A 70027-nucleotide genomic window follows, 5' to 3' on the forward strand; every position below is an offset into this window, starting at 1 on the left:
CAGGCCAGCTAGTTCTCAGCCTACATTTTCAGAACTAATAAGTGATTTTTCTGAATTTTATCATACTCTGGTGTCTTAGTTAGGGGTTTCTATCTCTGTGAAGAGAAGCCATGACCACAGCAACTCTTATAAAGGAAACCATTTACTTGTGATGGTTCACTTACTCTTTAGAGGTTCAGTTCATCATCATCATCATGGTGGGACATGGGGACATGAGGCAGACATGGTGCTGAAGAAGTAGCTGAGTGTCCTACATCTTGGTTTGCAGGCAACAGGAAATGGTCCGAGACACTGGGCGATAACTTGAGCATATATGAGACCTCGAAGCCCACCTCTTTGGTGACACACTTTCTCTAACAGAGCCACACCCCCTAATAGTGGCACTCCCTTTGGGGGCTTCCACATCTGAATTCAACTGAAAAGATCTTGCTTGCCTTCTGAAACTTAAAGCAAAATGACCCAAAGTGGTAGGTAAGCTGTAATAGTGGAGTTAGGGTCTGAGCAGTGGAAACACTTGGTGTGTGGGGAAGCAAACAGTGGGCATGTGAGCGCGACAAGTGGGACTTGTGACAAAGGCAGGGGCAAATGTGGGAAACGGGCATGTCAGGAGGGCATTCTTGAGCATGCTGGGTATCTTGTGGGTCACTCTGGGCATGCCATCAGCAGTGGTGTCTCCGTGGGAGTCTGATTTGCATTGGGTGGCTTGTCTAGGACATGCCAGACTGGGGAGTGAGCGGGTATTGGGGGGTGGTTGGCGTAGCATCACAAGCGGGAATGAGCATCTCACTCCTGATGGTGATCATGGCTCTATGGATCCATGTAAACCCAGAACTGAACTGCCCAGGTTGCCCTTCAGGAAGGGCTTTCTCACCAGCATCCAGGAGTGCAGTCGGCAGGTGTAGGTCTCCAGTCATCGGATCCTCCAGAATCAAAGCCTGGGTGGCAGAAAATGTCGCTGACTTTGCTGGGGCTGCCCACACAGCCAATGACAAAGACGGCAAAGCCATGACCCTTTCAGCTTGGCAAGGGACACTACAAACTCCCTCAGGTACTCTGGGCTCCTGGGTAGGGAACTGGTGGAGGTTTCATGCAGCCAGCCCTATTCCTTCCCATCTTTTACAGAAGTAACTCAGAGCAAACTGCTTACACTCCAAAGTCATCCCAACACTGGAGTTGACAGAACCCATCCTGTTACTGGTCCCTTTTACACTCCCAAGGTGGCATCGCTTCCCACTTGGTGAGTCTCCATATGAATCCGAAATGTGAGACCTGGCTCATGGGGAACCAGCCTCTGGCCATGCGGTGCTGACTTGGAATGGAGGCGCTGTCAGAGGGAAGCATAAGGTTGGTCTGTGGGGCTCAGTGATAGCCTTCCTCACACAGTCAGAAGGAATAACTGGAGGCCACGGGCTGAAGGGCAGAGAAGAACTGCAAAGAGTGGTGTGTGGCAGGTGTATCGGGCCCAGTGCCATGTTCCCCTGGGGCTCCACAGGCATTTATGCAGCACACACTCTGGGCCAGGCCTGTGCTAAGGGAGAAATGCTTAGAGAAATTCCGCAAGTCTCTGACCATGACTGTCCCTGAAAGACACTTAGCCTGACGAGTTTGAAACATTTTCCTAATTAATTCCCCACTTATTTGTTTTTTCCCCCCAATTAAATAGCTGATGTTTTAATAACAAAATTGGCAAGGTTGGGATGTGGCTCCGTTGGTAGAGTCCTCAGCTAGCATGTAGAAGGCCCCAGGTTCAATCCCCATCATTGTAGAAAACTGAAATGGAGATCACACCTAGAATCCCAGCACTGGGGAGGTGGAGGGGGTGCACTAGAAGCTCAAGGCCATCCTTGACTACTCAGTCTGGGCCAACTGAGACTTTGGGGAAAAGGCATTACATTTGGAGCTCTTTTCATCACTTGGCACAATCTTATAGTGGACGTTTCTGGTTCCAATACAATAAGCATACTTCACATTTTAAAGCCTGTGTAATTTTTTGAGGGGGTGGGTGTGTGAGGCTTGAGACAGGATTTCTCTGTGGCTGGCGCCTGTGTAATAGTCTATCGAGTGGTCAAGCCATACTTGTTTGTAAACATGGCTACTTGCGGCTATTCAAACACTCAAAAATGTGTTTAGAGTTTCACATACAGACAGGGATTCCCCTCCCCCTTTGAGTAACTTCTTTTGATTGCAATTCAGAAGTCCTATGAGGTGTCTGATTACTGTTGGCACAATCTCCAGAAAGCAAGGCCAGATGAACAGCTCCGTCCCAATGCACAAGGGCTTTCTCCGTGCCTCCTCGAGGCTTTAGTTTTGGAGCCCCTAAGCTGTACTGCTAGCTTTACAAGCTGGACTTCATTCTGGGTTCACCCCGCCCCCCTCCTGTGGACAAGCTTTTATTCTTTCCTGAGGAACCGTGCGCCATTGGCCAGGAGATGGCGCTGTGGGCCTGTCCTTGGGTGAGGTGGCTCTTGGCGTTAACCAGGGTGTGGAGTTAACCACCAGGGCCTGGAGAGGGCCCAGCCTAGGAATCTGATGGACTCTCCAATTTCTGGTCTAAGCTTAGAAGACCTGGTTGGGTGAAACGCTACTATATCCAATAAGCTTCCGTGCTTGTCCTCCACTGAAGAATACCGTCCCCTTTCTGGTAATCCGACAGCAGTCCAAAGTTAGGAAGTGTTACCCTCAGGTGAGAGATTCAGCTCAAATCCTCTAACACAAAGGGGAGAGAAAAGAGGAGAAACACACACAAACCCGACCTAAATGCTTTATTTCTTACAAAGCAGATTTAAAGTGCTGGGAAGTGGAGGACTTGCAGGAGGTATCAAAGATCTTAGGGGAAGTTGGAGTTGAACAGGGCTGCCGGAGACTTGAGGTCAGAGAATACAGAAGGGAGTGGGTGGTCCGGAGCTTAGGGTTTGACTAAAAGCTATTTAGACAGCCAGGACTTTTCCTGGAGACAAAATTCAAAAAGGCTGAGAGACAAGCAAGAGGAGGATGCAGGTTGTATTTGGCCGGCCAACCGGTGCCAGTGAAAGTTTCACGGCAAGGAAGTGATGGGATGATGTTTGAGCATCAGCAAAATTGACCTGGGGTTTAGCTCACTTGGTGTTTTTCTTCCTGCTTTCTAGAAGACATTTCTATTATTGATCTCCTAGAGGGGTTGATAAATATGCCACTCTCTACCTCCTGGGGTTTCCCTTACCTTGACTTCAGTGAAGCTGCCAGGCTCTTTGCCTCTGTCTGCAGCCCCTCCTCCGTCTCCTCTGCATCCTCCTCATCCCTCATTTAGCTATGACTGACCTTTCTTCCTCAAGGCTACTCTCAGCCCCGTCCTGTCCCCTGGGAAATCCAGGGTAATTGTACCCTACATCACAATGACTCAGCTCATAGATCTAACTAATTGCACCCTACATCCCTCTGCTACAGGCCCGTATATCTAACTGCCTGCCTGACAGATCTTCATGAATGTTTACTTTGGAAGTATCTCGAATTCACAACCCAAACTCCCTGACACAGCCTTACCCAATGTTGATCCCCCCCGCCCCCCCTAAGTTAACACTCTTAGCAGGATAAATGACACTTTACTGTTAGGGGTTAAAACTCTGAGGTATCCTGATGTTTCTCTATAGCATATAGACAGGCCTTCCTAAAGGTCAACCCTGTTTTCTGCAGTTCCATCAGGCTTTTATATACTTGGTTCAAGGACCATGTAGAACTCGAAGGTTGCCCATATTGAAGATAGAAGGATATTTCTAGGCCGGACATGTGATGTACCATAGGGCCCTGCGTTCAAATCTCAGCACTGCAAGGAAAGTAAGACAATGAATTTCTTTCTACCTTTGTGGCTTTCCTATCTGTAAAAATAAAATCTGACCATGTGTCTATATAAACACACACACACACACACACACACACACACACACACACACACACACCTTTGTTCTCCAGTGAAAATAGTAAATACAGAAAAGAGCATAAAATAAGTGTACAATTAATTGCACACCAATGAAACAAACTTCTATGAAAAGACACAGACTTTTGCTAGCGATCCTTCTCCACGGGCACCTGGAGACACAACTGCCTCCTTCTCTCAGCCTCAGAGAAACTACCCCAAACTTTTACAAACTGCCCTTGGCTCGCCCCGCTTACCAATGTTTGCCCTTATGAACGCAGGAAAGTTCTCTGCATCCACTAGACACCACTCTTTGGATCTCATTTCCTGGCCTAGTCCTAGGCAGTCACAGGCATAGTCGAAGGCATGCTCTCCTGAGCTCCTGGACAGCCCAACCAGGAGGAAACATGAGATGACCCTTCCTGTACTCTGTGCCGCTTGTGTGTTTCGAATGCTGTGTTTTTCAGGGTTATAGTCAACCCTTCGTGTCTATAAAGTACCATCTGTGTGGGCTGCCCCCATCCACCCTTTCCACTCTTCATCTCAGTACAGTATATATTATATGAAATAGTGACTAACGTAAGGGTTCTGAGCATACTCGCGAGGGGCCAGGCTCAGTGGGTTAGATGGACCAAATACATTGCCCACGAGGGATAGACTCAGTTGAGAGAGGGTTTATCTACAGCCTCATGGTAAGTTGAGCATTTGTAAGTTGCCTGTCGCCTAAACACTGGAGCACAACTTCGCATCTTTTGGTTTTTATATGGTTATGTCTCTTGTGCTACAGAACTCTCCTTCCACCTCTTTTTCTTCCTGTTAGCAATGAATTTGGCTTGTAGCACTCCATGGCTTTTGAAACAATAATTTAAAAAAAAAAAAAACATTTCTGGGTCAGGTGCTAGGGATGCACGCTTGTAATTCCAGCACTTGGGAGGCAGAAGCAGGCTGATCTCTGTGAGTTTGAGGCCAGCCTGGTCGGTCTACAGAGTGAGTTCCAGGACAGGCTCCAAAGCTACAGAGACTCCCCCATCTCGAAAACAAAACAACCCCCACGAAAACCAAATGAACAAAAAAATCACTCTCATGACTAGAGAGCTTTTCTGCATCTGATCACCCCAAATCCCTGAGCCTAATCGCCTCCCAGACTTGTCACATGCTCACTGTCCCCACCTGTGCACCCTCATGCTCGCTGACCCCACCTGTGCACCCCCATGCTCGCTGATCCCACCTGTGCACCCCCATGCTCACTGATCACACCTGTGCACCCCCATGCTCACTGTCCCCACCTGTGCACCCCCATGCTCACTGTCCCCACCTGTGCACCCCCATGCTCACTGACCCCCACCTGTGTACCCCCATGCTCACTGTCCCCACCTGTGCACCCCCATGATCACTGACCTGTGCACCCCCATGCTCACAGTCCCCACCTGTGCACCCCCATGCTCACTGTCCCCACCTGTGCACCCCCATGCTCACTGTCCCCACCTGTGCACCCCCATGCTCACTGACCCCCACCTGTGTACCCCCATGCTCACTGTCCCCACCTGTGCACCCCCATGCTCACTGATCACACCTGTGCACCCCCATGCTCACTGTCCCCACCTGTGCACCCCCATGCTCACTGTCCCCACCTGTGCACCCCCATGCTCACTGACCCCCACCTGTGTACCCCCATGCTCACTGTCCCCACCTGTGCACCCCCATGCTCACTGACCTGTGCACCCCCATGCTCACTGTCCCCACCTGTGCACCCCCATGCTCACTGTCCCCACCTGTGCACCCCCATGCTCACTGTCCCCACCTGTGCACCCCCATGCTCACTGACCCCACCTGTGCACCCCCATAGCCCTAGCAGGACTTTCACTATAGCTGTTCCCTCTGTTTAAAATGCCCCTCCCTCCTGTGTCTCCTAATTATCTTCTTAGATCTTAGAGTGTTCCTCTTTAGAGAAACTGCTTCGTTTTCTGAGTGGCTCATTGCTCCCCAAACACGTTCCTAGGTCCTTCCATCTTCCCAGGTGCTGTCAAGGCTAGTTTCCTTTTCTTCTTTCCTTTCTTTTGATTAGTCAGAACGATTGACTCCCTACTATTTAGTTGGCTGCCCAGCACATGGTGCTTCCTGCTGCTGGCGTGAGAGACCCAGCAGTCAGTAGTTCACAGGACAGAGGCTGACTCTGAGGACCTGGCCTCTGGAGCTCTGACTAGGCTGCCACCCACCCCCACCCCAGTCCAAACCACAGGAGTTAGGCTGTGGGATGAAACGCAAAGATAATATGCTTTCCTGGAATGGTTGAGGCCCTGAGTTCGAGAATCAGATCCACTATCATAAAAACAAAGACAAAACAACAAAGGACAACCCATGCAGGCGACAGCCTGGGGCTAGATGACTGCAGAGGCTCCTGAGCTAACTCCTGTTGGTCTGCTGGGGTCGAACTAAGTGGAAGCCGATGTTCTCTGGCATCCTCCCAACACAGCCTGGTGGGTAGCAACCCCTCTGTGCTCAGCCCCTGCCCCCTATTTCAAGATTCTCCTGGGCAGGTTATTTCTTGCTCCAATTGGACTGGACTGGAGAGAAAGGATAGAGATGGGAAGAGGTGAGGCAAGTGGGCTCTGAGGTGGGGTCAGTGTCTGTGGAGACAATGGCTCATATGGAATCTCCTTGGGATCTGGGCCTGTGAGGCAGGTATGATAAGGCAAAGGATGGGCACACTCTGGGGATATATTGCCCAGGTATGGAAGTTGAATAGAGCTGCCTGGGATACCCAGAGGAGAGGAAATGATTCTCTCCCTTCTCTTTCTTTTTTCTCCCCTCCATCTCTCTAAAGGTTGGGCTTTCCTATCTCTTTCCTTCTGGGCCCCAGAGACCCAGGGCTTGTGGGAATTCTCAAGGTCCTTCCTGAAACTGAGAGTTAGACCCCACCGCTAGACACGTAGAGGAGGAGGAGGGAATGAGGAAAGAATGAAGGTTATTCAGAGGGGAAGGTTCACAGGCCTAAATTCCTGGGCTCCTGCAGCTCAGCCATCCTGAGAAAAGAAAAAAAAAATCACAGTGGAATGATTTAGAGACCAAATTCTGTACATGGCGGAGACATGAAGACACTAAAGGCAGGAGAGAGAATCCAGTGGAGACAGAGGACTCTGCTTTTGCCTGCAGCGATGCGATGTTATCTGTCTCCAGCAGCCTCTCTCTCCCTCCACAGTCCCCACCTCTGCCCCTCCTTCCTCTTCAACCCCGTGTCTCCCCTTCAGGGTCTTTGCACCAGAACCCAGTGCAATTGGAATTTACAGGTTCACAGCGCTAAGGCGGAGTGATGGAGGGGGAGCTGGAGGCTCCCAACGCTCAGACTATCATCTCCAAACTCAAGCTGCCATTGCTACACTACTGCCTTTTCCGTTTTGACCTCCAGCAAGGTTTCTCTATACAGGCATTTATACAGAGGCATGTGTACGTGTGTGATTGTGTGTACACAGGTGTGATTGTCAGGGAGGCTGGCGTGACTCTCAGCCCCAGCCAGCCCATCAGCTCTCCCCATCTGTACCTGCCCATGAGAATTACCTAGAACTGTGGAAGGGGAGGCAAGGGTGTGGTTTCTGTAGGGTGTCCATTTACCTCTGTCCCTCTGATATATGTGTGAGTGTGCACGCGTGCATACAGGTTTATAACTGTGTCTCAGTCTTCGACTCTGCTCTTTGGAAAGTCTCCTAAGGTAAAAGTGACTTGAAACCTCCTGAACCTGTCCAGACTCAGGTCTCTGAAGGTTTGAGGGGGCATAAAGACAAAAGTGATTTGAGTCTGTCCAGTCTCCAACCAAAGAACAAAGGGAGTGGAAAGGCAGGGTGCTCCCCAGAGCCCTGGTTCCCCCTTGGGACCAAAGCTCTGGCGTAGGGTCTCTAGAAGGACTGTCTCATCATGGTTCCAGGCCTCAGCATTCTCCACTCTGATGCTTCTGCAAGCAACACTTGCCAACCGATTCTGGAGTGGGGCTGGGGGTGGGGGAGTGGGGAAGATGGACGAAGGCTTGGAGAGTCCAGGGATGGCTAAAGATTCTGCTGCAAGATCTGGCTGGAGCACATTGCAGGAGGGGTGGGGCCAACTGTGTGTGTTTAGAGGAAAGGTGGGGGGTGGGGGCTGAAGGGCCGCCTGCGGGGGAGCAGGCTTCTTGGCAAACGCCCCAGTTTCCTGAGCTGATCCCTGCTCCCTGCCACTGCTCCCAATTCTGTTGTTTCAATAACATCATTTTTATCCACCCCACAGAGAGACAGTGTCTTAGGAGGGGGAGGCAAGGGGCAGGGCTAGGGCATGGGGGGGGGATAATTGAGAGAGCCTGGGGTCTGGAATCAGCAAAGACTAGATTTGGGGCGCTCCCTCCTCAGGGCGATCCCAGAGCTCAGGTCCCCTGATGACAAAGACAAATACATTAAAATTCTTGCCTCGGAGAAGAATGCAGGACAGGGAGAGTATTTCATAATCTGCAATAACAGTAGCAGGGTGGGGATAAGGGGCTTGGAACAGAGGCGCTGGCTCCCAGGGAGCTGGTCATTGGCCACCTGCAGCCTCCAGGGACCCCCCCCCAAAAAAAAGCCCACTTAGATGCGAGGTTGGCACCAGCTAGCTTCAGTATTCACCCAGTCTGGTATATCCTTGAATGTGCTATGCTCAGCCTTGGTACTGCCTAATACAAGGGATGAACAAAACTGCTACGTGCTGGAGCAGCGTGCGCTAGAAGGGGAGGAACGCAGTTGGTCCATTATCTGCCTGAGCACTGCTGTCTCCCTCCTCCCTACTTCCTTCCTTCCTTCCCCAGAGTGCTCCTACACTCTTCAAACCTCAGTACCCAGGACAAGGACTTCACTGGTACATCTTTGACGCCAGGGCCCTGCCTTGGGGATCTCCAGACAATCCAAGGCCTTATTTTTGTGTCTAGGATAAGGTTTCTCCTCTTCTCTCTTCCTCTGTCATTCACCTTCCGCAATCCGCTCCCCCTCCTGATGGAGTCATCTGTGGTCTTCTCATGCCTCTTTCTGGCCCCAAATCTCATCTTCACTCATTTTCCCTGCTCTCTGGACGACTCGGGACCTTGCCTTCTCTTCGCCCACCAGTGGTGTTTGTCTATATTGGCAGTGTTCTCGGTTTCCACTTCTAAATTCCACCCCAAACGACAAGGAACTTTTCCCTCTGGTGTGAAATGTCTGCCACGTGGGCTTAAGGTCCCTGTCTAAGGTTGATGGGCCCTCTAGATAGTGGTGGCAGAGAAATTGGCTCCTGCTTCGGAATGTCCGCACCACCTGTCCCTCGCCACTCCTGGGGCACGTCGGGGGGCCTCTGCCCCAGGCCAGAGGAGCAGAGGCTGCCGCCCTGCTGCCAGCCACTTGGCTTGATGAATGGAGCTGTCCCTCCTCCCCACGAGGCCTTTGATCTCTTCCGCGTGGGGAGGGGGTCAGGGGCATCAAAGACATTTTTGTGGCATTAGAGAATCAGATAAACCACCTCACCTGCAGCTGGCTCTCCCACCCCTTCTGCCCAGGCCAAGTTGGGGGAGAAACTCGAGGCAGGGACCCGAGGACAAGCGAGACCCCACTACAGCAAGCGCTGACCCCTCTTCTCTAGGAAGTCTGCAAGCTCGGCCCTCCATCTCACTTATGAGTAGCGAATGCTGGAGCGCAGGCCCTGGAGAGGCTCCACTTGCAGTCTTTTCTCCCCCACAGTGTCCGCCCCCCCCCCCCCCCCCGCTGGACGCGTGGCTGGGGAACTAGAACCCAGGCCTCGGGCTGGCTCCCTTGCTGGGACAGCGGCTGCAGAAGGGGCAAGTAACACGGAGTTAGCTATCCGCAAGAAAGTAACGCCTCCGAAGTGTGTTGGGCCGACAGTCGAGTTGGACAGCCTCTGTGGAGCGAGCATCCCGCGTCCTGAGCGGACTTCCTCACTAGCCCCCATCTGTATCTCCCTGCACAATGTTCCCTCCCCCCCGCCCCCAAACTCCCTCATTCCTGGGAAGTTTTCTCTCTTTACAGTCAACAAACCTGTCAAACTTCTCCCAGCCAGTCCCCCTTTCCCAGTTCATCTCCCCCCCCCTCCTCCCCCATTACTCTTCCCTACTAGTCCTCCAGCCACTCAGCGCAGCGGGCCCGGGGATGGCAGAGGACAACCTTGGAGAGGCGAGAAGAGGGGCAGGCGGGCGGGTCCCGCACCCAGGAGCGCGCGCGGGCCCCGCCCCAGCACCCGGCTCCCGCCCTTCGCTGCGCTCTGCGCCCGCCGCCCCGGGGCGCACAGCTCCTTCCCAGGAGTCCCGCCGCCTGACTGTCGCAACTGCCACCCCGTGGCCCCCCTGTCCCCCTCCCCCGCCCACGCTTCGGCCCCGCTCCCCTCCCACCCCCGCCCCCGGCTCTGATTTCTTCTCTCCAGCGAGCTCTGCAGGAGACACAGGCTGCTCGGTCCGCTCTCCGCCTCCGCCGCGCCCTCCTCGCCGGGGATGGCCCCCCCTGCCGCCACCGCCGCTGCCGGCGGAGTCCTCGTCTCCCGGCAGCCGCCTCGGTCGCCACGTTTGCCCTAAAGCCCGGCGGTCCGCGAGCCCCGGCTCACCCCGCAACCTCGCCCCCCTCACCCGTGCCAGACTGCGGTAGAGCGCTCACGATGCTGCCGCCAGTGCCCTCCCGCCTCGGGCTGCTGCTGCTGCTGCTCCTGTGCCCCGCGCACGTCGGTGGACTGTGGTGGTGAGTGCTAAGTGGGACTGTTCCCCGCGCAATTCCAAACGCCAGAGGGTGGGGACCCAGAGCCAGTCTTGGGGCTCAGTGCCGCGATCCTGCTGCCTTCAGGCTCTACCCGCTCAGAGATCCCAACCACCGGGCGAGGACCCTCGCAGACAGTTCCTTTCTAGTCTCTGCCCCAGACATCTGAAGTGCCACTTTGACACTCCCTATCCCTGGATATTCTATTGTGTTTCTTCCCCCTGTGTTCTCCCTTCCCCCAAAGAAATGTGTCCAATTCATATCGCAAGGAATTGGCAGGTAGGTCAGGGAAAGCTGCTGGATGTCATGAGATCCATAGTGAGAAATTAGGTGAGGACAGGAGAAAAAGCGAGGAGAGTTCTGTAGCTGGATTTGAGGGGAAAGATGGGAACAAGGTGGGAAGCTGTAAGGCAGAGGGTCAAACAGCTGCCTCTTTCCGTCCATCAGTCCGTTACCTATACCTATGACCTCACCATTGCTGGCTCTTTCAGCATGCGCGGTGTGGAGGAAAAGGTAATGTAAATGGGGAAACTGAGTCAGGACTCTGACTTTCTTTACTGCTTTCCCCCCAGCAAGTAAGAAAGACAGGAAGGAGATTCTGGAAGCCGGCCCTTCCAGACGTGGGAAGTAAAGATTTTTTTAAAAATGTGTAGCGGAGATGTGGGAACCGGGGAGTGTCCTAGTGAAGCGAGTAAGAGCCAGGCCAGTCGAGAGATAGGGCAAATTCTCAGACTGGACTCTGGGGATTGGATTTAGCCTGAGCAGACACCTAGAATGCGAAGATTTCCAGAGGTTTGAGCCTTGAGGGGTAGGATAGGGGAGGAGAAGCGGGGGCCCCGCTGGGACAACTCAGATCCAAATCCTCAAGACTTTTTTTCCTCTTAGTTTTTAGAGCCACAAACACCCGCCCGGAATAGCTCTGTGTTCAGAGAGGAGGGTTTTGGGCAGGAGTGCTGATGGATTAGCCAATCCTAAGAAAGCAAGGACTTCTATATTTGCATATCGCCGCCTCATTGGCTGAACTCCTACTCTCTACCCTCTCTCACCCGCCTGCGCGGCTTTGGACCCAGGGGTGGGGCAGGCCCATCCCTCTCTCCGACTGAGATTGAGTAGTATGCCCACACAGGAAGCCGTTGGCCGCTATCCTTCTGCGATGCGGGAGAGACATCCTCGTGGGTGTCAGTGAGACGGCAAATACAAGACCCAGGTTCGGGTTAGGGAACATGCGTCTTTAGTTTAGTTGCAATGCAGTCCTTAGCAGTTTTGACAGCCGGATCTAATCTCAGCCATTAAATCTGTGGTTTTAAGCGAATCACTTCCCCACCCTACCCTACCAACTCAGTTTTTAAAGAACAGTCTCCCTACCTGCTAGGATTGCCGAGAAGACAGGGAAGGAAGATCTATAGAATGATCTGACATTAGGAGCCTTCTTCCCAATCCACCTTTTCATCCCATAGGCCCCCTGGGGGTGAAAAGTGGGGTTCCCTTAAATTCAGAAAAAAGAGTCAAAAGTAATACTTGGTAAAGAGCACCCTCTCTCCTCTTAGACACCTTTCCTAATTTTACTCTTACTCAAGATGCAGGGCAGGGCTGTCCCTGCCATCTCATTCTTCCTTCCCCATTGGTCTAAATTGTTTTTTTTTTTTTTGTTTTTTTTTTTTTTTTTTGGTTTTTCGAGACAGGGTTTCTCTGTGGCTTTGGAGCCTGTCCTGGAACTAGCTCTCTAGACCAGGCTGGTCTCGAACTCACAGAGATCCGCCCACCTCTGCCTCCCGAGTGCTGGGATTAAAGGCGTGTGCCACCATCGCCCGGCTAAATTGTTCTTTCTAACAAATTAAAATACCACTTCCTCCACAAAGCTGTCATTCTGAGGGGCCAGTGGCCTCCACCCCACTGCAATCCGGTGCTCCTACCATGCTCTGAGCACTGGGCAACTGTGAAGTTACTGCCCTTTACCGGTAATTGTCTTTTCTGGGAATCTTTTTGTCCTGTTCCTTTGTCTCTAGAGTTCTAGAACCCCAAGATAGCATAGGTGCCGGACACAGGTTTTCTGGGTTTGTATCTGTGAGGGTTCCTTTGTTTGGGAAGGACTGCTGGGTGGGAGCCAAGCTGAGGGAGAGGGGCCTGGGCCCTCTGGAGATTGACCCTGAAGCTGGGAAGCAGGGAGTGGGGGATGAGGGGAGGAGGGCAGGTGTGGGAGAACACAGGGGCCTTCATGGCCACAGCTGCAGTGGGGAGCTGAGTGAAGAGTGAGGGCCAGCATGATAAGGTGGCCAGCACATGCTTCTCTCTCAGCTGTGTCTCAGCGAGAACCTGTGCCTCCCACCTGCCTTGGCCCCTTTCCTTTATTCCTTTGGTCTGATCCCAGGTTGACTTTCATGGTCTTTGATTCCTGCTCATGCTCCTCCCCCATCATAGCCTTCCCAGGCCAGGCCTGAGCCTGTGGGTGAAGTCTTGCTTGGTATTAGCCTGGGGTTCTTGGCCACTTTCTACCCTAGCTCACCAGTCTCACCAGAACTAGGTACTTCAGAACTGGTGTCTAGGACCTTCTGTGCTGCCCTCTTCCTTCTCAGAGAAAGGAAGAAACTCCGTGGGTGACCAGAAAAGCAGTGTGGCCTACAGTACCCATTTCCAGAATCGAGCTGTGGTCATGAGAGAGGCTGGGAAGACTCTGACTGCCTAGGCCACTAAAAGAGAGTCCTGAGCTGGGTGGTAGTGGTGGCACATGCCTTTAATCCCAGCACTAAGGAGGCAGAGACAGGTGGTCTACAGAGCGAGTTCCAGAACAGCTAGGGCTATTACACAGAAAAACTCTGTCTCAAAAAAACAAAACAAAATAAACAGAACAACCAAACCCCACCCCCCCAAAAAAGAGGGTCCTGGAGGAGAGTGACCCAGGCCCTGGATCAGTCAGTTCAGGGACCAGGCCGTCTGGCTCCAAAGACATTTATCTTTCACCTTTCTCTTCCCTCCACCTCCTCCCAAGGCAATGCAAGATTTCTATTTTTAATTTTTCTTGTTTAGTTTTGAGACAGGGTCTTGCTATGTGGCGGCGCATGCCTTCCAAACTCTGCCGCCAGCCTCTGTGTATCTCTCCAGTGTAACCATATCTTTGTGAATCCCAGAATCCCAGATTCCAGGACACTGGCCAGGCCCTCCTGAGGTCATATTGCTCAGTTCCTGCCTCCAGGCCATCCAACCTGTGTTCGCCCTCCCTCTGTCCTGAGAGTAAGGGCAGGAAAGAGGCTCTGGCTCCTGGATCACCAGGTCCCCCCTCCTCCTCTGCTTCCCTCTCCACAATGTCTGAGCCATCTGTATTTCTACCTTCAGTCAGTGGATGTAGAAAATAGCACACTCTCATAGAAGAGCCAAGTCAATCTCCCTTCTTCGCTCCTCCTCTTTCCTCCCTGTTTTCTATTTTCTGTGAGCAAAACCAATTCTCCCCTGTTTCACCAGGAAGAAGTCTACACCCAATCATCCACTTAGCTAAAACTCAGGGGCAGGCTCGCTGCTGACCCCACAGGGAGGCAGGAAAAGGACCAGACCTCTTGCTGGTACTCAGGCTTTCTGGATACCTTTGTGTGCCCATACTCGTCCTGGTCACTAGACCATCCTGTCTTTATCTGGAGCCCTTGACCTCTCCTGGCCAACGCTGAGGCTTACTCACATCCAAGTTCCAGAGTAGGGATGGCTTGGGGGTGGGGTAGCCATCCAGTCCCTTTTCCAGGCCTCAGCCTTGGCAGCTTCCCTTCTGGGGAGACAATGAGGCTAAGAGCAGAAAAGGGCAGGGGCTAAAGGACGCTGGCTTGATCCCGGCCAGAACATGCCCTGGGCCCACCAGAGTCCTGGCACTGTGACATTTCCTGGGGTGTAGTGGGGGCTGGGGGTGTGAGGCTCCCTCCTGCCCCGTTCACATCTGAAGCCAGGAGTTGGTGGCTGGAGGTCAGTGGGAGGCCCCATCACCAGGGCCCTGCAAGGGGGATTCCAGAATGTGTACTTTGATGGGGAAGTGCAGCTGCGGAGGGAACGGGGCGGGCAGCAGCCAGCCCAGGCCAGCCAGCAGGAGGCCTCAGGGAACCGGACGCCTACCCACTGCAGACTGGTGAGAGCGCCCCCTAGCCGGCATTTTGAGAAATGTGGCCAGGAGGAGACTTTGGCTGGTTATACCCGCCCGGAGCCCTCTGTTTTAATCTCGAATGTGATCTAGAAAGGACCGAGAAGTAACCTAGTCTGTTATGGTCAGTGGTGAGGGTAGAAGGTCCAGGGACAGGAGGGGACTTGCCCAGTGCTAAGCCTGCATGTTGGTAGCTAAGATTGGGGCTCTGAGCCCTGCCTCTTTCTCAGCACTCTGTGTGTGATGGGGGTGGGAATCAAGATGAGGGACAAGGCTTTCACGGGCTCCTTGCTCCCTCCCCCATCCCACCCTCAGAAGAGTGCTCGCCATTCTACACGGAAGAGCAGAAGGTATGACAACTGTCCAGCAGGCATCCAGTGGAGGGCACTGCCTCCGGAGCTTTGGCAAGCAGGAAGTTCTTTTGCACAGTGAACTCTGTCTGGGAAGGGAAAGCCCCTGCCTCTCAAAAAAAAAAAAAAAAGATGGAGACAAAAAGACAAAAGTGTGAGGAAGGACACAGGGAACCAAATGTGTCTGCGTGGGGAAGGGCGAGTGGCGAGTGGGGGCCACAGGTGGGCAGTGGGGAGGCAGGGGTTAATGGAGCTGGGGCATCACTGGCTTTGATGTGGTGGTTGGGATGGGGGTAGGGACTGGGGGAGGGGAGCAGTAATTACCGAGTTAGGAGTTAGACAGAGCAGGACAGGACAGGCGGGCGGGCACAGGCCCGGCAGCCTCAGCAGCCGTCAGGCAACATTTTTCTGCCCCCTTTCCACCACCCACCTCCCCCACCTCCACACACCCCCACCCACAGCCCCAGGGCTCAGAGCTCCCTCTGCTGGCTCCTAGGAGGTGGGGTTGGATGTAGGATCTTGGGGGTAAGGAGTTGGGGGCGGGTAGAGAGACTGGCATGCTTGCTGTGAGATTTTCCTAGGGGTTAGGCACTCCTAGGAAGTCTGTGGTCCCTTGGCCTCAGTGAGCTATTTGGTCAAGAGGATGGATCCTGGGCGCCCTGGTCCCTGGGTAGGCTGAATGGAGACCCACAGTGGACAGGAAAGACAGAATGTTGCAGAAAGGACATTCTGGGGACTCCACACCTACCACCTACATCTCAACCTCTTGCCCTGCACTGAGCAGGCCTGAGAATACAAGCATTTGATGGGATCCACTCTCTGTCCAGGCCAGTATACATGGGGGGGAGGGATTACGATTTCCATTTTCCAGTCGAGGAACTGGTGTTTAACTTTTACCGCCCATCCAACAAATATTAAGTGTGTTTCGCATGCCAGGAACTCACACCACATTACACAAGCAAGTGACAGAGCTTAGATCCAGCTCATGCCTGGACCCCCAAAGCCCTGAGTGTGACCCACTGAAGTGAGGACACCATGCGCACTTGTGAGATTCCTGTCTTTAATGAGACTGAGGAGACAAGACAAGACAATCACAAGCAAGGCACATTCAAATGAGTGACAGCCAGGATGCAGGCTGTGGCTCCTGAGGGTCAGACCTCTGAGGTGAGATTGGAGGGATGCTGGCTAAGAACATCCTGATGGCTTACAATTGTCGAGGAAGTGGCCTTCAGACCAGAAATGTGGCCTGGGATGGAGTCAGGCCCCAGAGCAGCAATGAATTGTGTGGTACAACCGTGAGAGGCCACCTGGGGTCTTCTCATGGCTCAGGCAGCTATCTCCATACTGGCTTTGGGTGGTCTCATTCTGTTCTCACAGCACTGGAGGTTGAGCCCACAGCCTCAAGCATGCCAGGCAAGGGTTCTATGATGAACTTTTTATTTTGAGATAGGATCTTACTGAGTTTTCCAGACTGCCCTTGAGCTCACAATCCTCCTACCCCAACTTCCTGAGGAGCTGCCACCGGACCAATTCCTGTTGGTGGATGTTTGTTGTTGTGGAGATTTTATAGCTGAAGCTCTTGGCCAAAAACTTGCTATGTAGATCAGGCTGGCTTTTGACTCACAGAGACCCACCTGCCTCTGCTGCCCAAGTGCTGGGATTAAAGGTGTGTGCCACCATGCCTGGCTTTGTTTTGATTTTTTTCTTGTTTTTTGTTTTTCAAGACGGGGTTTCCCTGTGTAATAGTCCTAGCTGTCCTGGAACTAGCTCTTGTAGACCAGACTAGCCTCAAACTCACAAGGATCTGCCTGCCTCTGCCTCCTGAGTTCTGGGATTAAAGGCGTGCGCCATGACCACCCGGCCTCTGTTTTGATTTTTAAATAACCTGTTTTGGAATGAGGAGTCCCCTCCAGGAAGTGGCCAGCAACCATCACCTCTGCTCATCTTGCTCACCTGTGTGACCGTGAAGTAGCTGAGGTGAACGAGCTAGTCTTCACCATCTCCTTTTATTCTCTGAATCCAGAGGCAGAAGAGTAAGCCAAATAAACTGAGCCAGAATATTGAGGTCTCTGGGTCACATAGGTCTACAGATACCGCTGGTAGGAATTGTCTGGACTCTGATGCCATCTTAGTGGACCACTGACCCATCAACTGTAGTCCTGGAGGGAGAATTCTCAGTGCAGGCCAGGACAGTTACAGTGACCTGGTAGGCTTGTCCCTTCTTGTCTGTACTGAGTTCTTTTAGGGCAAGCCATGTTCTCTGTGCCCACATGTGGCAATAAGATTATATCCCAGAGAGTATGTCGTGTATCTAATTCTTTACCACCATGCATTTAAGGATTTAAAATATACAAATTGCTCTAAACGTGTGTGTACCTTCTCTGGGTTGACCCCAGGTCACCACTGATCCATAGTCCCCCAAAGCAGAGTTCATTACATAAGGAAACAAAAGGACTGGAAACAAAGTAAATGAGAGGGCACCAGAGAGGATGTGAGGGCTGCTCCAAGGTGGAGTCAGATATTACCACTGAGACTGGACGGCTTCTTGCATCAGCAACCCACTGTTTCTTCTGAAGCTCACAGAGGAAACTGACTGGTCTGGAATGGCTCAGCCCACCCAGAACTGACAAAAACCAGGGTCAGAGGTAGGGCTGGGTAGTTTGTTCACTATCCTGTGTCTTTTCTGTAGTTTCACTTCCTATGCCTTTAGGACTGGAGTGAGGACAGGAGGGCAGGGAACAAGCTGGTCCCCTGGGATTCTAGTGTTATCACTGCCCATCCCTCCTCCTGACCAGCTGGTAAACAAGTTCCCAGGAAGCCAGCCAGTCCCTCAACCCTGTGAAGAACCAGCCCCACCTCCTGGGGGCCCTGCCTGCATAGCCCCATGATTCCTTTCCTATCTCCAGCTCCTGGGAAGTGGACAAGGCCAAGAGGGTTTAGCAGTTCTTCCTTGCTACCCCCAAACTCTTTCCTGCTTTGCTAAGGGAGGAGGCGGGAGCGGGAGGGACGGGGCAGAGTGACCTTGGGAAGATAAGTCCATCCAACCTTGGGAAAGTAGGGAGTGTGCCGAGGGCAGGGGTGGGGTGGGGGTGAGGCTGGGGAAAACTTAGCAGTAGGGGTGCCATGGAGATGGGGACTGTGAGTTTTCAGAGCCTCATGTGGTCAGGAGGAGTAGAGTGTGCAGGTGGCAGAGGGGAGCTGAACAGCTGCAGGGAGGCTCGCTCCTCTCATCTGCGGCGGGGGGGGGGGGGGGGGGGGGGACATGTTTGAGGCGACACTAGGAGTCAGGAAATGACACTACATCAATGGGACCTGGACTCGAGGGGGGCTTATGGCTCATTCATTCCCGAACATATGGTAAGCATTCATTGCCACTATATAGCTGCATCTATTTGTCTATAATGTAGAATTCAAGACATGCAAATCTTCTGAATAAATGTCGCAGGGATATAAATCAGGGACCCAAAAAGCTTCCACAAGAAGATAAAGAAAACAGAAGAAAAAAAAAAGACTGTCCCAACAACGAGGAAGCTCATAACCTTATCTCCCTACCTGAACAACCTTGCTGGAAGCCACTCAAATCCAAATCCTTTTTTAATGAGGTGGATAAGTGGACAGATTTATTAATGAAGATGTATACAAAAAGATAAGACCGGATTCTTTTTGTAGTGCAATTTTCAGTCTAGACATTAGTAAAGAGGGGATACAAACAAGGAATGGATAAAGTACCAATGGGACAATAGCAGTCTCAGTTGGGGGTAGGGTATTTAGGCAGGTGGATGAGCAGATGAGACTGATCAGTTCTCCAAGGTCATTGGGCCATGGTGAGCCAGCTTGGGCTGTCTTAACCTTGGCTCACTGTTCATTACTCCATCTGTTCCTTCTCTGGGGCTGAGAGAGGGGTTAGGGCTGGTGCTGGGCGGGTCCCAAGCTCAATATAAGGGAATCTCTGCTGCATGTTTCTGCCCAGAAGAGATGCTTGATCTTGAAGTATTTGGATAGGGATAACAGTATTCCTAATCCCCTCTCCCAAGTGTGTGTATGTGTGTGTGTGTGTGTGTGTGAGGGGGGGGGAGGGAGGGAGGGAGGGAAGGAGGGAGGGAGGGAGAGAGAGAGAGAGAGAGAGAGAGAGAGAGAGATGGGGCTTTCACATCTTTCTGCAAACACCTCTTTGAGCACCTCATCTCCAGTGCTGAGAGTTTTACCTTAAGACCTACATTCCTCCGGCTGCTATTTAAGACCATCACATCTCAGGACATGCCTGGGCAGCCTGCACTTGTGGAGTAACCAGGGGACTATGGGGCGGATGTGCACGGAAGCAAAGCTGAGAAGGTGGCCACCCCAACCTGTCACCCTCTATTGCCAAGGTTTATAGCCCACTGCCTCCAGTGTGCACCCCACCCCCCAATCTTTCTTCCCCTGCCCTCTGCAGAAGGGTTTTAAATGGTCTCCAGTTAACCTCCCTAGCTCTGCCCACATATCCCTTCAAGCCCAAGCTCTTAGCTGTGTTCAAATAGGAGCTATCTGATTCAAGCGGTTTCCCCCCAGGTGTGAATTCCTGGCTGACAACCTATGGACAGCGAGTGGCAGCTCTCTCCTCAGGTGGAATGAAGGTGGGCAGGGCAAAGAGGCTGCTGACAGTGTGCAGAACTCCCCATCAGGTCTCTACCCACCTAACCAAACATCACCCCCCTCCGTCCCGCTGTTGGTTATACCATGCTAGCACACGGGGCTTGGCTTGGCGCCACCTCTCTCTGGGAAAGCCAGCTACCCTGGAGCAAGAGAAGGGTCATCATCACCTATCTGCCAACAATGCTGAGCAGCTCCCAGCTCCTTCCTCCAGCTGTCTAGCTCAGGGAAACGGGCGGGGGAGGGGAGCAAGATAGGAGGCCCTCCTCAGCCATCTAAGCAACAATTTCTCATTTTACAAAAGAAGTTGAACTCAGAGGCTCGGTTCCCGAGACACTCTAGTACCTCTGTTTTGTCGTTCAGATGGCCCCTGCTTTGTATTGGGGCTGTCCGGGTTGCAGCCCACTAAGGCCACATCTTTCCTTGATACGATCTACTTTTATTACTTTTATTTAGAATACTTTCTTTTATTAAGCGGGTGTTTTTTTTTTTGTTTGTTTGTTTTTAAAAAAACAGCTTTCTTGATCTTTTTTTCCTACTAATTTCTTCCTTGTTTCCCCTTTGGGCAAGGTCTATTGAATTTTAACCTTGGCCTCCTTGGTGACACCTACGTTCCTTTAAGGGTTTATTAATGAAGATGCCCACGGAGGGATAAGACGGAATCCTTGCTGTGATGCAGTTTTCAGCCTATACTTTAGTAGAGAGGGGCACAGACTTGGAAAGGGAACGGGGGGGGGGGGGGGCAATATCAGTCTCAGGGGTAGGACTGAGAGACTGCAGCACCTGGCTGTGGGCTGAGTGGGGCTAGTCCCCTCTTCTTCACCCCCCCAACTCTACCCCAGGTCTTTTGTGTTTGGGGTGTATCTCCTGACCTGCTCTTCTGCTTCCCAGGGCTGTGGGTAGCCCCCTGGTCATGGATCCTACCAGCATCTGCAGGAAGGCCAGGCGGCTGGCAGGACGGCAGGCTGAGCTGTGCCAGGCAGAGCCGGAAGTGGTGGCAGAGCTTGCCCGGGGCGCAAGGCTGGGGGTCCGAGAATGTCAGTTCCAGTTCCGTTTCCGTCGCTGGAACTGTTCCAGTCACAGCAAGGCCTTTGGGCGCGTCTTACAGCAGGGTTAGTGTGTGAGAGGCCCCGGAGGGAGGCGCTTTTTCCTTGGGGGGCGGAGGGGCAGGTTTGGGGAAGCTGCTTGAACCCTATCTCTGTTTTACCCATAGGCATTCTGTCCACCTTGCCCCTCCACACCTGTCTCCCAGATGGCCCAGGACAGGCTGAGGAGGGGGTTCCTATTTCCATCTATGATACTGGGCACTCACTGACCTCGGCTCCGTCCTCCCTCCGCAGACATTCGAGAGACAGCCTTCGTGTTTGCTATTACTGCAGCCGGCGCCAGCCACGCGGTCACGCAGGCCTGTTCCATGGGAGAGCTCCTGCAATGTGGTTGCCAGGCACCCCGTGGGCGAGCACCACCTAGGCCCACTGGTCTTCTGGGCACCCCTGGACCTCCAGGACCAGCAGGTTCCCCAGAAGCCAGTGCAGCCTGGGAGTGGGGAGGCTGTGGAGATGATGTGGACTTCGGGGATGAGAAGTCAAGACTCTTTATGGATGCACAGCACAAGCGGGGACGTGGCGACATCCGTGCACTGGTGCAACTACACAACAATGAGGCAGGCAGGCTGGTGCGTATGGGCAGGAGCTGTAGGTATCATGCCTGGGTGTGGAAGTGTGGGTGTGCAAGAGAGCGCCAGTGGGTGTGGCAGAGTGTGGGTGGCAGCATATTTGTGGTAGCATGGGCACGAGTAAAGGTGTGACTTGTAGGATGGTGTGTGTGTGTGAGCAAGACAGGGAGAGCTGGGAAGACTGGAACTTGGGCAGGGACATGGACGCACATGGCAGGTGAGATGTCCGTTCTAGAGGGCTGGGGGTGGGGGTGCTGAGAGGAACAGTGAGCAGAGTTGGGAGATAGTAAGTATAAATAGTACTGAGGGCCAGTAGAGATCCAAGGAGGGGTGCGCATCCCTCTGAAACATGACGTGGATGTCAAGGCAGGAGCATGGTTCTGAGAGGCTAGAAATGAAATTAAGACCAGAAGCCACGGGAAGGTCTGGGGTCTGGTGGTAGAGGTACTAGAGAAAGTGAGGGTTAGAATGGGGCCTAGAACTGACTTGGAAGGGGCTGAAGGATCATGAGTCCAGTGGGAAATCGGCAGAGGCCAGGACGGCCCAGACCCAGCTTCAGACCAGCAAGCAAGGGAGGAGAGAGAGTACGGGACCCTGTTCTCCTTAGTGCATTCAGGTGGGGCCTCCTACATCCTACATCTCAGTTCCTGAATAGCTGAAGAACATCCCTCCACACATTCTGTGTCCTTTAGGGCTCAGCCCAAGGCGTCAGGCAAACTGGAAGGAGGGGGCCTAGGAGAGAAATGTCCGGACAGGCCCACAAACCTGTTGAGAGGGTTGGGGAGGGGTGACAGAGACAGACGCCCAGGCGGCTGGCTGTGTCTGCTCAGCTCTGCCTGGGGCCGCGAGGGGCAGGAATGAGGAGGCTGGGTTGGCAGGAGGGCTAGGCTGCGACAGCTGCCACTTCTCCGCACTCCAGGAAGAATGGAGAATCTCACCACTGCGTCCATTCTATTCTCTCCCGCTCCCTGGCTTCGGACCCTGGAATTTCTGCTCTACTGTTTCCACTTCCCACTCTCTTACTCCTTCATCTTTGTCATTCTTCCTCCCCTCTAAGCGGTCGTTTTCTGAATTTTCTCCTTCTAACCTTATGCCTACCTGCCTGCATCCTTCCTTCCTTCCTTCCTTCCCCCCTTTCCCCTTCCTTCCTTCCCCCCTTCCCCCCTTCCTTCCTTCCTTCCTTCCCCCCTTCCTTCCTTCCTTCCTTCCCCCCTTCCTTCCTTCCTTCCCTCCTTCGCCACCCTCTGCTTCCTTTGCTTTCTGTCGGTCCCCTGCTTCTTTCTGCCCCGCCTATCGTCCGCCCCTCTGCTCCTGCAGGCGGTGCGGAGCCACACGCGCACCGAGTGCAAGTGCCACGGGCTGTCGGGTTCGTGCGCTCTGCGCACCTGCTGGCAGAAGCTGCCTCCGTTCCGCGAGGTGGGCGCAAGGTTGCTGGAACGCTTCCACGGAGCCTCTCGCGTCATGGGCACCAACGACGGCAAAGCCCTGCTGCCCGCAGTCCGCACGCTCAAGCCTCCAGGCCGAGCCGACCTCCTCTACGCCGCCGACTCGCCCGACTTCTGTGCCCCCAATCGGCGCACCGGCTCGCCGGGCACGCGCGGCCGCGCCTGCAACAGCAGTGCCCCGGACCTCAGCGGCTGCGACCTGTTGTGCTGCGGTCGCGGACACCGCCAGGAGAGCGTACAGCTCGAGGAGAACTGCCTGTGCCGCTTCCACTGGTGCTGCGTGGTGCAGTGCCACCGCTGCCGCGTGCGCAAGGAGCTCAGCCTGTGCCTTTGACCCGCCGCCTGCCTCGCAACTGCGCGCAGCCCTCTTGGCAATCTGCGGGACCACTGGATTCCAGCAGGCGGCGCTGTCTGAACCCAGTTGCTCTCTAGGGAAAATACATATCTAAGCCTTGAGACACTTGCAGGGGCTGGGAGTTTGAGGTTTACACGTGCCTACGAAGGCTTGAGGACCCTGCCCCTCCAGCATTCCCCAGAAGGGTCCTGTGCTGTTTTTCTTTTTTGCCGGAGACGATGCAAACTCTCCCTCCCTTTGGCCTCCCAGATGGAAATAAACAAAACAAAACAAAACAAAAAAGAAAAAACAAACACACACCAGACTCTGGCCTCTGGAGATGGTACTCCTCAGAATTCCTGGGTTGGCTGGGCAAGTTAAGTATCAATAAAGACATTTAAACCAATGGACAGGACCCACAGTTTGAGGGAAGGTAGCCTTAGAGGGCCAGGATATGGAAGGGAGGTGGTCCTGATAAACTAGCATTTTGGCCTGAATCTATAATCCCACCCTTCACCAAGGCAGGGGAGGGTGAGGGAGGGCTCCTGGAAACCCTATCTCTCTCCTTTGGCACCCTTTTGTTAATTTTTATCCACACCACGCACCTGAATCTTGAGGACAAGTGATTCCATTTTAAAGGGACATAAAGGGCCCAGAAGCTTCTAGTAGTGTGCTCAGTTGTCAGGCCTTTGTGTTAATTTTTAGGGCATTATGCCTATTTCTGTGACTCCTGAGGAAATCAAGGGTAGACTTTTGGGGTCATGAGATTAAAGGTCTTTATAAACTAAAATACAGTGGAACTATTGTCAGGGGCACCTGCTTTTGTTACAGACAAAACCAGCCGTGCAGCAGCTCTAAACAGATGTCCAAGCTGGTCTGGAGATCACCCAGTCAGGGAAAGTGCTTGCTTTGCAAGCACAAGGGCTGACCCTGAGTTCCATCCCCAGAACATTAAAAAGCCCAACATGGCCAGGAGCTGGTGGCTCATGCCTTAAATCCCACCCCTCCAGAGGCAGGTGGAACTCTGAGTTCAAGGCCAGTCTGGTCTACAGAGTGAGTTCCAGGATGGTCGGGGCTATACAGAGAAACTCTGTCTCAAAAAACAAAACAAAACAAAAAAACAAACAGACCCAACATTGTGGTGTACTTTTAATCCCAGCCCCAGGGAGGGGGAGACAGGAAGCTTACTGAGGCTAGCTCGCCAGCCTGGCCTACTTGTTGGTGATTTCCCAAGTGAAAGACTGTCTCAAAAAGGGAGGGGGGGGGGCTATCAGAAGACACAATAGATAAAAGTGCATGCTCCCCTAATGACCTGAATTTGGTTCCCAGAGCAACACAATAGATGGAAAAAACAGACTCATATATATATATATGAGTCTGTTTTTTCAATAAATAATAATTTCAAAAGGCAGCACCCAAGTTTGTCTCTTGGCACTCATATGTACACACATACACACACACACACACACACACACACACACACCGTACAGACTGCTTGCCCAGTATAGTGTTTCTGATCACACTCAGAGGAAACAAGTTTGTCCCAGGGGCTTGTTTGGCACCCAACCATGATTTTTTTTAAGCTGGTTCCCCTCAGGATGCTGATTGTGAGGAGTTAAAAGGGTCACATGACTAGTTCTGGGTTCTCTAGAGTTGAGGCTTGCGCCCTCATCTGCAACCCAAGAGAACAGGGTGAACACCCCAATTGTGGACTAGCCCCCGCGTTGCAAAGACTACAGTTGGGGGATGACTCCTACCCATCCTGGCTCAGATGATTGAGTTTGAAGCCAGTGTAGCGCAGGCCAGCGTGGCCCTGTTTCTCTACCTGTGTGGCCTCAACTCTCATTCACTTATCCCTTGCTAAATAACAACAGCCTCAACATAACCACTCAGTATTCTTTTTGGACAGCTGTGTGCCAGAACTCAGCCCCCTGGTTTGGTTCAGAGGGCAGACCACATGCAGAGTGCCTGGGGTCATTCTGCTGGAAGACATGCTGGCCTAGGGAACTCTTGAGGGCTTGTTTCCATGCCTAAGGACTCTGGTTCTCCAGTGATCTCCTCTCTGTGGCTGGCATGGGCTTTCTTCCAGCGTGGTGGCCTGAAGATAGGAAGACTTCAAGAAAAGAGAACGTGTCAAACCCCCAGACAGATTTTGTCTTCTGAGAGTCCCGCCACGGGAGTTATATAATATTACTGTTGCTCTCTCTTGGCTGGAACAGATCACAGAGTCAGCTCAAATTTATGGAGGGAGCAGTGGGAGGAAAGACAAGGAATTTGTAGCCATCTTGGCCCATCTCACACCCTCGGAGAACATCGGGAGGATTTCTTTTTCTTGAGATATGAAGAACACTTAGCATGGCATTTGGTGAATTATGTCACATGTATGTTTCACGAAGGGCAGTTGTTGTGAGAGTAGGGGCAGAGAGCTGTTGTTTCACGAAGGGCAGTTGTTGCTTTGGGCAGCTCTGACTGCAAATGAAGACATCCAGTTTTCAGACTAGGCCCAGAGGAATTGCAGAATTTAGTCTGACTTCAGCCACAGCTGAACTGAGGGCACAGACTTCAGTGCTGTCATTACAGGCTTCTCTGTCTCTCCTCCACCCCCGTTTCTCTCTATTCCTCAGGCCCTGCCCCTATGTCTGTTGTTTCAGCTCACCACCTCTGTCTCCCACCAGCAGTCTCTCCCCTTGTGGATTTCCTCTCTCTGACAGCTTTAGGCCTCCATGCATAGGAATGATGATTTTCTTTTAAAGGGAAGGGGATCCTGGAGCTGAAGAAACTGCTCGGTGTCTAAGAGCATTCGTTCTATCAGAAGACCCAGGTTCAGTCCCCAGCATCTTCCTGGAGACTCACAACCATCCTTAACTCCAGCTCCAAAGGACCAAACCTCATCTTTGGCTTTGCAGACACCAGACATCCACATGGTGCTAAAACATACATACAGGCAAGGCATGCATGCACACACAAAAATAAACCTATTTCTAAAAGCCTCCTCAGTTGTAGTCCCACAAAAGACACTGACTAGTTCAGCTTGATCCAGTAATACTCCCCAGGGAAACATATGCTACTTTGGCAAATTGGCAGATTCCTAAGACCACAGGGGACAGGGGGCACAGAGTTCTTCAAATGAAACAGGGGAAGGGAACTTCAGGACAGACACTAACGGTGGCTTCCAGAACATCCATCTACTCCCAGGATGCCCCTGAAATCAGAGCTTCAGGGCAACCTCACGGAGAATTTGAACTCAGAACTTCCTGACCAAAGAATACTCTAACTTTTCAAGAGGGGGAGTAGAAATGGCATTAAGGGGCACACAGGGGAGAGGAAAGCTCCGAGGGGTGGAGTTTATAGTCCCAGAGCTTTGGGACGGTGCTGATGCTGTACCACTCTCTCCTCCCCTTCTTTCTCCTGTCTTCCTTTCCCTTCCCTCTCCCACTCTCCCCCATCCCCTTCCTTTCCTTTCCCTATGGCTATGCAAGTCACCCAGGCGCTAACAAAGCCCAGCGTTCAACCTAGCGGTTTTTTCAATCTCTTGTACTTCTCAAATAGACCACCAGAGGGCCTCAGAGTTCAACTTCTCTATTGACTGAGAGCTGCAGGAGGAGAAGGACGTCTGGGGAATTCAAGAGCAGGAAGCCCCCGTGGCAATACTAAAAGGAAGCCAAGAGAATCACGGACAGTTTGGGTCACGCTGTCTGGGACCTCTAGGTTGACCAGACCTAGGACTGGGACTCCAGTCTATGTCTCTATGACTGCCTGGTTCTCGTAAGGTGTTCTGAGATGAGACGATTAATGTAGATGTTGAGTATTTTCCGCTGTGATACCAAAAAAGCAGACTGAGGCAAATGACATTGAGCCAACGCTACTGCAAGCAGGTTGAAAAGAAGGTAAGACGTAGGTTTTTTTTTTTTTAAGACCCTAAGACCCTAAAGACGCCAGCTAAGCAACTAAGAGGCTACCCTGTCCATGTCTCAGTGGTTCCGTCACAAAATTGGGCTCTCTGGGAGCTTCTTGGCACCTGGTGAGAATACAGAGTAGACAGCAGTCTTTTTTTTTTTTTGCGAGGAGGGGTATTTCTAGACAGCGTTTCTCTGTGTAGCCCTGGCTGTCCTGAAACTAGCTCTGTATACCAGACTGGCCTCAAACTCAGAGATCTGCCTGCCTCTGCCTCCCAAGTGTTGGGATTGAAGGCATGCGCTACGATACCCACTTCTACTGCAGTCTTGGAGTGGCTAGTCACATAACAGCAATCCATCTTCTTAAGACCAAGTTTCACAAGGGTCTGGGAGATTTCTAATTTACGGAGTGGCAGTGCCCAGCAGGAGGCATGGTGGGAGGTCAGGAGCCTAGTTCTCTGCCAGCACAGAGATGGCACTGTGCTCTTGCACTGCTGCCCAAGGACCCCTGCGAGACAGACCTCAAAAGTGCCCCACTGACATCCGCTCCCCTAGCTCACCCAGCTGCTCAGCCCCAGGCACAGGCAAGGTCCCCTGCTGGCTTTGTGAGGGGGGGACATGTGGAATTTGGGCAAAGGGAACGAGCACTGAAGCACCCCAGATGTGTGTGTGACCGCATCAGGAAAAGGCAGAACATAGGCAGATGGGTTAAAAGGCTGAGTGGAAGGCCTAGGGTGCGGCTGAGGCCAAGAACTCCCAACTCATCTCTCTTTCCCTTTGAGAGCCACACAGGAGGAATCTGGAGCCCTGGATTAAGAGTAAGCCACTTCCCCTTACCTTGCTGAAGGCAGGGACAACAGGATGGAGGGCCCTTATCCATCTAGAGATCTTCCTTCTCTTCTTCACCAAGACCAACTTCTCCAGCTGAGCATCAAGAAGGAACAGGACTAGACTGGGCTAGGCTGGGGTTGTGAGGGTCCCACCTGTTCTCACCCCGTGCCTCCCCCAGCCTTCCCTCCAGGAGACCTCCCCCAGAGCTGCCACAGCTGGAACCATTCTCCAGCGCCTTTCATCCTCCAAACTCCCCACCCCCACCCCCAGTGGCCCCTGTAATTGTGGTCTCTGGCAGGCGGCTGCGGGGGCTGGGGCTGGGCTGAGGGCCAGATTGCAGGGCAGGTCTGGGGTGGAGACCAGGGGCCGCTGGTGCTGGAAGAGGCTTGGCCATGGATGGCATGGGTCATCCAGGTTGGGACCCCAGATGTATACTTTCCTTGGGCTTCATCTGCACATAGGCCAAAGTCTGTCACTTATACACATGGGCATCGCTAAGCCTCATGACCTCAGGTCAGACCCATGGTGGAGGCATAGGCTACAAGCATCAGTATTTACCTTCTAGAGTTTCTAAATGGGGGGGGTCTTTTCTCTCCCCTTGCACCCTGTATTTCTTGGGTCCTGCAGCAGAGACCCTTCTCCCTCCTCAGACAGAGGCCAAAAGGAGAAACCGCCAGCTACCCTGCCAAGCCCACAATATTGTCCCAAGGTAGTTTCCTCAACATTGGGAGATGGTTCTGAATACAGATAACCAGGCCTTGTGCCTGGGAATTGCTGATTCAGTACCTTGGGGCCTAGAATCAATATTCCCACAATAGCCTACTCCAAGGGGGTACATACGCTGCTTCAAGTGTGGGGAACACTAAGATGAGCACTGGGCAGGGAGCAAGGAGGTGTACACCTTAACTATAGCCTCATTGCCTGGGTCGGGCGGGATCTATTCCAATCTATTCTGGGCCTCAGTTTCCCCAAAGCCAATGGGAACTTGATTCTCCAGCCTCAGATGCCCACCCTGGGGTTGTGCCTCCATCCTGTGTTGAGTCAGACCCAATTGCGGTGCCAGGTGATTGGGATTTGTTCTCGCAGCACCACGGTGGGGGAAAGCTGGTGGGGGGGGGGCAGGGAGGGCTAGGGTCAGACAAGGCTCTGGTGACACAGGCTGCTTCCTGCCCCCGGCTGTTTTTCCGCTGTCCAGCCAGACTGCTCCCTCATTGTCCCACCCCAACCCCCAGCAGCCCCAAGCTCTTAATTCCTGACAGCTGCGATGGCTGCCGGCATAGATGGGGGGGGGGAGTGTGTCATCAGCCTGCTGCCGTTCAGGTCACCCCCACCACCTGACAGTCTGGGGGCAAGAAAGGCACCTCCCCTCCAATTCTCCAAGGATGGTCAATTCCTGGAATGGGCCCCCTTTGTCTCTGAGCCTAGAGGCAATGACAGTTCTCTTCTTCTTAAGACAGGGGGTAAAAGAGTGGGGGTGGGGTGGGGTAGGCTCTCTTCAGAGAGAGGGAGCCATGGGATGTGAGGGATGTGATTATGTAGAATAGGAGACTTGTGCCCATTTCACAGAGGACCAAAGAAGCAGCAGGAGTGAGATGCACTGTCCAGACCCAGGTTAGAGTCAGAACCAGAAGCTAGGGACCCTGGTTTTCGGGCCCTTTCCCTGGTCACAGACACTTGACCAATACGCCCAATATACACGACCAGTTTTCTACCAACGGTGTGAGAGAAGGAAGGGACCCTGGAGTACTAGAGATAGGGCCTTAGGACCAGGACCAGGCACGTCTGAAACATCCCTGGGCAACAGCAAGCTGCTTTCAGTGGAGGGCCACGCTGGTGCGGTGGGAGTCAGAAGAACTAAATCCACTTTAGCTCTTTGACTAATTTGCTTTTTGAACTTACATAAGTCATGGCCCTCTCTGGACCTCCGTATTTTCTTGTGAAATTAAGGGGGGGGCTGGATAAAATGTTCTGACTGCCCACTTTTGAATTAGAGGGTTCTCTAGTCCCTGCTCCCAGCTAGAGCCATCCCAAGGCACCTGGGTCTCAACAAGCATTTACTAGAGTCTGGACCATTTTGCCTTCGGTAGCTCACCGACTACATGAAGTGGGCGCCCTATTACTTATTTCATAAAGGGACAGAGGGTGACTCCAGGAGCGACTTTGGAAAGTCACAGGGCTAAGCAGGGGGAAAGCCAGGGGTGGTCAAACCCCTTCCCGGGACCTCCACACGCACACCTGTCTCTCTAGGCAAGCTGGGGGAAGTCCCTCTAGAAGTACAGAAGGCAAAACGGAGGGGCCGGCCTTTCCCCTCCAGTCCCGCAGGTGTGTGCTGGGGTGGGGTGGGACACTCCCCTGCAGCTGTGTTTCAGCTTCAGTGAGGCACATACACTTCAGGTTAACACACAGACCAGCAACCGGGTGCAGGGTGCCAAGAACCAAGACGCCACTACCTCTCCTTCCTTCACCCTCTGCACGCGCTTCCCCCCTCCACCCCACACACACCGCGTACTCAGTGGCCTCGCGGACGGGGACACGAGCACTCCATTCCCTGTCGTGACATCACTTGGGGTAGAACCCTTAGACACTACATGGAGGGGGGGCAGAGCTCCCCAGCCAGGACAGTCACTCACTCTCCAGGCGGTGGGGCTGGGCCAGACAGTACCGCCCCCACCGCGCCCGCCTTGCACACCCTCAGAAGCGCAGGCTCGCAGCGCGGCGCTGGGGTGGGGGGGCTCCCCAGCACCTCGGCCTCGAGTCCCCAGCCCGCTGCACCTCCGCCCCCCTTACCCTCTAGAGGCACCAGGAGTTGTCGCAAGGGGGCCTCGGGAAATTCCCTGGACCCCAGTGCCAGGAGGTGCCCGGTTCGCCCGCTCCCCATCCACCCCCCCGAGGGCGGTGCCCGGGGGCGCTGCCCCATGGAGCGGGGAGGCGGGCGCCGTCTGCTGCGGGAGCCGTGACCTGAGTAGGAGCTGTGTGTCGCAGCCACCCCACCCCTGCCGATCATGCGCAGGCGACCCTGGTTCGCCAGTCCCACCGGGCTGTGAGCCCCCCACTCCCGGCCTGTCAAGGCCCGCGCGCCATGGGCAGCGCCCACCCTCGCCCCTGGCTGCGGCTCCCACCCCGGCCTCAGCCGCGGCCTGAGCTGTGTGCGCTCCTGTTCTTCCTACTGCTGCTGGCTGCTGCTGTGCCCAGGTGAGCTCTCACCTCATGCTCCGCCCTCTTGGAGAGCTAGGACCCCCGGGGCCGTTCCCAGTGCTCTAGCTGGGGAAGGGACCCTGGAGTGTGCTGTGCGGGGGAGACAGGGTCACGGAAAAGTGCTAGTGTCCAATCAAAGTTAGTGAGCTACCTCAGAGGAAAAGGTTGGACTGGTGACAGGATATGGGCAGTCCAGGGAGATAGGGCAGTGCCCAGGTAGGTGATGGTAGCTAGGTCGGGAAGTGGGTATTTGGGAATAAGTGCCAGCTAGGAGTTCTTTCCACCCTGGGGGCAATGCACCCCCACTCCAAGAATAAGTTCAAATTGCCTCCTTCCACCTTGCGAATCATCCCAGACAGGAGGGGAAAGGAGTTGAAGGGGGTTTCCCCATCTCATGTGGGGGTCAAGTGAGAGACTGACCCTGAAAGGCAGTGGTGTGTGTGTGTGTGTGTGTGTGTGTGTGTGTGTTCCAGTAAGCTGGGTTGGGTAACCAGCAGTTTGCATAAATATATGTGTGACTATGCGAGTTTATGGGCCAAAGTGCAAGCATATGTGTGAATTTGTGTGTGTAACTGTCTGATTAAGTGTGTAAGTGGTAAGTGCCCTGGTTTTCTGCTTCCTCCATATGTGTGCAGAAGCATGCCTGAAACATGCCAGTTGCTGAAACATGGCTTTGGGATAGACTCCTGGGGCACCCTTTGAGGCATCTGTGCCTGGGGATGAACTTCTAAAATACTGAGTGCATATATTTACCTTCATGGGTGTGCAGCTGGGTGGATCGTGTTGGAGTGGATGGGGAGAGGCATGTATTCTTGGGCCCAAACTTAAGAACCAGAAGTTGGGGTAGAGTGATTATGGCCTGTGGGACAGAATGTGTGTTATTAAACAGGCCCTCACAGTCTCCCACAAAATGCTTATCCACCCCACCCCATATGCCTGCAGGTCAGCACCCAACGACATCCTGGGCCTCCGCCTACCCCCAGAGCCTGTGCTCAACGCCAACACAGTGTGCCTGACACTGCCCGGTCTGAGCCGGCGGCAGATGGAGGTGTGTGTGCGTCACCCTGACGTGGCTGCTTCAGCGATCCAGGGCATCCAGATCGCCATCCACGAGTGCCAACATCAGTTCCGGGACCAGCGCTGGAACTGCTCCAGCCTGGAGACTCGGAACAAAGTCCCCTACGAGAGCCCTATCTTCAGTAGAGGTAGCTGCTCCTCGGTCCAAACTCTTGCCCTTCCCCCTCAGGACCTGTACCCCAGAACCTGCTAGCTATCTCTAACGAACTCGCAAGGTGGCACCTCCTTAGACCCCTGTATCTGCAAGCCATGTTTGCTTTCTGGTCTTAGAAAAGTATCCAGAGCGGCAGGGGGGCGGGGGCAGAAACAGGGGTCAGAAGCCTCTCTAACTAAGGCAGGCTCCATACCTGACCGCTAGACTATTGGTTTATCCCTCTCTGTTACATGCCTCAAGCTTCAGACTCAGAAAATATCCGTACCCCTTCCTCAATTTATGCTCAACTGGGTAAGCTTTGGTCAGGGTAAGGCTGGAGAGCCTGTGAGGGGAGAAGTGGAGAGAAAGAGAACTTCCTGTTACACAAGACAAGTAGGGAAACCCGGCCCGGTGAGTGGCCTGCACTCCTGCAGAAGCTCAGCCTGCTATGGATGATGATACAGACCAGTTTGGGTGTATTCTCATCGTCCCCCCGCAAAGCCCTCTCCGAATCAAAGCATTGGTGTGTGCCAGCTTGTGAACAGTGGCCCCTGCCCGGCAGGCCCAACAGCCTTGTTAACCCGTTTCCCCCAGTGCTCCGAGGAGCACTACCTGTTCTCTGTCCCCAATTCTGGATAACCCAGGCCCACGTGGACACTCCCTAGGAGGGCTAAACTGTGGGAGGCAGGTAGTTTGGTCACTTCCTTCAGCTCCCACTGACCTAGCTGAGGCCTTGAATCAGGTCTCTGCGGCCAGATTGCAGCTTGGGTTTGTCTAACTGGATACAGTTTCTTCTCTCAGCTACTTGTCAGGGCAATGAGAGGACTTGGTAGCCCTCGCTCCTTAGGGTTTGAGCGAGCAATCCTAGTTGGTTGTGGAGAAGGAGGGGCATAAACTTAGTGCCTCGGGCTTCTGCGAGACCCAGGCTTTAATGTGCCCCAACTGCAGAAAGAACCTAATCAGGATCCCCCTCTTTCAGTAGAACCCATGTTTGCACCCCTTGGGCCCCCAAGTTAGGGGCCACCTCGTCCTCCCCTCTGCTCAGCCCCAGGCCGCTGCCCCGCCCCTGCGCGCTCCCTCCTGCCTCCCCCGCGCGCCTCGGGCGCTGTTTCTACCCGGCCGAGCCCAGCCCGACGCGTGTGGCGGCATGCAGCCGCGAACTAATCCCCGCGGGCCGCAGCAGACTGCTCTGCGCTGTTCTCTGTGAGCACCCGCGCCCCCCCACCCCCAACACACACACCTTGCCCCGTGCTGTCCCTCTAGCCCCACACAGTCAGATTATTCCTTCCTGCCAGCTGGGAGCTGCTGTAAGTGACCCCCTGCCCGCAGACCTGCTCCACTCCCACTGCACGACGTCACCACCCCACCACCCACTCCTCACTGCCCGCGCTCGCTGACACCAAGAGACCGACAGGCCTCAGCATCTTCCAGGCTCTGGCTGGGCCAGGCCGGTACTTACTGCTTTCGAACTACCTTCTGCCACCCGGTGGTTGCTGGGTCACCTACCCTCCCCACAGATGCATTTCTTACTGGGCTCCTGCTTCAACGTCTGCACAGTGGTGGCTCCTGTTGGCTTTGAGGGTCTTTCACCTGCCACCACCAGAGAGATGAGCCAGGGCTAGCTCTTCAGTCCTCTCCTCGGCCTCTGCCTCAGTGACCCCCATTAGTCCTGTTGATCTCGCTAGCCTGAATTCAGGTGTCCCAATCAAGCTGCTGACACCTAGTGAAGGACCTGGGGTCTTTGAAGGTTAGGAGAGAGTTTGGTGCCGCGCGGGTTTGGCGCAGGGCCAGGTGCTCTGGGTTCACCTGCAGTTTAATAAGCAGGAGGTGAGCTGGGGGGACGGTGGGGAGAGAGGTTAGGGGTGGAGGGGGAGACTTGCCAGGGCTAGCCAGGGCGGGGCAGCACCTAGTGCTGAGAGGGGGCGGAACTGCGGCTCCAGGACTCCGTCAGCCAGCGGGGCAGGGCTTCTTTCCTTGGCCTAGGAACCCCGCCCTACCTCAGTGGATTCTGCCTCCCCCCCCCCCCCCCCCCATCCGTTGCAACATCTCATTTCTACCTCTCCCTTCTTAGTGGGGATGGCTCTGGGCTTTTGGAAAGACAGTTGCCATTCTCCCAACCCCCTTTGCCTCATCACCGCCACCGAGCATGCCCTCCTATCTTGCTAGGTCCACCCTCCTTTGGGCTCATTTCATAATCCATTTCTAGGTCCTCTTCTCCAGGACTCGCTAAATTTGAATTCCACCAGGTGACTCTTGGTGGAGGCTAGGCCCTGGCTATCTAGTTTCTTCCTCTGTCTCATCGTGATCATTGTGGAGCCTGTCGACCTGGCTTGGGCCCTACACACACACACACACACACACACACACACACACACACACACACCACATGCACACAGGCACACCGCTTTAATATAAGGGCTGACCCCTCTGATCTAGGTTGCTAAGAAGGTTCTTTTAAAACATATTCCGCTAAAAAAAAAAAACATATTCCGCTATACTTCATTTCAAGGACTGCTGAGGGTGAGTGTGTGTGCGCGCGGGGGGGGGGGGGGTTCCTTAGGTTTTCTATGGCAATGTCACACTATGAGCAGATGGATCTGAGGAAGGGAGGAGGGTAAAAGGTAGGAAGGGGACAAAACCAGGAATATAAACAGGCCTGCAGACTGCAGAGGGGGGCGGGAATAAGGACAGGAACAGGAGTCTCCAAGGAGCTTGACAGAGTCAGGGGGAAAAAATGTTGTGAGAGGGCCTTAAAATCATGCTAACTTCTTTGCCCAGCCCTAAGGGCAACAATGATGTAAGTGACCAGGGCACTGGTACCCTCAGCATCTTGTACTATAAACGCAGACAGGCTGCTGACTGCCTGGGTGCTGGACATCACATCTGTTAGGGATGAACAGAGGACTCCTCCATCAGTCCCTCAGGAGGTGAGGACCAGGAGATTTGATTGTAGGAGGTTCAGGGAGCCTAGGCTGAAGTCCTAGCGTGCCATAAGTGAGAGGGACTAAAGGAGAGTGTGGTAGATTAGCAAAGCTGTCCCCGGAGCTGCCATGGTTAGGTGCTCCTGGGCCTAAGACCCAGCCACATTGGGAATGAATGGAAAGAAGGGGCCTGACATCCTGCTGCAAGCAGGGGTCCCAGCCCAGGAAAAACCAGCAGTATAAGTAGCCAGAGCCTGCAGTGCAACATTCTGTAGTGCAACATCCTAAAACATTGTTTCAGAGAGTATAGTTTTAAGACCAGGCATCTAGGGTCTGGGGAATGTAGTGGCACTTAGGGAAACTGAGGCACAGATAATCATATCTCAGGGTCATCTAAAGTCCTAGTATTTTGATGACATTCTAATAAATTAGCAAACATGTATTAAGCACTTAGTATATATTGGGCATTGTACTAAAACACGGTATCCATGGTTTAGGGTCCTCAAATGGTCCCCACTTGGTAAGTCCTATTATTATCTTTACAAATGAAGCGAAGAGAGGTTGGGTAATTTGCTGTTCATGATACAGTTTATAAATGAGCAGGAGAGCCAGGACTCCTCGCAGTCCACCTGACTTTAGAGCTCCTGCCCAACCCTCTCCTGTATGCATTTGAACTACAAGATCAATGCCCACCAAACCCAGAGGAGAACTGTACTCCAAGTAGTAAACACACACACACCTATGTTTGAGTAAACACACCCACTCTGTATCATGCCTAAGCATTCCCACATGCACAGCACAACAGCACAGGACTCCCCCCCACACACCACCCCAGCACCCCAGGCTTGGGAGCATGCATAGATGATTTGCAAGGGAAGAATGGGGACCAGACCTTTATTCTTTCTCCCTCCCTCTTTGACTTGAATGGGCAGAGCCTAAGCTTTTCTGGCCCTTCCTTGTTCCCACTGGCCCCTAAATCATCTTCCTTTCATACTCCTCTGTCCTCCGAGCCTACTCCCCCGGCCCCCTTTCTGGCCGTTGGCTGCGGCCTATAGTAGCAGCTGACTCCACTTAGATGCTGGCAGTCTCTGTCCCAGATCAAAGGCAGGGCGGCTAATTGTGCATCGTAACAAGCCCCCCCACTCCGCTCCGGGCAGCCCAGCTGGCCATGGCCCCACCCTTTTCCCCCTCCAGCTGGCCAGATGGCACAGTGCCTGCATCTGCCCAGACAGTTGGGGCCAAGACCGAAACTGGGGCCCTGAATGGGAGCTGGGGCAGACCAATGGGCAGGACTTCTCTGAGCATGGAGGCTTAGAGCATAGAGTGGCCAGGCATGCACTGGTCACCTCCACACGTGGCTGTGACAGCTGTCAAAGGCATGTAGTGGGGAGTCATCTTGAGTTGCATAGGGTTTAGAGTTCCCTAAGGTTGTGGGTTATATTTTTCTGGATTCTTTCATGCCTGTCTTCACCAAAACCTTAAAGATGTAGTTGCCCCAGAATACCCTTCTGGACTCGATGCCAAGTCTGTACAGAGTCACAGGCCTGGAAATTGGGAAATCTGGGTTTCTTTCTCAGCAGGAAGACTCAGCTGGAGCCCATGTCCCTAAGTAGAAAACTGGTGGCCCTGGAAGGTGAAAAGAGCTAAGTGGGGGCTTGCTCGGCTCCATAACCTCTGTAGCCTTGGGATGTCCCAGTTTGCATAGTGTGTGTGTGTGTGTGTGTGTGTGTGTGTGTGTGTTTGGTGGTGTGTGTTTTGGGGGTCGATGTTGAGGTCTAGACTGCCTCTGGAGGTCTGAGTATTGCCATGTGTCCTAGAGTAGACAGGTTGATGACTCTCCCAGCAATAAGACATGCTTAGAGCTCTGAAGATAAAAGGCAGGGGATAAATGCAGGGTGCATGTCCCGGAGTTTTGGGTCTACCCTTAGGCTCTACCCGCTCACAGCAGTTTCTGCTCCCCTGAAGCCTGTGCCAAGTTCCAGGAAGCCCTTTGAAGGCTGCAGATCAATCTTCATCCCTTCCTGTTTGGTCCTAGCTGTACTCCTTACAAAACAGAAAAATGTGACCAGGATGTCATAAGCTAGAGAGAGAAGATGAAGAGGTAGAATCTGCTTCGTAGACTTCCACTAGTCCAAATGATTTGCTCTAGACATGGGTCATGAGCTGCTAGGCTCTGTCTTTGATCAGGGTGAAACAAAAAAACAATGATGTAAAAAAATGTAGCAGAACTGAATGAGATCAGACAGCAAGAAGACTCATAACTCAATAACAGCAATGTTTCTGTAGTATTTGTTATGAGTGTGACACCATTCCAAGTACTTCAAATGTAGTAACTTGTTCAATTCTTAGAGAAACAACTAGCGAGATAATGATAACACTCGTTTGCAGAGAGGGAAACTGAGGCACAAAGAGATTAAGTCTTTTTATTAACAACTAGTCAGTAGAAGATCCAAGATTGCAAACCTCGGCACTAGTCAGAAATCAGATCTTAGCTGCTCAAAACCCATGAAATCTTTATTAACATTTGTCTGAGCACAAAGAGCTTTGGATGCAAAGAGTGAAGCTTAGGTCAGAAATGGGCTAGGGGTTATATATAGTCCCACATAGCCCTCTCTGGAGCTTATAAGGCCTCTGGGAGACCCGAGACTTTGTCCTCTGTCTTTGATGATGGAGTGGGAGGTTCCCGTCTGTTTCTTTTGAACCTCTGATATCCTTCAAGGCCATCAACCTCCCGCCACATTCTGGGTTTCCTCCACAGGGATCTATGGCACAGATGGATTCTTCACCTTGTGAAGACAGTTCTTCTGGCTTCTCCCATTGCCTGCTCTCTTCAGAGTCCAGAGATTAGCCATAGGCTTGTACTAAAGCTGCTTCTAGCTAGTGCTTTCTCAGTGGGGAATAAGCAAGAAGTAGCCTGCAGGTCTGAGAGCTGGACCTACCTATTGGAGTAGACCTCTCCTGGTACAGGTTCAGAGCTCTCTCAGGAGGTGGCTCAGGCTGGGACACCCACAAGGAAAACAGTACAACAGGCACCAGGCCAGGTTAGCACATCCCAGGGCCCTGTGAGTGTCTCAATCAGAGAGAGATTTTTTGCCTCTTAAGCCTCTAATGAGAAGCAGAATCTGTCTTCCCACTCAGTTTGCAACCCTGCCTGTTACACGCCAGATGCCACTTAGGACACTGGGGTCACCTGCACCAGCTTCAGAAGTTAACAGCAGGCCCAAGATACAATAAAGGCAGGGTGGCAGGGATATGAGAGGGTACTCACTTCTTTCAGTCAGGTCTTGTGTACCAGGATAAAAACCATCAGGAGGGAGAGGGTTCCAGGCTGAATCTAAAGGGAGCACACCGCAGCCCATAGTCTGGGATAGGACAGATGACCTTAGCCTGCTGCCCACTGGTATCTCCTGGGGGCTGGAATTCCATCACTTGTAATTTATTATTTGGGTTAAACTTCGCCTTCTTTCTCCAGGCTATTTTAAAATTGTAGATATCACTGTGAAAGGCAGTAGATTAAGTGCCTGATCTGAAAAACAATGTGTTTGCCCGGCACTTTTTTTTTTTTTTGATTTTTCGAGACAGGGTTTCTCCGTAGCTTTTGGTTCCTGTCCTGGAACTAGCTCTTGTAGACCAGGCTGGCCTCGAACTCACAGAGATCCGCCTGCCTCTGCCTCCCGAGTGGAGAAAAGATCTAGACATACGAATCCCAAGCTTGCTAAGGGGGTGTCAATGACAACGAGAAGGGAGTGCAATTCCTGCCCCCCATTCCTCTTACACCCCATTTGAATCTCATGGCGTGCTCGCAAGTCATCCACACCCAACTATATCCCCAGTCGTTTCTACCATGTTTTCTTGGTCTCTTGCCTCAGGCTTTCTTTTTCTTCAATAACTTATTTTTTTTAAATATTTATTTATTTATTTATTATGTATACAATATTCTGTCTGTGTGTATGCCCGCAGGCCAGAAGAGGGCATCAGACCTCATTACAGATGGTTGTGAACCACCATGTGGTTGCCGGGAATTGAACTCAGGACCTTTGGAAGAGCAGGCAATGCTCTTAACCGCTGAGCCATCTCTCCAGCCCCCAATGACTTATTTTTATCTTAGGTTCATTGGTATTTTGCTTGCGTGTACGTCTGTGTGAAGGTGTCAGATCCCTGAGGAACTGTTGCGAACTGCACATGGGTGCTGGGAATTGAACAGGGTTCTTTAGAAGAGCAGCCAGTGCTTTTAACCACTGAGACATCTCTCCAAACCCTTGCCACAGGTTTTCGAGAGAGTGCTTTCGCCTACGCCATAGCAGCTGCTGGAGTGGTGCACGCAGTATCCAACGCGTGCGCCCTGGGTAAACTACAGGCTTGTGGTTGCGACGCCTCCAGGCGTGGGGACGAAGAAGCCTTCCGTCGGAAGCTCCACCGTCTGCAGCTGGATGCGCTGCAGCGCGGTAAGGGCCTGAGCCACGGGGTCCCAGAACACCCTGCTCTGCCCCCTGCCAGCCCTGGCCTGCAGGACTCCTGGGAGTGGGGTGGCTGCAGTCCGGATGTGGGCTTTGGAGAACGCTTTTCCAAGGACTTTCTGGACTCCCGGGAGCCTCACAGAGACATCCATGCACGCATGAGACTCCACAACAACCGTGTCGGCAGGCAGGTGAGATTCACAGTCATGTTCCCACTGCTAAGCGGGCTCCGCCTCCGCTCGGGGTAATTCCCCCTTCTAGGAATCACTCTATTTCCCCAGTTCAGTAACCTCACAGCCCTCTCTTAATTCAGCCAGCAAAATGCCATGGGGACCCCTTCTACTGTGCGCTGGAGCATCGCAGGGGGCCTAGCGGTGCAGAACAACTTGCTCCTCCCATTTTCTCTGCTGACCAACAGAGACCGGAGTAGGCAGGCATTCAGGACCGGGACTGCCACAGCCTCCTGCCCTGTAGAGGCAGAGCTTGAAGATCACCAATCATGTACCCCAGCCCTAAATGTCTCACAGCTCTTGAGCTGTGTCTTGAGCTTTCTGTTCAGTCTGCCAGCAGGGGACTCTTGCCGACTGAGGACTTACTATGATAGCTTCCACCTTCTTTCTCCTTTTTCTGGAATGCTCACACTACCTTAAAGTTCCTTCGTGTAAAAGTGACACCACCAATAAAAACACACACACATACACACACAGAAGGGAGGAAAAGCATAGTAGATTGAATTGATCAAACCTTATTTATGAATTAGGAATTGTCCTGAGCTATCAGCCTGCCTACTACTTACCCATGAAGTCAACATTCTTAATGACCGTGTGCTCAGGTATGGAAACCTAGGCGCAGAATGACTGGGAGACTTGCCTGAGGTGGGACGTGGTAGCAGACAGGCTCCATCTCCAGTCAATCCCCTGTCTCCATTCTTTTCCCTTCCTGGCAGTTCCATCCCCTTCCTCCTCTTTACCCTTCTGCTCAGCCCTGGCTTCCTCTCCCTATACTCTTTTTCCCTTGGCCTCTGAGCCGGTTCCAATCCCTCCAGTTGATTCAGCCATTTCCATCTTGGCTTTGGGTGAAGGTGAACTGAGACATGTTACCCTCAGGTCCCGTGCAGCTCCCACCCAGCCTTACCCTGTGCATAGGGCCCCTTTCCCAAGCTCCTGACACCACCCCAGCCCAGACCAACAGAGCCTCCTCCTTGTCCTTGTTAAAGTGGTTAATTAATGGCTGCAGCCTGTGGGAAGCAGATGTTCTGGAGCTGTTGGCCTAGGGAAGCTTGGGGGGTGGGGCGGGGTGTGTGTGTGTGGGGGGGGTTCCCACATGGTGCTGACACCACAGGCTACACTTGTGGGCTATGCAGCCCTTCAATACCCAAAGCAATAGACTCCTTCGCTTATGGCCTTCGTGAGCAGTTGCGAAGACCCCAGATCCTTCATTGCATTCTTTGAAAGTCCTTGCTGTGGGGGTTGTGGGAAATATGGGCACCTTCCAGTGGGGATGTCTATAAGGGTTACACTAAGGGGTACTTTGGGGGGAGATTGTAGAACAAGTTGAGACCTGGGAATTAGTCTGCTCCAATAGGGCTGACAACTTGACAATTGCCAGTTGTCTGGGATCTGTTCTGCAGTCAGGGAATGCTTCAGCACCTGTGTCTCTCAGTGTGAAGAGAATTGGAATAATGGCAGGAGGATGTCTCCTTAGCTGCTATCTTCTCCCCTCACCTGGTTCCCTGCAAAGAGCTGCGGGGCACAGCTGGGGGCTGGGTGGCAGTGGGAGGGGGCCTTTCCTCACTCACGACCTGGAGGGAGGCCAAAGGCTTTGGGGTTGGGAGGTAGGTGAGCAGGCACCTCCTTGCTCCAGGGAAAGGAGAGGGAATTTCCCTGAAGATTTAGGATCCCCAGGGCTCAGGAAGCAAGAACCCCCAAGCCCAAGGGCCCCCTTGCAGTTGCTAGAAAGGCTGGCGAGGAAGGAAGGAGCTCGAAGAAGGGAATTCCCCCAAAGCCTAGCCAGATGGGAGGTGGGTGGGAGGGGTGCAGGAGAGCCTGAAGAAGTTCTGAGCTCCAGATTCAGACCTCAGTATTTGCTTCTGTACAATGGGAGCCGGTTTCCAGCCCCTGTGGCCGTGGGAGAGTTGAGACACTGGATGCTAGCTAGTCTAACCCCTCTCGGTGCCTCTCTCTGTAGGCGGTGATGGAGAACATGCGGCGAAAGTGCAAGTGCCATGGCACCTCAGGCAGCTGCCAGCTAAAGACGTGCTGGCAGGTGACGCCTGAGTTTCGAGCAGTGGGGGCGCTGCTGCGCAATCGCTTCCACCGCGCCACGCTCATCCGGCCGCACAACCGCAACGGTGGCCAGCTGGAGGCCGGCCCCGCGGGGGCACCCTCGCCAGCTCCCGGCACGTCAGGGCTGCGCCGAAGGGCCAGCCACTCCGACCTGGTCTACTTTGAGAAATCGCCCGACTTCTGCGAGCGCGAGCCGCGTCTGGACTCGGCGGGCACGGTGGGCCGCCTGTGCAATAAGAGCAGCTCGGGCCCGGACGGCTGCGGCAGCATGTGCTGTGGCCGCGGCCACAACATCCTGCGCCAGACGCGCAGTGAGCGCTGCCACTGCCGTTTCCACTGGTGCTGTTTCGTGGTCTGCGAAGAATGCCGAATCACCGAGTGGGTCAGCGTCTGCAAGTGAGCCGACCCAGGCTCCTCTGGGTCTCAGGAAAGGTTCTCCACCTGGTGCCTGGCTTCTGTTGCTAGCGATCTGGGCCAGGCAGCAGCATCTTTGGCTTCTGAGAGAGGTGGTTGGCTCTTTCTGCCCTCAAGATCTGCAATCACTAAACGGTCCAGACCTGACTGACACCCACTCTGTGGGTTCCCCTCTTTCAGCTCCTAGCTCAGACAGCTGGGGGTGATGTTGGAGGCTGCCCCACACCCTAGGATATGTCACCAAAGCAGCCCAGCCTGACAGACCTATCTCCTGTCATCTTTTCTCCCCTTCTCCACTGAAGCTGACGTGCGCCGGGCAGGGGGAGAAAACTAAAATGAAGAAACACGCAAAATCAGGCTGAAGTGATCCTATAAAGGCCCAGACACCCTCCTGTGAAGGCTTCTGCCCCTATCGTTCATTTAACAGATATTTATTTTGCACTCTTTGTGGCACTCTCTGGGGAAAGAGAAGCCTTCTGGAGTTTACAGGCTTACTAAGGGAGGTGGACAATAAACCAGTAAACACACAAACAAGGTTATTCCAGGCAGTGATATGGGCTATGGGGAAATTTAAACATGGCACTGGGTATACGCTGATTTGTGGGGAATGGGGCCCTTTCCGCCAAAACTAGCAGCCAGGGAGATTTCTGAGTTGTGATATATACAAGCTGAGACCTGCAAGGTGAGAAAGAGTCAGTCATACAGAGACGGGGAAGGGCTTTGCAGACGGGGGACAGGGACCCAATGCTCTGAGGGGAGAGAGACCTCCACCTGTTGGAGGGGCAGCGGAGCAGCCTCTGTGTTTGGAGAATAGAAATCAAGAGGTGATAGAAGAGGCTGGGGATTGGGGCAGCTGGGCAGGAACTGGGCTTTATTTAAGAAGAATCTGCAGAGAAGCAAGAAGTCTTAAGCAGTTGTACTTTGATTCTCTTATGGGGATCTGGCTGAAATGGAGACCAGCTGATAGCCAGAAAGCTGATTACGGGTTACAGGGGACTAATACCTAGCTGGATCCTGGACTGGATGGTGTCTCTAAGGAATGGGGTCCAGGGATCCCGAGCCCTCCGTGCCAGAACTCTAACCGCCCACTTTGTACCTGAGCCCTTTGCCACAAGCCAGGACGAGTGGCTGTGCCCAGCAGCACACGGCAGCAGAGACAGGCGGCACTCTGGGAAGAGTAATCCCGGGCAAGACTCAGCTCAGCCCAGCCTAGTGCCCCAGGGAGCAGGTGGGGCCAGGAGGTGCGGCTGGGAATAGGGTGGTGGGGGAGGGTGACAGACTCATCGTCTGGGGCCAGGCTCTGTATTCCAGGCAGGGAAGCTGGGGGAGGGAAGGCAGCCTTCCTGAGCCCCCCATTGAGCCACAGCTCCAGGGGTCACGTAGCAGAGGTTAAAACTCCTCCTTGATTATATGCTCCCACCAGGACACTCCTGAGCTGGAATTTGGGTTCATGCTTGTATTCACTTAGGCTCAAGTCTGAAGACTTTCTAGAACAGTTTATCTACCCACTGTTCCGTTAGTGACCTTGCTAGGTACCCCCATTAATCATCCAATGGCGTCCATTTTGACAAACCAAGCAGGGGGGAGGAAAGTCCTGTTCAAAAGGCCAGTTTACACAGACCCCCCCCCCCATTTTCCTTGTCCTTATACCTTGAGGGGGTGACTCTGGAACATTCTCCTTTTGGCCCTCCAGTTGGGAGACTGGGCCCACTAGGTAGCTCCTGGCTCCCTGACTTCTAACTGCAGCTTTCCAGCAGCTCCTAGGCATGCCCACAGACATCAGGACCTCCCAAGTGCCCAGTTCTGCTGCCTCGGTGGAGAAGGGGGGATTCTCAACCCATCCCCCCCCCAAACAGCCCCACAGGCAGGTGGGTGAGTGTCTCTGGGGGAGGAGGGGTAGGCAGGAGCAGGCAGACAGACACACCTGCCTCATTCCTTTCCTCTTGTTCATCCTGGAGAGAACTGTAGGGGCTGGGTTCCCCCTTCTTCCCTCCCAGCCTGAGGAGGAAGAGATGTGTGCAGGGGAAATTGGAGGATGGAGGGATAGACTCAGGTCCAGTAGCATCCACTACAGCATTAGTCTTGACCTCTGCCTTTCAGAGGTTGTGGAAGGAGACTGGAAGTGATCGTTACAGGACGGAGTTTGGGAATAAGGTGGAACAGCAGCATGCTGCCTGGACTGAGAGGAGGGCTGAACGGGGCAGGGGCGGGACACTGAGCTATGAGGGAGTTCCAGTGGCAGAGTCCTCGGAGGTATGTTAGTGTGACCTGTGAAGTTGGGAAAGGGACAATGCTATTTCCGCTAAGTTACCACTCAGTCTCACTGGTCTGGATCAGAAGCTGAGTCCTGGGACCAAGGCTGGGTCCCATAACAGCAGAGTGCCCCAAGGGACTCCATAAGGGCCTTCAAGGGAGGGGGTAAAGGTGATGGAGGTGGGAAGATGGGTGCTGGGCTTATGTACACTGTCTGAAGGTGCCGTGGGAATGATAGCTGGTGGGAAATACGTGGAAATGGGCTGAAATGAACGTAAGTTTAGGGAGAAGGTGGGCTGGAGTACTTGGGACTCACCGGAGGTGACCAGGGATTATTCCAAGGAAGAAAAGACCTCCCTTGTGCCCCTACACCTTTGACCTGAGGAAACAATAGATCATTTCAAGGGCAGTATTAAGTGGGGTCTATCATCCCCAAAAGAGGGAGGTAGGGAGCTAACAGCAAATGAGTCTGGTGGACTGAAGGGGACAGTGCTGGGGTTAATGGTCAGGAAGAAACAGCTGGCGGGAGTGTGATGAGAACCCAAGCATCTGACTTTTCAGTTGCCCAAGGGGACCTAAAGGGGAAGGGCATTCAAAGACCAGCTTGCCAGCTGCAGAGTACCTGGGTGAGAAGCGAGTTCAAGGCCATCCGTCATTCCGGAGCTCCCTCCTTCTCCCTCTCCATTTTCTGAATTAACGCGCCCCCAGCTAGCCTCTGGCAGGGGGCCTTTCACTCTGGAGAGTGGCCAGGCCCCAGCCTCAGCACCCTCCCTCCTCCCTCCCCATCCCCCTCTCATGTGGTTGCCGGCAGCTGCTTGCGGTCGCCCCATCCCTTGCGCTCAAGGCACGGGGACTTTCCAACAGGGGAAAAAATGAGTTAATGAGAGTGGGAGCCGGGGGCGGGAGGGACAGGTCCCTGTAATCACAGCTCCACTGTGGGGCCTGCGTACCTCCCGGTCCTTCCCCAGCTTCCGGCTGCCAGCACACGCCTTGGCTTTCTGTTGGGGGAGGGGGACAGGTTGGCGACACGGAGATCCCTTTTCAGATGCCAAGCTCTCTAGGACCCTTGAGCTGCCTTTTTTTTCTGTGCATCCGAGGACAGAACCTGGGACACCCCAGGATCCCTCTTTATTACAATCCAGAGTCCTTTGCTGGTGAATTAGAAGAGTAAGGGGTACCGAAGAGAACCCTTTGCTGTTTCGAGACTGCGTACTGCGCAACGTCCCCGGTTGCTATGGCAACCAGGGCAGCCGAGGTGTGTCCCCGGGCCTGGGAGGTACCCCCCCTTTCTCGCCGCCCGCGGGGCCAGGCCCCGCTGCTGTGGTGCGCGGGGGTGGGGGTGTGCCGTTACCATGGCAAGGGTGAGCTAGGAGGGCACATTCTTCCCCAGGGTGGGAGCGCCCTGGGGACACGAGAAGGGGGGTGACGGGGGCGGCAGAAAGGGGAGCAGAGGATGGTCAGAACAAGGGAGGAGTCTCGGACAAGATCAACTAGGATTTCTGAGGTTGGGGCGGGAGAGTTTGGAATCTGTTCTCTCCCCTACTCCAGCTCTTCTGAGGTGTCCCTCTCTTTCTCCTGCACACTTCTTGGGGTTCACAGCCTCTATTTCTAAGAAAGGGACTTCCAATAACCAACCAAAACCCCTTTTGGCTATTCCATGTCCGATCCGTGGAACTAAGAGGCCCATCCTACTCCCTTCCCAGTAGCGTTGAAGCCCGTACTGCTAGCCACTGCCCTGAAATTAAGGCCCTCGCTGGTCCCTGTGCCACCCGCCTAGGCTTCTGCCTGACCCTGTCCGCTGCCAATTGCAGCTTTGCGCAGCAGGATTACCTAGGAGACCCAGGAGAGGCCAGGGGTTTGGAACAGCAGGCAAATAAAGACGGGGGTGTCCTTGACCCCCCAGGGTCCTCATCTAGAGTTTTAGGCTTTTCCTCTCCTCTCCTCTCCTCTCCTCTCCTCTCCTCTCCTCTCCTCTCCTCTCCTCTCCTCTCCTCTCTCTCCCTCCCTCTCTCTCTCTCTGTTGCAACGTCTGGGGTCCAAGGCTGTGTGTACTTAAAAAGTTCAAGGCCCTTAAGGCCTATTCTTTTTTCCACCGCAGGCTGCCGCGTGGGTCTCCTCTGGCTCCACGCCCTGACCGATGGACTCAGCTTGGTCTTGCTGAGCCAGACACAGTGCAGCCTCCAGCAAGTAACTGATGTTCTGTGGAATTCACAAAACGGCGCCCCCTTTGGGCAAGAGGGTTCCCCTTTTCTGTCGGGGAAGGAAAGCAGTCAGGGAATCTGCAGAGGATCGACATTGGAGCATATTGCCACCACCCTGTCCCCTGCCGTTCCTTTCTGATCTTCCCTGCGGGTTAGTCTGCGAGGGCTCGAGTAAAGCTTCGCGCCTCCCGCAGTCCAGCTACTCACATCTGGCGGGCAGCTGGGAACCGCCCACCACAAACTACTGAGGACACGGCGCCCTCTGTTGGTGCTGAGTGGTGACGCACCGGGGCCTGTGCCGTGTGCCTTTGCGGCAGAGGATCCAGGGTTTCGCTCCTGATCTGTGGGTCTCGGGTTCCACTCATTCCACGTCCTTTGCTTGCGTTAAAACCCTACCCTCTGGCTCGCGTAGCTCCAAAGTCGTACTCAACGGGCCTTTAGCTTCCTGCCCGTCACGACCGGTTTTGCTGATCCTCTGTTCTGCTCGCACGTGTGCCTAAAACTCAGTCTAGTGACCTAGCTTCTTGGGACTTCACAAGGTCACAAGCTCTGACTTCAGGTTCTGAGATCCATGTGATCCATGTCCCACGATCACTCCGGGCTTAACGTAAAAGTCCTAAATCAGGAACATGGTTGCCTAATTAATATACATTTACTCAATGGAATTCCTTGCTGTGTCCTTTAAAATGGGGTGGTTGAAGAATATTTAGTGTCTGTCATTTAGTGATTTAATATTTGCTCTATACAGGGAAAGGATATATTAACAAAAAATAGCACGGGACAAGGTTGCTCTTGTGAGAAAATTCGACAGGCATCCAAGAGCCGAATTATTTTGGATGAGGAATTATAAGTGGTTTAAAATTTGTTCACGTTTATATGCATTTTTCATTTGCGTTAAATGAGCCTATTTTATTTGATCATATGATCATAGTAATGATTCCATATACTGAATGCTTTGATCCAAAAGTCAGAATCGCATTATAGTTTTCAAAAGGTGGTAAAATACTCTAGAGGTAGAGGCAGGTAGATACCTATGAGTTCGAGGCTGGCTGGTTTAAATAGCTATACAGCTTAGGTCAACCAACACTACATAGAGAGATCTTATTTAAAAAAATAAGGGGGGATTAAAACTTTAAAAAGTGAATTATATGTGTGTGCAGTGGCCCACAGAGTCAGAAGGGCATCAGTTCCTAGAAGCTGGAGTTACAGGCACTTGCAACCTGCCCAGCAGGATGCTGGGACCCAAACCCAGATCCTCTGGAAGAGAAGAACTTGCTTCTAACAACTGAGATCTCCAGTCTCACATCGTGTTATCAGAATATGCCAGATTGTGAAAAGAGTCCTTGTAAAACTAGGAATTGGGAGACCGGGACTTCTAATAAGAACTAGTATGTCCCACCTGGTGGTGGTGGTGATGCGTGCCTTTCATCCCAGCACTCAGGAGGCAGAAGTTCAAGGCCAGCCTGGTCTACAGGGTGAGTTCCAGGACAGCCAGGGCTGTTACACAGATAAACCCTATCTTGAAAAACAACCAACCAACCAACCAACACACAAACAAAAAAAAACTGTTGTGATTATGTTATTGGGATTTTCTTTTAAAAATCCAAAGGTTTGTGGGCCTGGAAAGGTGACTCAGCAGTTTAGAGAACACTGCTGCTCTTGCGGAGGACCTGGGTTCAGTCCCTAGAACCCACACAACCATCTCTAACTCCCATTCCAGGGGATCTGACACTCTGTTTCAGCCTCTGTGGGTCCCAGACATGCACATGGCAAACATACATACATGCAATCAAAGTATTTATACACATAAAATTTTAAAAAATCTAATTTGTGTGTGTGTGTGTGTGTTTTAGGTAGGGTTTCTCTGTGTATCCTTGACTATTCTGGGTCTCAAACTGTAGACCAGGCTGACCTTGAACTCAAAGACCCACCTGCCTCTGCCTTCCTATTTCTGGGATTAAAGGTGTGTGCCATCATCCCCAGCAAAAAATTAAAAAGAAAAAAATTAATCCTAAGAGTTTGTAATGGGAATAGGTGTCTGATCTCAGAGAAACCAAAACCACCAAGTTGTTAGAGGGGTCCTTGTGGTGATTTGAATGAAATGCTCCCCCTAGGTATAGGGAGGGGCGTTATTGGAGGTGTGGCCTTGTTAGAGGAAGTGTGCCACTGGGGGTGGGCTTCGAGGTTTCGGAAGTTCAAGCCAGTTCTAGTGCCTCTCTTTTCCTGCTGTATGCAGATCTGAATGTAGAACTCTCAGCTACCTCTCCAGCACTGTGTCTGCCTGTCATGACGATAGCAGACTAAACCTCTGAACTGTAAGCCAGCCCCAATTAAATGTTTTCCATTAAGAGTTGCCATGATCTGGGTTGGAGAGACGGCTCATCGACTAAGTGCACTGACTGCTCTTCCAGAGGATTTGGGTTCAATTCCCAGCATTCACATGGTAGCTCACAACTGATTGTAACTGCAGTTTTAGGGGACCCGACATTGTCACACAGACATACATGCAGGCAAAACACCAAGTAAATAAAAATAAAGTAAAAAAAAAAGAGTTGTAGTGATCATGTTGTCTTTTCATAGCAATCAAACCCTAACTAAGGTAGTCCTTGTGTCTGTACGCACCCGGTGACATCTGTGGGTGGGATGGTGAAATTGCCATTTTTCCATTGCAAGACATGTATGAAGATGCTGCTGCAACGAACAATACAGACAACTGGCCAAAAGTCTAATACTTTCTTCTTGTTCTTCATCCTCCTCGGTTTCGGCACCGATGAGCATCAGCTGTCCTCTCTTGTGACCCAAAAGGATGTTTTTGGACATCATCCTGCCTGGCTTTTCTCTCATTCTTCTCTCACTCCGTGACTGCTCCTTTTTGCCTGCCTACACTGGCCACAAACTGGGGATCGAATGCAGAACATCACAGATGGCTAGGCGGGTGCTCTACTACCAAGCTATGGGGGACCATTGGAAAGATACAGAAGCGTTAGAACGGTTGTGGAGAATGCTCTCCTCTGCTGAACCATGTGGAGAAGTTGCCCACATGCAATCCTATTATCGCTAGGGCTTTAAATATGTATGTGTTTTACAAATACGCCTTCTCCTTCTAACCCAATGTGATGCTCCCAATCAGAAAATTCGCATTGCTGCATCAATGCTGCCTAACCCCCAGCCCTTATTAGACATTAGATCCAAGGCTATCTCTTTGCAACAAAAGGATCTAGTCCAGAATTTTCATCACACTGACTTCTGTCTTTCTGGTGTCCTTCCACCTGACACAATTACAAAGTTTTACTTTCATGGCCAGGACAATTTAGAAGATTACAGACCTGTTGCATTGTAGAACATTCCTCCATGTGGATTTCTCTGTTGTTTCTTCATGATTAGATGTGGGTTATGTGTCTTTGGCAACAATACTGCAGAAGTTAAATCTTTCCCTCACTGCCCCATTATTTATTCTGATGCTTAAAATTCCCTAGATTGATTTGATCCAGCTGCCAAGTTAGTTTCTGTCTCAGTAAAATCATTGAGCACTTCCTTATTTTATGGCCTGGTATTTTCTCTGCCCCAGCCCTGACACCAGTCGTCTTGAAAAACATCTTTTATTTCTCTCGATGGAAGATAAAGTGTAGAAACTGATATTTGCATTCTAGATAAGCTTATTATTCTCAGGGTATCACTGCCTCCAGACATCTCTGTGGACAGTATTAGAAAAATATGTTTTAGTGTACAATCAACCAGCTCTTGCCTGTTAACCTATCATCTATCCACCAACACAGTGTATCAGTCTCATGGACCCACATATCAATGTAGAAAAAAATGACTTCACCTTAAATCCACTCAGAAAACACAATTTGTCTTCATTTTCTCTTTTTTCCGTTTTGCGTTCCTTTCTCTCTTCTTGCCACCGCCGCTTCATCCGCTCGCCTTGCAGACATTCTCTCCTTCCATGCTGGACTCCAAGGACCTCTGCCATCCCATGGTCCCTGTTGCCCACAGCACAGACACTGCACATCTCCTGCTCCCACCTCTGTCATGACCGATGAATGAAATGATTCAAAAAGAAAGGGGGCCAAGGCTTAAAACAATTCCACCCCCTTTGGAGCTTTAGGGAAATTCCTTAATCCGTTTCCTTTCAGAAGTGGCATCTATTCCTCCAGATCTTTGTATTGAAAAATCCCTGGATTCATAGAGGCCTTTGTTTTGATGACATTTCACATCAGGTTCACGACAGTTTGCTGTTTCCCTGGCCTGCCTGTTCTCTCTATGTCAAAAACTCCACAAAAGCCCACTCAGACTCCCTTTTGTGCTCTCTCTCTCTCTCTCTTTCTCTCCCTCTCCTTCTCTGTCTCTGTCTGTCTGTCTCTCTCTCCCTCTCCATCTCTGTCTCTGTCTCTTTCTCCCTCTCTGTCTCTCTCTCCCTTGCCGTCTCCGTGTCTGTCTGTCTGTCTCTCTCTGCCTCTGTCTCTCTCTCTCTCTCCCTCTCCGTCTCTCTCTCTCTCCCTCTCCGTCTCTCTCTCTCTCCCTCTCCGTCTCTGTCTCTCTCTCTCTCTGTGTAGGTTTTGTGTTTCTAATCTGAGGAATGGAATTGAGTACATAATAGATGCTTAATAAGTATATTTGAATAAGTGAATGAATAAATCAGCATCTGTGGAAATGACTGCTAATCTCTGTCTTTGGCCCAGCTTTCCTTTCTAAGATTTTTTTTTTTTAAATTCTACCTTTAGCCAAATGTTTTGTGGTAGGTGTATATCACTCCAAAGCAAACTTAATTAATGCGGATCCATTGTTTAGGTGTGTATTTGTTCATCAAAGAGCTGAGTCATTCCCCCCCCCCCCCCCGCTTTTTTTACGCCTTTCAGTCCCTGGTATACAACAGACACTTAATATCTGATGAATAAACAAATGCCCATCTCCTTCAAGCCAGTTCTCTCTAACCAGCTTACTTCTCCTTGTAACATCATCTTTCTACCCATGCAGTCTCAACATTGCTGTCCGCCTGCACTCTCCTCCTTTTTCCTTTCCATATTTATATCGGTGGTGTCCTGCTCCCAGGGTCAATGTTCCCCATACTCTCACAGGTCACGACTGCCTCCGTCTTTTCTCCCTCTTCTGTTCATGTCCATTAGAACTTTCTATTTTCCTCTTCTATAAAGTGCACGTCATTTCCTCTCATTGATGTTTTCAATAGATGTTTGTAGTGATTAGGCTTCTTTATTGCAGACAACAGAAATGGACTCTGATCACTGACAAGGAAGAAGAGTTTCCTGAATAGTATTAACTCCCCGAACTGACGGGAAGCCTCGAATCAGGCTTGGGGGCTAGAGTTGTAATCCAGTTGGAAGAGTGCTTGCCCAGCACAGCTGAAGCCCCTGGCTTGATCCTTAGCACCACAGAAAACTGTGTACTGTGGTGCACGTCTGTAATGCCAGGCAGGATTTGGAAGGCAGAGGTAGGAAGATCAGAAGCTAAAGGTGATCCTGGGCTAGCCTGAGACTCCATCTTAAAAAAATAAAAACAAAAAAAAAAATCAATCTCGAGAAGTAGGTAGGAGTTGAAAAATATCAGGTATCTGAAACTTCAACCAAATCTGGTCTCAGGAGAAGACAGGGTAGGGAGCTGTTGTCACTTTGCTTTGAGGGCTGCCCCTCATCAGTGACCACAGGGTAGGGGGCTGCAGCCACTGCACTCTGAGGGCTGCTCCTTCAACAGCTCCCTCAGCCCTGACACAGGCTACTGCTACTTCTGAATTATGAAGTTTGATGGCTCAGTGAGTCCCTTTGTGAAGACCCAGGGTGACTGAGCTTCATGCAAACGTATTGCCCACTGTTTGGATCTGGGCTGATTCTAGGATTTGTGCCAATCTATGAGGTGGTGGGGTTGGATTCATTTTATTTCTCACTACCCTTATGACCTGGGACAAAATAACTTTTCTGTACCTCTCTATGTGCAATAAAATCACCCATCTCCCAGAATTTTTAATAGTAATTTTTATTTTCTCTCTCTCTGTGCATAGGTCAGAAAAAAAACTCTGTGGAATTGATTTTTCCAATATTTATTTATTTCCTTATTTATCTGCATATACAGCTTTATACCAGAAGAGGGCATTAGATCCCACCATAGATTGTGAGCATGACCATGTGGTTGCTGAGAATTGAACTCTGGACCTTTAGGAAGAACCGCCATCTCTCCAGCCCTCTTCTCTGGGCATCAAACGCAGGTGTCAGGCTTGTATTGGGCAGCAAACACATTTACCCATCGTTACATCTCACCAGTCCCTCTTCTGGATTTTTTTTTTTAACTTTAACGCTTTGTGCAGATGGGTGTTTTGCCTGCCTTTGTCTATGCACCTCTTGAGTGCCTGATGCCAGTGTAGGCCAGAAGAGGGCACAAGACCCCTTGGCACTGCAATGACAGACATTGTAAGCCATGGTGTGGGTGCTGGGAATTGAACCTGGGTCCTCTGCAAGAGCGGTTAATGCTCTTAACCTATAAGCCACCATTCATCCTGAACCATTTCTTCCAGAATTCTTTTTAAACGCAAGGTCACTGGGCTGGAGAGATGGCTCAGTGGTTAAGAGCATTGCCTGCTCTTCCAAAGGTCCTGAGTTCAATTCTCAGCAACCACATGGTGGCTCACAACCATCTGTAATGAGGTCTGGTGCCCTCTTCTGGCCGGCAGACATACACACAGACAGAATATTGTATGCATAATAAATAAATATTAAAAAAAAAAAAGCAAGGTCATTGTGTAGTCCAGGACGGCCACAAACTCAATCTTCCTGCCTCGGTGTTTTGAGAACTAGAATTACAGGCAGATGCTGCCATATTCAGATTAAGATTGCTTTGAGGATCTGTTATACCGAAAGACCTTTGCTAGTCTCCTGTGGTTACATTTGGACATCCAGATCTGTATTATGTGGGACTCCTAAAGTCTCGACGTTTATGAAGAACATGATTTAGATAAATGTTTTTATTTATGGGAGCCCTGTTTCTATCAGAGTCACATGGGTTTAATGGCATCTGTGTAAGGGAACTTCCTGACAAAGCTTTTTGGGGGAGGGTGCAGGGGGAGGGTCAGGCAACATTGCCTCCTCCTGGTGGAACTTCCAGATTCTTTAGTCAAGTCCTTTAAGTGCATGGCACTGGGAATCTTTTGGATGTCCACATTTAGGGACTTGGTTAATATTAAGCAGTCTTGTACAGTGGGCTGGGAGACTGTGGCAGGCATCAGACTATAGGAGGGAACTGCAGCCCCCACCGCCCTCCGAGAGCTCATCAACATGAGAATGAGGCCTTGCTGGGGACGGGAGGGGACACCGAGCACTAGACAAAGCAGATGGAAGAATCTTACTTAGAATTGCGTGAGACAGGGCATGGAAACGCTATCCTTAGTACATCACCAGGGGATGAAGTGAGAGAAAGTTCTTTAAAGGTTTTCTCACCTCCAATGGAGAAAAGGACTCTGGGTAGGAGGAGGGGAGCATAGAACACAGACCAGTCTCAGAGAGGCAGATATCGAAATGGGTAGGACCTGGCAGCAGTTCACATGAAAGGGGGCTCCCTGGGCTACTTCCTACTGCAGGCAGGAAGCACAGGGAGATCTGGGCAGTTACAGGAGAGTGCACGCTAAAGGATTCTAGTTAAATCCTTCCAAGGCAGTCAGAACAAATTTCTATTAGAAGGCAAGACGGTGGTGACCCTTGCAGGGGGACACATGACTAGAAGGGGACGTGACCAGGCTCTGGAAACTGGTATTGCTATACATACTGTGTTCATTTTGAGAAAACTTAGACACCCTTAAGATTTGCGTACTTTTCTGTACGTTATTTTAGTGACACTAATACATAATTGTTTGGGGAAAAGCCATGTCCTTATTCAAGGCCTCTGAAGTGACACCATTTCTGAGAAGAGCTGAATGGGTTGGAGGTGATGATCAGCTGGTGTCTGGCCCGATTTATTTTTTTATTTCATTCACTTGTGGTTTTAGCACTTCCCACACCAAATACAACACGTGAAGGGGAGGAAAAAGAATCAATAGCTGTAGTTGCCGTTTATTGAAAGTTTACTATGAAATAAACACGGAGTGTTCATTGAACCCAATAGTTCTATAATAAATTATTATTATTGCACCTATCAGCAGAAGAACACGTCTCAGAAAAGTTGAGCAAAAAGCTTCTGGATTTTCATGAGTTCCTGAGGCTGTGGGGATGCAAATCTGGTCAACGGTGTTCCCTAGAAATCTAAGGTGGAGAGACCTGTTGACCACGCCGCCGTACTACAGAAACGAGGTCTTAGAGATGAGGTGGTACAGAGTTTAAATTTCGGCAGCCGTCTGCGGACCTCGGCAGATTCCTTCACTCTTGGGAGCCTTTTAATTTGCCAAGCTGCGTAACAAGAGTAGTAAAAATAAGTAGGTAAATAAATACATAAAATAAGTACACAGTGCATTTCTCTAGGGGTTACTGTGGGGTCTGAATTACAACCAGTGTGGTGCACATAACCTGAGTTCTCAGGTCACCACTTCGTCCCTCGCCTCCGAATGCGACTCTTTAGTTGTTCTCTGAAATGGACCAACGGCTTTAGTAGCCTTATTCCTGCTAATAGAAAACGGCCCGGGGTGAAGCTGCGACCCCAGGACCCAGCCCAAGCAACACGGCAGGGCGGTGACCTGGGTTGACTCCGGCGGGCGAGTCGACTCGCTCTCGCGAGATCTAGCGAGAGTCCCGGCTCCCAGTGCGGAAGTGGGAGGCGGGCACTGCGGAGCTCGCTCCTCTTGAAAGCTGGCGGGATCCGGCCGAGGTCTGGGTCGCTTGCTGGAGTGGAGGTGGGCCAGGCAGACCCGGCGTGGGGTTGGGCTCCTGCAGCTCCCGTGGGCCTCCCACCCGCGCCTTTTGCCTTGTGTAGGGCCTGGGTGGAGGAGTAAGGGGAGAGGGCAGGTGGTTGGCCTTCTGCACCCTCTGTCTCCCAGGCCGCTTCAGGGGCCGTGGAAGGAGCCTTAACTACGCTCAAACGGTCATATTTGTAGACAGTAAAATGTAAGTAGTTCAGATCTATTGTGACCGCTGAATTCGGGATCTGGGGACCTTGGAGTGTTCTATGGGCGTTTCGGAGGAGTTTAGTGGGGTGTATTTATGTAGCTAGTATGCATGCTTGGAGGGACAGCCTCTAATCCACTCTGCTGGGAATGATAAACCCGATTTGAATATGCCTGAGCTCATTTGGACCTAGGATGCCTGGCATCACAAAATAATATTAATTTCTTGATATCATAACTCTTAGAGATAAGAAGCCTGAAAAAGATTTTCCGCAAATAAACAAACTATCCTGAAATAATAATCCAAGCTAGCAAGTTTGTAAGTCCCCACCTTTTCTTTAGTGTTCTGGTTATTATAGGAATTGTCCAAAATTTAGGCAATTGCAGAAATAATTTGTTTAAAAAATTTTAAAAATTCTTTGACAGCCTTATACATGTACTGGCTGGTTTTTTTAAATATTTATTTATTTATTATGTATACAATATTCTTTCTGCGTGTATGCCTGAAGGCCAGAAGAGGGCACCAGACCTCATTTCAGATGGTTGTGAGCCACCATGTGGTTGCTGGGAATTGAACTCAGGACCTTTGGAAGAGCAGGCAATGCTCTTAACCACTGAGCCATCTCTCCAGCCCCTACTGGCTGGTTTTTATGTTAACTTGATGCAAGCTAGAATGATTTTGGAGGCGGGAACCTCAATTGAGAAAATGCCTCCACCAGATTGGCTATGGTGCATTTTCTTGATTGTTGATTGATGTGAGAGGGCCCAGCTCATTGTGGGCGTGGTGGCCCCACGAGCTGTGAGAAGGGCTGAGCAGCATCCTCCATGGCCTCTGCTTCAGTTCTTACCTCCTCGACTGTCCCTGACCATGGGCTACCCCAGTGGTTCTCAGCCTTCCTAATGCTGCAACCCTTTAATACAGTTTCTCATGCTGTGGTGACTCCCAACCATAAAATTATTTTTGTTGCTACTCCATAACTGCTTTTGCTACTGCTATGAATTATTAATGTAAATATCTGCTATGCAGGAGTCTGATATGCAACCTCTGTTGAAAGGGTTGTTTGACCCAAGGGTGTCACGACCCCCCAGGCTATCACTCACACCCCATTCCCCTCTCTTATATCCCCCTCCTGAAACTTTCCACAAATTTCTCTCCCATTTCATATATTAAAGAAAAAATAACCTAATAAGTTTAATTAGGGTGACCTTCATGTGCATGGCGTGGGCTTGGTACTAGTTCGTGGTCAGCTTACCAGTGGCTACTATTAATCCCAAATATGCAAGGAGAAAGACCACCAACCCAAATCATATTGGCCAAATTAATTAAAGCAAGCTTTTTTTTTTTTAAATTTGTATACATGGGCTGCCTTCCCTTTAGGTGGCATTCATGAGGTCAGCATTAGACATGGGGAAGATAAGGTTTTTTTGGGTTTGTTTTTAAACTTTTTATTTATTTTTATTTCACGTGCATTGGTGTTTTGTCTGCATGTATGTTTGTATGAGGGTGTTGGCTCCCCTAGAACTGGAGTCACAGGTAGCTATGTGGGTGATGGGAATTGAACCTGGGTCCTCTGGAAGAGCAGCCAGTGTTCTTAACTACAGAGCTGTCTCTCCAACCCCAAAGATAAGGGGCTCAGGGGTAGGGGGTTCCCAAATGAGAGATTTGGCAAGCAAACAGGTGGGGTTACAGGAGCAGAACATAACAAGGTAGATATAGACACCTTGAAACAAAGGCACGATTGCAAGGTGGTCGGTCATAACAGCTTTTTGAAACAAAGATTTGATTGCCATTTCCTGGAGCAGGCGGTACAGAACCATTTGTAGTTAAGGTTACAGGTGGGACAGAGCCCAGTCCTTGAGAAACAGATGTAGTCATAAGCAGGAATAGGTTCAGTTTGTCTTTACTGTGAGATGGCTTTCAAGTCTAAGATGGAGGCAGGCTGGTTCATCACAGCACGCCTCCATGCTTTGGGTGCCTCCCATCCCCCTCGCTGTAGTGTGCCCTAAGCCTTTGCAGGCGGAGGTGGGGCGGATGAGCGGTCTCCTTTAGGACTGAGCACTCCGCAGCCTAATCTTAGTCTCAGCTATTTGACCAGTTAGGAGTCTCGGCGTTAACTGCAGGATGCAGAAAGAAGCTTTGTGACGAAGGCTGTAAGCAGTACTAACCTACGGTGTGCTCGACAGTTTTGTGTCAACCTGACACAACCAGAGCCATCAGAGAGGAGAAACAGCCTCCAGAAGATCAGGCTACAGGCAAGCCTGTAAGGCATTTTCCTAGTTAGTGATTGATGGGGGAGGGCCCAGCCATTGTGGGAGGACACACGTCCTAGCTGGCGGTCCTGGGTTCTACAATAAAGCAGACTTAGCAAGTCACAGGGAACAAGCCAGTAAGCAGCACCCCTCCATGGCCTCTGCATCAGCTCCTGCCTCTAGGTTCCCGCCTTGTCCTGACTTCCATCATGGTGTTTTATCACAAAAATGATAACCCTAACTAAGACATATGGCTATAGACAAATATTTAGGAGATAGTTTGACAGCATATCTACTTCACAGAACAACAACAGTAGGTTTCCTCCTTGGGTCTATGACTCCCTAACCATAAGTTGAACTAGATTTATAGTACCAAGCATAAATTTCCCCCCTGTGGAAGAAGCCTCAAATCTAACCGAACAGAAGTTGATTATCCCATAATGTTCATGCCAGTATTTCATCAGAGGGAAATCTTTTATTATAAGTTGTTTGTATCTTTTTGATGCAGAACACATCAAATGGGGGGAATGCGAGTCAAATAATCCCAAGCTAACTCCAAATAGAGTATACTAAGGTTTTTCTTTATTAAAAAAAGGAAACTCATGGAACAGGAACGGGGTCCATCATCTAGGTGTGGAGCGTGGGTAGAAGAGGGACAAGTGGCCTTTTGGTACCCAAAGCCACGCCTCAACCTGGTCCAGCCTCTCCAAGGCCATTGGCTGAAGGAGGTTCCCCATCATCTTGTTGATGTTACTAACTGTTGGTCCTTTCACTCCACTGAGATAGACATTGTAGTTAGAAATGCGTGGTGCACATTTATAATTCCAGAACTTGGGAGATAGAAGCAGGAAGTTAAAGGCCGGATACATAGTGAATTTAAGGCCACTATGGGCTCTGTGAAACCTGCCTCAGAAGAAGAGGAGGAGGAGAAAAACACACGAATAAGTTGTGGGCCGGTAGGTAAACATTATTCCAGTGCTGATGATCCCTGCTCTTTAAGCACTCAAGGCCCAGGGCTGGACTCCAGAAAGCTCTAAGCCCTGAGAGCGAGAGGTTCTATGCTACAGAATTAGAATCCAGATATGTATGACTCTGGGCACATCCTGAAGGCTGAATGTTCTGGCTTTTAAGCCCTGATCAGCACTTGGCAGCCATTGTAAACTGTTGACTTCGGTAGCAATGGGAGTCAGTGATCCGGAGCAGCGAGCAGTCGAAGGCGGTGGCTGCTGTTCTTGAACAGGCCTCAGACGGCCACCCTTACGCTCTACAGCAACAAGTGTTACATTTCTGGAACTGGGGTATTGGAGAACCTTGACCCTTAAAACTTGGCAGCTCCCTGGTGACCAGGGCCTGTGACTTCTTGTCCCTAAGCTCTTTGCAGCCCTCCGCACCTCTCCAACACCCGTTTTCCTCAGTTTCTGGCCTGACCACTATCTAGAACTCTTCTCGCTGCTACTGCCGCTGTTGCTGCTTGTTGTGTTACAAGCAGCAGGGCTGCGTCCCTGGCACGCGGCCGCCCGCATGGCTAGCTTTACCTGAAATAATTACACGGAAACTGTATTCTTTTAAACACTGCCTGACCCATTAGTTTCAGTTTCTTATTGGCTAGCTCTTACATATTGATCTAACCCATTTCTATTAATCTGTGTAGCCCACGAGCTGGCTTACCAGGAAAGATCTTAACCTGCGTCTGTCTGGAGTGGGAGAATCATGGCGACTCCCTGACTCAGCTTCTTTCTCCCAGCATTCCGTTCTGTTTACTCCGCCTACCTAAGGGTTGGCCTATCAAATGGGTCTAGGCAGTTTCTTTATTAATAAGAAATCACTCCCACATCAGCTGCTGTGACTGCTGTGACCACTAACACCTCTCCACTTCTGTCGTCCTCTCCCTGGTAAGCTCAGCTTATTTTATTAGCTATAGAGATCAAAGACAGGCAAGGAAAGGACACCAAAGAGGCGCCTTCTAGTGGGCCTCATGTTAAGGCATGGTGTAGAGGGGCAGCGCAGGGAGATGTCTACCTAGTGACTCACAGAGTTAGTCATAAGGGCCTGCTTATGCAGCTAGAGGTCTGGTAGGTACTTTCCTCCTCATTGTGACTAGTATCTAATAAAAACAGAGGAGGGGGATTTGGCTCATGATTTCCAAAGGAAATCCCTTGTGTACGCAGTTGTACCAGCCATCATTTTTTCGTTACACCCCCAGGGAAATGTTGTCTTCTGGCCTGAGTGGAAATGGCTGTAGGTCACTCAGAGTTTACTAGGGCTTGGGATCTTAAAGTCTGCAAGCTGAGGCAGTCACGGACAGGATAGTGTCTTCTAGCGCTGAAGCTGTCCGCCTGCAGCAAGCAGCACTGATTGCCATGCAGCCTCCTCAAGGTACCAGTGGAGTGTTCAACATTGCTAGCGCCGGTGTGAAGACAGTCTGCCTGGTGGCTTGGGCAGCAGTCCTTCGCCCAAGAGAGCTGAAATACCAGGAAAGGTCGTAAAAACTATCAACCAGAGCCTCGTATTATCCCAATCTCCATCTTAGCTTTTTAAAAGGAAAAATAGAATGCTTATAATTAAAGCTCATTGCCAACATTTTTAGCAGCAATTTAACAATGTCTCACCAGGGCCCTAACTGCTTAGCTGCTACCCCAGTATCCCAGCAAGAGGCGGTCCTCTCTAATCTGCCTCATTGTGATTGATTTAAAAGATAGTGTTTATAAAGGTATCTATATAGAGGGAAAGCATAGCATACATAGGGATTGGCATTATGTGCAGTTTCAGGAAACACTGGGGTTGCAAAATATCCCCTGGGGCGATAATCGCAAGATCTTGTGATAACTACAGGATAACCCATTGGGTTCTGGGTGAGGACCCAGTGAGGATGGTGGATCAGAAAGAAGAGGCCTTGAACCAGACCAGAGACTCATTGCAGTAGACATTTGAGAAAAACTGATAGGAAAGGAAGCATTTTATACGGCACACTGAAGTCTCCATCACCACCAGGACTAACCAAGAGCTGTTAGGGAAGCAGGAAGGAAGGAAAAACAAAGAGGTTTTGTTGTTGTTGTGTGTTTTGTTTTTGTTGTTGTTGTGTGTTTTGTATTTTGTTGTTGTTGTGTGTTTTGTATTTTGTTGTTGTTCGCTTGTGCTTTGATTCATTTCCTTATGGGGGGTGTGGCAGGAGTGAGGGGAGGATGGGGACCAGGAGGTGAACTGAATTGGGGTCCATGATTGCACTGCAGTAATAACACATTTTGATCAATCGTGCAGGAGGAAAGATTGAATGAGCTTTCTGTTTTCTCCATAGGCAACAATGTAAAATTGTGGTTGTTAAAAAGTCATTAAAGATGGGGCCTAGAAAGAGGACTCGGAGGTTAAGAGCTCTTCTTGCTCTTCTAAAGGACCTGAGTTTGGTTCCCAGCATCCACACTGGGCAACTCACTTCTGCCTGCAACTTCCAGCTTCAGGGAAGCCAGTGCCCTCTTCTGCCTTCCATGGGTATCTGCACACACTCACACGGGGGCACACACAAACACATACACACAAATAATAATAAATATTAAAAATTAAAATAAATATTAAAAAAGTACAGTGGGGTGCAACTGTCCCAGGTGCTTGAAAGGCTAAGTCAGTAGGCTCACTTACTTGAGCCTGGAAGTCGGAGCCTAGCCTGAGTGATGTAGCCAGATCCTGTTTTAAACAAAGATTGTGTGAATTTTTGGTATATATTAACTTTCAGGTTTTGGGATTTGGATGTAATTTTTCTCCCATTATAGGTAAACGTTCACATTTATATCTGTTTTTATATTTGTGTTTATATTCTTTTTTTTTCTTATTTCCCCAAGATGGTTTCTCTGTGTAGCCCTGGCTGTCCTAGAACTTGCCATGTAGACTAGGCTGGCCTCAAACTCAGAGATCCTCCTACCTCTGCTTCCTGAGAACTGGGGCTACAGGTGTGTGTCCCCACTGCCCAGCTATATTCCTTTTCTTCAGGGTTTACTGAAATTCTGTGAATTATGATCTCAGAAAATCTAGATCTCTCCTTGCATAGTTGCCATCTCCTGGCAATTCTGGCTAGGACAGGGCAGGCGTCAGTCTCCTCCTTTTTTTTTTAAAATTATTTATTTATTATGTATACAATATTCTGTCTGTGTGTGTGTCTGCAGGCCAGAAGAGGGCACCAAACCTCATTACAGATGGCTGTGAGCCACCATGTGGTTGCTGGGAATTGAACTCATGACCTTTGGAAGAGCAGGCAATGCTCTCAACCACTGAGCCACATCTCCAGCCCCCTCCTCCTTCTTGGGATGATGGACACGCAGAGAAGTTACAGAGCTTGTTTGTGGTTTTGCCTGTGGCTGGATAAACCTCAGCTAGAAGCCAGTCTTTTCGGTTCTCAGGTCAAGCATTTAGTCACAACAGTGGCGAGCACCTTCCTTATTCTAGAACTTCCCGCTGTCTGCTTGTCCCATGTTGGGTTCTAGGTTGTATGTTTCCAAAGAGAGGCAGGGTAAGGCTACGATGGAACAAGCAGCGTTTCTGTCACTTGCGGCCTCCCTTTGTCCTCCTGCCTCCTCTACCGAAGAAAGGCATCTGGTGGGAGCTGAGAACGACAGTCATGAATCCTCTGTCGGGCAGAGCAGTTCTTGAACAGACTATGAATGGACCGGTGAGCAGAGCCGGCTGTGCGTGAATATTCATAGGAACATGTCTTTGTTACTTTTTAAGCCAAATATATTTTGGGGCTGTTTCCCTGGAGACACAGGGCGGAAGGAGAGGCCTTGCTGAGAGTAGTGTAGTTTGTGGGTGACGCTTGCCTCCCACCCCCCTCCAGTCAGTCTCACGCTCCACCTGGACTGATTTTTCCGAGGTCACTCACTTTTCTTTGTGGCAGAGTCCAACTTTTTAGGCTCCATTCTTTGCCTCTTTCTCCTACTGTCAGTGTTCTTTTCAAATGCAAATCTGATCCACCTTCCCTGAAAGCCCTTCTGCGGCTCCGTGCTGTTTTCTCTGGAGACTCGAACAATTGGGTGCAGACTCCCGGAGTCATCCCAGTCCACACGCTGGCCGCTCTTTCTTTTCTCCGCTGAACCAGGCTCTTTCCTGACGCGGGGGCTTTTGCACGCATTCCTTCGATCCTTCGATCGCTATTTTGTTTGTACTCACCACTATTTGCCAGACCTTGTTTCGGTGTTGGAGTTACAACCGCAGACTGTTATAGAGCAGTCAGGACTATAAAATTTGGGGTGAGGACATTTGCCACCAAGCCTGGTAACTGTTGACAGGTCCCCAGGACCCACGTGGTGGGAGGGAACTGACACACACATACTCTCTCTCTTTCTCTCTCTCTCTCTCCCTCTGTCTCTGTCTCTCTCTGTCTCTCTCACACACACGAATAAATACATGTGAAGTAAGAAAGAAAAAATAGGCAAAATTCAAAATCCTTATCATTTTGGAACTTTTTTTTGGTTTTTCGAGATAGGGTTTTTCTGTGTATCTCTGACTGTCCTGGAACTCACTCTGTAGACCAGGCTGGCCTCAAACTCACACAGATCTGTCTACTTCTCTTCTGCCTCCTGAGTGCTGGGATTAAAGGCGTGCACCACCATCATACAGCTTTTTTTTTTTTAAGTTTGGAATTTACTGATATTTAAATAACAACTTTATTGACATATAATTCCCATAGTATAAAACTTATTTAAAGTATACATGCAGTTCAATTTAGAACATTCAATTTTGCAGCTACATTTTGAGAATGTTGTTTCCACCAGAAACTTTGTACTCATTAATAGTGTTCTATTATGGGATTGATTGATATGGGAAGGCCTAGTCATTGTGGATGGTGTCACCCCTGGGCAGGTGATTCTGGGGAGCATAGAAAAGCAAACTGAGCAAGTCATGGGGAGCAAGTCAGTAAGCAGAACTCCTCCAGGGTCTCTGCTTCAGTTCCTGCCTTAACTTCCCTTCCTGACGCCCTGGAATCCAGACTTGTAAACCAAACTCTTTCCTACCGGAGTTACTTCTGGTGATGGCACTTTATCACAGCAATAGAAAGCAAACCAGGACATTTGCTAGAAGCTTATCAGTTTGTTGACATTTCTCAAAAGAAAAAGAAACAACTTTCAGTTCATTATTTTAACTATTATTTTAAATTTCTCCCTATTGAATTTAGAATTGCTTGAATCTGTTTTAAGTCTGTTACATCTATACTGAGGTTTGATCTTTCCTATTTTTATTTATTTATTTATTTATTATTATTATTATTACTTTTATTATTTTCAAGATAGGGTCTTGATACATAGCTCTGGCTGTCCTGGTCTCACTGTTTAGACCAGGCTGACCTTGAGTTCACAAAGATCCACCTGCCTCAACCTCCTGAGTGCTGGGATTAAAAGCCAATGTCAACATAACTGGTACTTTCCTATGTTTAAAGCTTATTGATTTTTCCTTCTATTCCTCATTAGTTTTCTTTTCTTTCCAATTTTACTTGTTTCTTATCTTCTGCTGGAAGCTAGTATTGATTTGACACCTTTTAAAATTTTACAGGTGCTGGAGCTGAGATGTGGCTGGCTCGGTAGAGTGATTGCCTAGCGTTCAGGAAGCTCTGGTATCAATTCCCGGCACCATTCAAAAACCAGCTGTGGTGGCACAAACCAATACCAGCACTCAGGAAACAAAAGCAGCAGGATATAAAGTTATCCTTGGCTACATATAAGTTAAAAGGATAGCCTGGTCTACATGAATCCCTATCTCAAAAACAGACAAACAAAGGAGCAACGGCAGCAAAAACGAGTTCTGTCCTGTGCTTCTAGCAATGACTCACACATGTGAATGAGTCATGTTTCCTTTATATTTTATTTATTTCTTTGTTTGCTTATTTCGAGAGAGTGTCTCACTTTATAGCCCTGGCTGGCTTTATATTTCAGTCCTCCTGCCTCATACGCCTCACGAGTGCTGTATGGCAAATGCCTCGTTCATGTTTCCACTTTTACCCATTCAGAATACTTTCTAATTTCCCTTTCAAGTTTTTGTTTCACTCACTAGCTAGTTATAAATAAATACACTATTGCTAATTAACTTGCGAATATTTGGGAGTTTTCTAGAGAACTTTTTGCTAATGGTGTCTAATGCGATTCCAGTGTGATTAGGGACTGTGCATTGTATGACTTGAATAATTTTAGCAATAATTTAGATTGTTTTATGCTCAAAACATGGCCTGCTTTGGTAGTGAGTCCGTGTGCTCTTAGGAAGAACGTGGATGCTGCAGTTTTCGAGGGTTCTATAAATGTCAGTGAGGTCAAGTCAGCCGGTGGTGTCTCCTGCAGCTCTGAGACTTCCTGCCTGCTTGTTTAGTCCATGACCGAGAGGTGGATGCTGCAGTATCTGGATACGGATGTGCCTGTTTTCCCTGGCAGTCTGTCACTTTGGGGATCATGTGTTTTAAAACCGCCGTTAGTTGTGCCATCGTGTCCATTTGGTGAGTTGGTCCCTTTACGTCACTCTAAAGTGATCTGTGTTATTCTTGCCACCTGCCTCTGCCCCCTGGCCCACAACGAGTCTATTTTGTTGGATATTTAATATAACCACACGCTTCCTTTTCGTTTTAGCATGGCTTCCTTTTACTTTCAAACTGTTTCTTTTTCCTTTTCTATTTCTTTTCATTAAATTGCATGTGTGTGTGTGCGGTGTGTATATGTGCTTGTGCCAAAGAACAACCTTTTCGGGGGGCCTGGTCTCTTTTTTCACCATGTGGGTCCTGGGGATTGAACCCAGGTCATCATAGTTAATGGCAAGTGTCTTTAACCACTGAGTGGTCTTACTGGACCGTTTCTTTACGTTTCAAACATGTTTCTTTTAGATAACATAGAGTTGAGTCTTGGATACAAACTGATAATCTCTGCTATTTAATGAATTAATTACATTTAACGTGCTTTTGCAAATATGGTTAGTTTGATCATTATTGTGCTGTATTTCTATTGTCCTGTTTGGTCTCTGTCCACCTTTTTTCTCTTTTTTTCCTTCTTTGGCTTATTAGTATAATTTGGGGGAGGGGTGTTTGTTTTCTGCTTTTGACGACCATCTCATCATGTAGCACTGACTGGTCTTGGCTCAAGCTCACCAGCCTTGCTCTGCCTCAGCCTCCTGGGTGCCGGGATCAACGTTGCACCATCTTGCTTCTGCACTGCTAACTTTCTCCCTGATGTGAAAAGCATGTGACAAAAGCAGCTTCAGGGCGAAGGGGCTTGTTTGGATCTGAGTTCGAGGGTAAGGTCAGTCGTCACCCGTCATGGCGCAGCGCTGTACACAGTGGCAGGAGCGTGGGACAGCAAGCTGCATGGCATTGCGACACTCAGTCAGGAAGCAGAGGGCAGCAAATGCCTTGCTCTCTATCGCTTTCTAGTCTGTCCAGGACTCCAGACCATGGTCGGTACAGCTCACATTTAGGGTAGGTTTTCCTTCCTGGATTAACCTAATCTAGACAATCCTTCGTGGACAAGCCCAGATCTGCCCACCCCCCAACCCTGCCCAGAAGTAAACAAAGTACATAGAATTGTCACTTGAGAACCCAAAGCTTAAGGCTTTTAGAAAGATAGGCAAGCTATCCTCTGACCACACCTAGCAGGCAGGAGTAATTTGCAGCTCTGTTGTAGAAGATCTTTTGGTTAGACACCCATTTTTTTTGGAGTGTGTTTAGGGAACACCTGCTGTCCCCAGGCACCATTGTAGGCACCGAGGACATCACTTTTACCAGAGAAGATTCTGGGAGAAGAAACCCCACAAATATGGAAAGGAGTCAACATCTGAAAGTGTCATATTTTTGGCCCGCTGGGAAGGGAGAAGGGAGCTGAGGTTCCCAGCAGGCCCTACACAACTGTGCTCTTCCCACACTCTCAGTGAGCTTCCTGTGAAGGTGACGTGCCAGGCACAGTGTGCAGAGGCACCGGCCCAAGGAGGAGGAGGCGTCTGTCCTGAAGTTCACTGTGGGAGAAGCGTGTGGGTGGATGAGGCAGGGTTCTCCAGGGGAACAGAACAGGCAGAATGGATATACATTTAAAAAGTGCACTTTCTTGGAATGGTTCTCAGGATAAGGGCTGAGCAGCCCAAAGTTAGCCTTCTGTACCCTGGAGAGCCTGGGAATGGCTATCTGCCTAGTCCGCGAGCCAGAAGACACAGCAGTCCCGACCTGGTGCTGAAGGCCTGGAAGATCCCTGCTTGTTGCTGGGCTTCATGAGAAGCTGGACAATGACTTCAGTGGAGTACAGTGGCGGTGGCAGCAGACACACCAGCAAGAAGCCAAGGTCTGCAGGTGACTCTGCTCTTTCTTCAGACTTCATTCTTTCCAAGGCTCACCCACTGTGAGGGAAGGCTCACCCACTGTGAGGGAAGGCTCACCCACTGTGAGGGAGGGTCTTTCCCACTCAGTTAGTTATTTTTGGAAACACCTTCACAGGCTGGCACAGTGCTGTGTCTCCTAGTGTCATAGCCCATCAAGCTGACGAAGTTTAACAGACACAGTGAGCGATGATGTTCCTAGCAACTGGAGCTATGATTGGGATTCTCCCTGGGAGTGTCATGGAACTGTTAAATAGGAGAGGGGACATTTCATTTGAGTCCCAGGGAGGGCTAGGAGACTGCAGGTGGGGGTGGGGAGAGAAGACACTCAGAGAGGAATAGTCTACGGACAGGACAACCAGAGGCAGAGGTGATTAAGTTCTGAAACCAAGGCTGTACAGATGGAAGCCTCTGACAACAGTAAGGGTTGGGTAGGGTTCTACAGGGATGCAGGACTAGTTGTAAGAGGCTCATGCTGGAACCAGTTCTTATGATCAGTTAATAGACGACTGATCTGTTTGCCTTTATTCTTTTAAGTTAATAAAACTGTTGGACAGTGCTCACTTTTAATCCCTGCACTTAGAAGGCAGAGGCAGGAGGATCTCTGTGAGTCTGGTCTACAGAGTGAGTTTCAGGACAGCCAGAGCTACATGAGACCAGACCCTTTCTAAAAAAAAAAAAAAAACAAAAAACGCATGTGTGTGTTTATATATAAGCATATATAATACATTTTTATTTTTGTAAGTTTTTATTGATGTTGGGGGGAGGGGTTGTGTGTTTGCGTACAGTATCATTAAAGGCCAGAGGAGGACCTCAGGTTCCCTGGAGCTGGAGTTACAGGCTTTTTTTTTTTTTTTTTTTGCTTTTTCGAGACAGGGTTTCTCTGTGGTTTTGGAGCCTGTCCTGGAACTAGCTCTTGTAGACCAGGCTGGTCTCGAACTCACAGAAATCCGCCTGCCTCTGCCTCCCGAGTGCTGGGATTAAAGGCGTGCGCCACCACCGCCGGGCAGGAGTCACAGGCTTTTGCCAGCTGCCTGACACGGGCCCTCTGCAACAATGTTATGTGCTCTTAACAACTGCGCAGTCTCTCTGGACCTTCATTTTTGCTTCCTGATGCAGAAACCACCAAGACACCCACACAGTTTCTCTGGTCCGTTTAAAGTATCAGAGAAGAGTGAAGTACGAATTGATACAACCTCTACAGAAGGCACAGTGCCTATCACTGTGAGCCAGCAATTCCACTTCTAGAAATTTATCCGTGGTGTGTGCACTTGTGTGGAATGACTTCTATGCATCTTACCATTGTTCATCATAGAAAAATACTGGAAAATAAACGTTCATCAAGGGAGGACCAGCTGAGCACATAACACTATCTTTTTAAAATGGAATATTATTCAGTACAGAAAAAAAATTCAAAAACAAGACAAGGACTATATAACTCTCTGTTGGGACTGGTTTTCAGGGACTGGGATGGAGTTCAGTGGCTGAGGGCTTGCTTAGCATGCCCAAAGCCCTGGGCTTCAGTTCCAGAACCACATAAATTGGGCATTGTGGCACACGCCTCCAATCCCAGCCTTCTGGAGGTGGAGGCAGTAGGATAGAAAATTCAGGTTTATCTGAGATTATGAAGGGGTTACATAGGAAGTCTGAATTCAGCCTAGGCTGGATATTCTGCCTTAATTTTTTTCCAGACTAAATTATCAATGAAGACAGTAAGAGGTGGAGACTGTTTTTTCCCAGGTGCATTGGTGTTTTGCCTGCATGTATCTCTGTGTGAGGGTATCAGATCCCCTGGAACTGGAGTTACAGAAAATTGTGCACTGCTGTGTGGGTGCTAGGAATTGAACCGGATCCTCTGGAAGTGCAGACAGTGCTCTTAACCTCTGATACATCTCTCCATCCCCAAGACTATTTTTTTTTAATGAGTATTATGGGAAGCTGGGAGGCAGAGACAGAGGAATTGACCCAAAGCCTGCATATGCAGAACAGTAGCAGAAATATCAAGAGATTCTTCCTTAAAAACAAGATGGAAGGAAAGAACCAATTCTTTAAAACTTGTCCTCTGACCTCTACCTGAACATCTTCCCAAATATATAAAAATAAATGCAACAGATTGAAAAAGGAAGGAAAGAAGGAAGGAAGGAAGGAAGGAAGGATTAAGGATAGAAAGAACTTGGTCCTGTGTAGAGAGTTGAAATGTTTGATTTTAGAACCTGGGCTGCCTGATCTCCAAGACTCCTTGTGATATGTGACAAGAATTTCATTAACTCATCATCAGTCTAAGGTCTGAGGAGGTTCCTAAATCGGGTCCAGAATAATTTGGAGAAGGGTATTAAGCCTTTGTCCTGTGGAAATTCTGTCTGTCCCATACGATGTCCAGTGGGCACCCCAGCTGCAAAGCATCCGGCCATTCCCGAATGCAGATGTGAGATGTGCAGAGATACAATTTGGCCAGAATCAAACTGTCTGGCTTCTCCTCTTCCTCCTGCCCCTCCTCCTCCTCTTCCTCCTTCAGTGCAAACTCATCAGAGAGCAAGCTAAAAGCCTGGCGGTTTTATCTGTAGTCACAGAGCAAGAGGGCAATGCCACCATTGCTGG

At 50.8% G+C, this 70027-nt stretch overlaps 2 protein-coding genes across 3 annotated transcripts; both read left to right on the top strand.

Annotated features, from left to right (window-relative positions):
• The first annotated feature begins 10378 nt into the window (after positions 1 to 10378).
• Positions 10379 to 23548, top strand: Wnt6 (Wnt family member 6). 2 transcript variants are annotated; one of them, XM_041650595.1, is made up of 4 exons: positions 10379 to 10599; positions 20599 to 20819; positions 21048 to 21382; positions 22700 to 23548. In XM_041650595.1, the coding sequence occupies exons 1-4, from the start codon at positions 10520 to 10522 to the stop codon at positions 23159 to 23161; spliced, it is 1098 nt and encodes a 365-aa protein (XP_041506529.1). In that variant the 5' UTR covers positions 10379 to 10519; the 3' UTR covers positions 23162 to 23548. The 2 variants fall into 2 exon arrangements, with proteins under 2 accessions (XP_041506529.1, XP_041506530.1); XM_041650596.1 differs by lacking the exon at positions 10379 to 10599 and adding an exon at positions 19626 to 19691.
• Positions 23549 to 30667: 7119 nt separating this feature from the next.
• Wnt10a (Wnt family member 10A) lies at positions 30668 to 42881 on the top strand. Its single transcript, XM_041650746.1, has 4 exons — positions 30668 to 31080; positions 32026 to 32288; positions 39483 to 39862; positions 41859 to 42881. Exons 1-4 carry the CDS (start codon positions 30968 to 30970, stop codon positions 42354 to 42356), a joined length of 1254 nt encoding a protein of 417 aa, XP_041506680.1. The 5' UTR covers positions 30668 to 30967; the 3' UTR covers positions 42357 to 42881.
• Positions 42882 to 70027: the final 27146 nt, after the last annotated feature.

This window comes from Microtus oregoni, unplaced genomic scaffold (assembly GCF_018167655.1).
Source record: "Microtus oregoni isolate MIOR12 unplaced genomic scaffold, Mior012 000004F_ref0000308, whole genome shotgun sequence".
NCBI classification, from domain to species: Eukaryota; Metazoa; Chordata; class Mammalia; order Rodentia; family Cricetidae; genus Microtus; species Microtus oregoni.

Bases quoted from the DNA above. Each gene is read 5' to 3' on its own strand.
- Wnt10a (XM_041650746.1), top strand. From the start codon at position 30,968: ATGGGCAGCGCCCACCCTCGCCCCTGGCTGCGGCTCCCACCCCGGCCT. The intron at 31,081-32,025 runs GTGAGCTCTCAC...ATATGCCTGCAG, and splicing joins CTGGCTGCTGCTGTGCCCAG to GTCAGCACCCAACGACATCC. The intron at 39,863-41,858 runs GTGAGATTCACA...CTCTCTCTGTAG, and splicing joins ACAACCGTGTCGGCAGGCAG to GCGGTGATGGAGAACATGCG.
- Wnt6 (XM_041650595.1), top strand. From the start codon at position 10,520: ATGCTGCCGCCAGTGCCCTCCCGCCTCGGGCTGCTGCTGCTGCTGCTC. The intron at 10,600-20,598 runs GTGAGTGCTAAG...TCTGCTTCCCAG, and splicing joins CACGTCGGTGGACTGTGGTG to GGCTGTGGGTAGCCCCCTGG. The intron at 21,383-22,699 runs GTGCGTATGGGC...CTGCTCCTGCAG, and splicing joins ACAATGAGGCAGGCAGGCTG to GCGGTGCGGAGCCACACGCG.